Source organism: Telmatherina bonti (assembly GCF_933228915.1).
Source record: "Telmatherina bonti genome assembly, chromosome: 13".
Taxonomy (NCBI): domain Eukaryota; kingdom Metazoa; phylum Chordata; class Actinopteri; order Atheriniformes; family Telmatherinidae; genus Telmatherina; species Telmatherina bonti.
Window position 1 is genome coordinate 31,459,710 of NC_136611.1, and position 72,089 is coordinate 31,531,798.

A 72,089-nucleotide genomic window follows, 5' to 3' on the forward strand; every position below is an offset into this window, starting at 1 on the left:
TCCTATCATGACATCCCAGCATGTCCTCTCAACGTCAGCATGATGCCACAACATCAGACATAAAAACAGCAATTTTCACATCAACCACATACTTTCCAAAATCCTGTTCATGAAACAATAATGAGAAATATTCTTGAAAGGTAGATAAAGGTTGTCTTTCCTGATACAGGTCAGTTTAGTCTATTTATAAAGTTAGATGACAAAAACTCATCCAAAGGCCCTTTTAAATAGAAAATAAGCTTAGTACAAAACCAATTAGATACAACCCATTGAAATTCACTTAGCATTAGAAGCCACTTCAGTCCAATTCATTAGAGCCCTGTTCATCCCACACCAATTCATAAAGAGATGCAAAAAGCAGGAAACCCCAAAGATCACATCAAAGCTTCATTTTCTTCTGCCTTTTAATAAGATGAGACCTCCACCAGACTCAGGAAAGTGGGGGCATCTAACTCTGCTGGTTGGCTCAGGCAGATGGACGTTGGGTCCCTTCATTTGTATCAATTACTTCTAATCAGATCTATTCATGTGAATCTGTGGCAGGGGTTTCCACTTACTGTGGGGTGAAAAGCTGTGAGGGCATATTGTTTTAAAGGGATGACTCTGCTGACTGTGTTGAGCCAACAGGACAGATGCCGCTTCCTCGCTTGTTGACTGGAACCAAGCTTTTTGATGCCGTTATTACAACTGCATGCCTTCCTGGACTTCCTTTGGCTACTTTCCTTCCCAAGTTCATTATGCACGCAATCTGTGACAGAGTACATTAGTTCTACACACTACAGCTGCCAGCCTCTGTAATCTAATAGTAATGTATAAATTCCTTCTGGCAGGCCAATAAAACTCAGATTAGTTTCTCTGCAAAGGTACACCGATGCAGCAGTTGACAGACATGTGAAGAGAGCATTAGCATATCATCAGCACTGGTTCTCTGGGGACAGAGGTGCTCAGCGCTTTCCCGTCACCTCCCCTGTCTTCATTACTGTCCACACACAGAAGAGCACTGATTTGGTTAACAACCACTTGATTTAATACATGCTCTGTGTGACTGGGATATCCCATGAGTTCATCAGCAATGCAGCTGGTGGGAAGGAGGAAAAAACAGAAGGTATCAAATGGATTATGTAAATCAGGCAAAACCCGCTTAATGTTGTTTTACCCTGAAATCTGTAAACCTCATTAGTGTTTTTTTCTTTTGGTCTTCTTGTTTTAGTTGTTAGGAGACAGTGATAAAGATAAACAATGCAGAGTTAGCTTCGCAGCTCAGTGAAATTAAGTGGAAATGGGACTAAAGTGCATCTTTGCTCTTTTGCATTATTCATAAGGGAGGGAAACACATATCATCTCTGTGTGCAAACATGAACGGATGTCTCTTCATGGCTCATCTGTCACATGTTAAATGCTGGAAACCGTTGCTCTATAGCAGCCGTGTTAGAATGAAGTCGTTTCACTTGAATTATGTCTTCATTTGTTATTAAGAGTCAGAAGTTTAATAAGACGGAGTGACTGACCTTAAAGTAAGCTCATAAAGATTATGGTCTGTGCCATATAAGAACTCTCGCTGTGTCAGAGCCAGCCTCTTGGAGGAGATGGTGGGAGGTAAAACAATGTTTTGTAGACACCAATCTGCTCTCTCAAGGTGACTCACACCCACACTCAGTATTAAACCCCCAGCCTCAAGGCCTGCTCTATATTCATGACATAAACACATAACTAATATTTGAGAATAGTTCCTATCGTAAACAGTGGTTTCCTTCGCACCACTGCCACCTTTATTGATCTGTATGCAATAAAGGAGCATAAAACTACCTCTGGAAATTAGATTTTTATACAACAGAATATATGCCGGCTGAAATCGCATTACCGTAGCGCATTCATGACTTTTTTTTATTTTTTTCTTAAGCAAAATTTCAAATTAAATCCCAGTCCTGCGGGTGTTGCTGTTTTCCAAGTTTAAACCACATCCTAATCTTTAGAAACTAAAAGAGAAATTTTGTCCTCAGGGGAGGACAGAATTCCCCTATATGTAAAATGAGTTTAAGGCAAGGGTGGTGTGTTTGGAGGGAAATAGTTGACTGGACGCTGCTGCAGGTTTCATTTTGCAAGCTGACAAACTCACAGAACGAAGCCCTGCTGCTTCAAATGGTGAGCATAATACATCAGGAGCATAAAATGATAACCATGTTTCGCGCTTGGAGGAAATATTTCCCATCAATATACTCCCTTCGAATGCACTCATTTTCTCCCCATCATTCCGGGTGATGTGGATCCTGCCTCCTATCAAATGTCTTTTGTACTTGCACACTCATGCTGAGAGTTTGCATTTGTATTCATACATATTCAATGCACAGAGAAGCCACTCGGGTGGCGCTCGCACAATATAATGCATTTCTGTGTGAGTCCATTTGAGGGAAAACAGACAAATGAACCACATGATTGCCTTCAACTGTTTTTTGATCTTTTCAGGCTCACTGCTGGTAATTGTCCCAATCAGACAAATAAGAGATTGTGGTTTTTGCCCTCCTCTTCGTATGCGAGGTTAGTATTCAATAAGAATAAAATACCAGCTTTTTGTGGGGAGATTTGGTGACGACTGTTACATTACCAGCTTGGGAAAAGCTGCATGTCCAAATATCGTGGTTTTGGTGGTGGCTTCTGTGTTAAAAATGTGGCAGGCTTTTCCCCAAGTGTCTTCATTAATTTGATTTAAGAGAAAGAAATAAAAGAGGCTTAACTGACCCTGAAGAAACCTGCGAAATGCTTTGCAGACTAATTTCAGACAGAACTGGCTCACTAATCAGAAAGTTGGCTGTGTAATCTAATTTACCACCTGACACTGTTGGAATAACTGAGGTGTGACAGAATGTTATAAAAAGTAGAGTGCTTTGGGGGGAAATGCATGGAGTAGAAGAGACAGAAATTAAACAGGATACTGGGAAGCCGTCATCCTATAGTTACTCCATGTCCTAAAACTGCAGCTTATCTGGAGAATCCATAAGATTACAATGTCAAGCGTACAGAGCCATGGCCTTGTTCCAATTTATGATTTGAGTAAATGAACATGACCGTGATTATTAACCTTTCAAATTAAAAGCTGTTTTTATTTACTGTTTTTGCTCCACTTTGTCCAGCATCAACGCTTCCTAGACTTTCAGGAAGCAGAGATTAATACTTTGGGGTTTTTTTGGCCCGCAGTTGCAGCCATAGAGGACCAACTTTCTGGCCACGTGTTGATTTTTGGCAAGGCAAGGCAAGTTTATTTGTACAGCACCTCTCATGTACAAGACAAAGTGCTTAACATGAAACATTAAAAGCATTACAGAAAAAAGCAGAAAAGAAAATACAAATAACAAAATCATGATAAATTATGAATTATATTAGAATAATTAAAAGCAGAATTAAGTAAAAGTTACTGTGCAGATGACATGCATATAGGCGCATGAGAAAAGAAATGTTTTTAACCTGGATTTAAAAGTTTCTACATTCTGTGAGAGTTTAATCTCCATTGGCAGATTGTTCCACTTGTTTGCAGCGTAACGGCTAAATGCTGCTTCTCCGTGTTTAGTCTGGACTCGGGTCTGGACTCGGGTCTGGACTCGGGTCTGGACTCGGGTCTGGACTCGGGTCTGGACTCGGGTCTGGACTCGGGTCTGGACTCGGGTCTGGACTAGTTGACCAGAGTCTTTGGATCGAAGAGCTCTGCTTGGTTTATATCCTCTGAACATATGACAGATGTATTCTGGTCCTAAACCATTCTGGGATTTGTAAACAATCAGCAGGGTTTTGAAATCTAACCAGTGACTGACTGGAAACCAGTGTAAAGATTATAAAACTGCTGTGATGTGTTCAGACCTCTCACTTCTAGTTAAAGCTCCAGCAGCAGCATTCTGGATGAGCTGCAGATGTTTAATGCTCTCTTCAGGAAGTCCTGTTAAAAGACCGTTCCAGTAATCCAGTCTGCTGGAGATGAACTCATGGATGAGTTTCTCCTGATCCTTCTGGGAGACTAAACTGTTAATTCTGTTGATGTTTCTCAGCTGGTAAAAAGCTTCTTAGTGAAGCTTTTATTTGGCTGCTGAAAGTCAGATCTGAGTCTATCAACACTCCAAGGTTACAGACTTGATTGGTGGTTTTGAAACCTCGAGTCTCCAGGTGTTTACCAACACTGACCCTCTTCTCTTTGCTACCAAACAGAATAATCTCAGTTTCGTCTTCATTTAATTGAAGGAAATTCTCTCTCATCCAGGTGTTTACTTGCTCCAAACACTGGCGCAGTAAGTCTATTGGACTGTGGTCATCTGGCTGTTCATGCTTGGATATTAACATAAATTAATTAAACATAAAATTAACAAATATAAACTATTTAATTCAACAAAAGTTTGACAGGAAGTAGTTAAATCATAATGTATGGGTCAAGGTCCCTTTGCAACATCTTAGTTGTAGCAATCTTTTTTCACCATGTATATGTGACAAATAATCATGTACTGTTGATTTTTCATATTAGTATATGTAGTCTGCTTTTGGCTGGATTTTAAACCACCTGGATGGGATATAAATACCTGAAGAACATCTGTAGATCAGCTTAAAAGTAATAAAGTAAAAAAAAAGTAATAAGTAAGTAATTGTTAAGACTTACATCTACTGGAAATAAACAAAGTTGGCTTCTTTCTTGTCGTCTCTTTGGTCGTAACATGAAAAACTACATAGGACAGTTTTGTTGTTATTTTCATGATAATTTTGAAGCAGCAGCTCAACATGAGCATACTACTTCACTTTTTTGGAGCAACTGAGAGGGAGAAGGAAGATAGATTACCCAAGACGGGGGGCAAAACAACGTGCGGAATTTGTGCAGCATCGAGACAGGAGATGTTAACGAACATACGCCGAATGATAGGAATGAACTTAGAGCGGAATTAAGATTTACATGATAGAGGAATTAATCAGATTTAAAATGCGGAAAAAGCAGCCACATATCTGAAACAGAGTTTAATTCTGAACTGACTTTTGCATTTGTAGCTATGTGTTTGCATGGTCATTTTTCATCACTTTAAAGCAGATTTCATTTTTATTTGGAATTAAAGAGGAATTAAAACGCCCATGTAAACGTGACCTTGTAAAAGCCTCTTTGGCAGCTTGTAGGCCTTTTTGACACATACTGCAAGAGAAGTCAACAAATCCAACCAACACTTCTGATGCAGTGAAAACAAGCTCAGGAAACAGAGAGAAGACTTGTTAGCAGTTATCTGAAAAAAATAACTTTACTCAGATTTCATTCATTCATTTTCTGAAACTGCTTAATCCAATGAAGGGTTGCGGGGGAAGCCGGAGCCCATCTCAGCAGCCTATGGGCGAAAGGCAGGGTACACCCTGGACAGCTCGTCAGTCTATCGCATCTTACTTAGATTTGAACTGCATAAAGTTGAAATATTACATTTTCTTTTTTAAAGAGCAACAGGGGTTGATCAAGTATTGGTTGTTTTCCAGTCAGAAGACGAGATGTTCAACCCTCAGCTTATTAAGGTTACATCACAAAAGTATCTTCATGCAAAATGGTAAACCTTGGATGTGCTACTCACTTGTAAATCTCTTTAGATAAAAGCTCCTGCTAAGTAAACAAAGTGCCTCTCATTAATTTACAGTTGTGCTTGTTTAAATGTGTGAAATGCAGTATATGGTGCAGAGAGTCTAGGGAGAGTTCATAATAAATGTGCAAGATCTTATAATAAAACAGCAGAAAATAAGTGTTTTTGTTAACAAGGAGACTCCACAGGGTAGCTTTAATTAAATTATTGTTTGTTCGTTTACATGCAGCCAAACTCCTGGTACAGTAGGAGACTGCAGGGAAACTGGTTAGTCTCTGGGACATGGGCAAGACGATATAGGGAGATTTTCTTGCCATAGCTCCCAGCATTGTATGAATAACTGTGGAGTATTTACATAAAAAGATAAATAAGATTCTAACCTTGACTGTTTGTGACAACCCAACCTAATGCAACACAAGCTTCATCCCTCCAGCAGCCTCTGCCAGACAGCTGAAGCAATGAACTCTCCTCCTCTGGGACATTACTATTGATAACCAAGTTACAATTCATTTAATACCATTAGAGTCCTCCTACCCACAGCCTCACAAGGAAATATCATCTCTAGCCCATTCTCCCACACTGTGAGATTATCATGGGTGATGATGCAGTGCAACTGTGGAAGATTTGTCAAGTTAATAAAATGAGCTCCAGGGAGAGCTATTTCATAGCATCACTGAAGTATGTTTAAAGAAAATGGAAGCTGCTGGTGGCCACTACAATTGTGCACTGCAGAGGAGGTAAATCAAACATCTGCTTGCGAATGTAAAGTGATATTGAAGCACACAAAGCTTGGGCTCAGATAAATGCTGTGTTGCTACTTATGTGGTGAGAAGGAAGTTGGTATCTCCGGAATTCCTTGTGAACCTTTAGGAGGTCACTTTTTTTGGTACCTAAAATTATTTGTGGTCATGATTTCATAGACAAAATACAAGAAAATGCTGCAAAATACTATGATATGTAAAATGAGCTGTGTACCTAAATCCATCAGAATTAGCACAATCTGAGGCCAGAATAACCTCCCAAAGAGTTCAACATTACTTTCCGCTCACCAGGCACTACATCGTGTACACCTGTTTGGTACCTTCACCGTTGTGGGGGTCATTCTGTGGTAGTGTCAGTCTGTTGGCAATATGACTCAAAAAGTTCATTCATTCATTTTCTGAACCACTTAGCCCGATTAAGGGTCATGGGGAAGCTGGAGTCTATCCCAGCAGTCATTGGGCAAGAGGCAGGGTACACCCTGGACAGGTTGTCAGTAGATCAGAGCCACACAACCATTGACACTCACTCCTAGGGACAATTTAGAGAAACCAAACAGCCTAACCTGCATGTCTTTAGACAGAGGGAGGAAGCCGCAGTACCCAGAGAGAACCCATGCATACGTGGGGAGAACATGCAAACTCAGCACAGAAAGCCACTATTTGAGGATCGAACCAGTGACCTTACTGTGAGGCCACCATGCTAACGATTACGCCACCGTCCAGCCCCACTCAAAAAGGTTTTTGGCAGATTTTGATGAAATTTTTTAGAAAGTCTCAGAACTGGAATAAGGAACAAGGGATTCGATTTTGGGTTGATCTGGGTCACCGCCTTGATCCAGGATTTTTTTTTATTTTTTTTGACAGGATTCTTTACTATGGGGAGAAATGGGATAAGTTTACCATTACAACTTCTACATAAAAAAATGCAGACAATGATTTGGAAAAACTAAGAAAACAAACAAACAAACAAAAAAATAAAAACGATAGCAACTGCTTGGTGGAGGTGTACCCTCTCTCAGTACTTCTAGTTAATCACACATCAATGCAAATATCTGATCAGCCAATCACATGGCAGCAGCCCTTTAACAATCTCAGATCTGTGTCAAAGCGACCTCAGTCTGAACAGTCATGTTGCATCATTTGTAACGTTAGTGCGTGATCGACTTAAATGCCAGTAACCTGAGATGAGAAAGAATGCGTTTTAATATATGGCAACAAAAAACTACTTTGGGAGACCAGGTGATGCAGTCGGTGAGCCAGGTGCCAGGATCTCTAAAGATGGACGGGGGGGTAATGACTTTGCAGGCAAAACAGGAATGTCAGATAATAAAAGTGACACTCACTGTTATGACGAAGGAGCTGGGATCCCGTGGTGGTGGGTGAACGGGCAGGCTGGGAAACAGATGTCTTAAAAGTAATGACTTACAATCCAAAACAGCAAATATTAGTTTAGATCAACTGCAGTCTGGTATCACAAAATAAATCCACATCCAAAATCCAATTCCTTAATTCCAAGATCCAAAATCCAATCCGACTGCAGACAATCTGGCAGGGATCTGAGGCAGGCACTACTTCTTAAAGGGAAGAGAACAGGTGAGATAAATGATGGCAATCAACACCAGTCTTCAGGAAGTGTCCAAATAAAGTGAAGACCAATCAGAACTGTGACATCATTGAAGTAAGGTCACTCATCTGTGCTGGAGAAGGCAGACACTGAATGTAAACAACAGAAAACAATATCTTTTTTTCAGCTCTAACTGCACAACATCTCCATAACAGTAACACTTGCTGCAGAGTGTAGCATTCATATTTACCTCTGTAACTTCTGTATGTAGTATGTGCAGCTTTGTTTATCTTTGTGGATGTGTGTCACTTCAGGGCCACACATCCACATACTGCTCCCACTTCATTGGGATGAAGGTCACATTGAAATAATGTGAACAAACTTGCAAAGAAATCTGTCAAAAATCAGATTTGTGTATTAAAATGTACAGTGTGAATGTATCCTCTGACTGTGCTTTTACATCCACTTTTGATTCATGTTGATTGAACCCTTGTATTATGTTGAAAAAAAATCACATTGATTATGTTGCGGGTCATTTTGGCCCACACTGTAAATCTACTCACAACATTAAAAAAATCTAGTTCAACCAATAACAACTTTTTTCGGATTATGTAAACGTTTAGAAAAGAGACATTCAATACAATCTTTTAAGTAGAACACCATATTTAAGAACTATTTTTATTTCCCCTCTTCACAAACACTTTTAACTTGCCCCGTTTTCTCTGATGTTCTCAGTTTGAGTATTTTCCTTGTCCTCCAGATGAAGGACAGACAGTAACTGTGTGTTTTCTGCAGATATAATTCTTGCAAGTTCTGGCTTGTTTTTTCTGACTGTTACAAACATATAGCTTTCTCTTTAGAAGTTCATCTCCAAGGCAGTAGGATGTAAAGAAGTTGTCACATGTGGAGAGATTGTACAACAAAGGTAGAATTTCAACCCATTTGTCCCATATATCTGATCGCAGCTAGCTTGTCTCTTTCATGTCAATTCACTCTGGTGTCACGGTTGTCAAATCAGATGACTTGAGATGTTATGTCAAATGTTTCCAGAGACATTGTTGCTGGAAAGATATTCATTCCACAGACTGAGTTTATCCCCGAGACACACCTGAGTGTCTGTGTATGAATGCCTATTCTAAAGCATTAAAAACATAAATAAGCAATCAAAATTAGGTACATTAAAGAGATATATTTTTTTACTCTAATCAGCAACTTACCCACACTAAATTGTCTGGGTCAAAATGACCCATAACATCATCTTTGTAGACAAACACTGCACAGATGTTCGACTATACATCAAAGTTACCAAATTTCGCTCAAAGGTTCATGAGCCCAGAAGAGGAAAAGTCGCAAATTTTCATGAAGAAAAAGAAAGGATAACCAGTAGTTTGTTCATCACAAAAACGGAAACAGGTCAAATTGATTCCAAAGTCCATTCTTGATGGTCGATGTCATGTCGGTTCTTCATATATTCCTTTTCCAACACACCTGGCTCACATTAATCAGATCTAACAGCCAATGAAGGTTTGCACAGTCCCTGATTTACTTTAATAGGGTGTGTTGGGACAGGAATACATGGAAAACTTGCAAGATTATTGGAGCTGGACAACCCTGCTTTAAAACATTGTGGTGTTGTGTAGCTCAGAGGGAAGACTGCTAAATTAGCAAAGCTGGGGTCAAGGCTGGATTCTCACTAAAGCAAGATATTTTGCAGATATGAACGCTGGTTTTGCTACCAGGCTTTTCCATCCAGTAGCATATATCGGATTTTGGCTCCACTCCAAAACCTTTCAACCTGAACAACAATGCAGCCTCTGGGTTTTATTTGATTTGATGATAAACAATGTGACAGCAGTTTATACATCAGCATCACTAGTCTCTCAGAGTCCAAGTAAATATTCCCTTAAAGACATTTTACAACAATGTTCAACTATCACATGGAGAACAAAACACATTGCAGAGCAGTTAGAGTACTAATTTCTTCAATGTCAGTGGCCCCAGTGAAGTGGAATGCCAAACACCCACAGGACATGCTGCTTTTTAATAATACACATGCCCTTTTAGTCCAAAGACATGCCCCATTGTTTGTGTATTGCATTCCGTCATGCAGAACCTTTACAGTCGCTTCATCAGCTGTTCAAAACTAACACTAATCACAATACATAAACAAAGCACTCAGTAGCATACTTATTTCTGTAGGTTTGATCCGGTTCGCTGCTGCTTGTGCTGTTCTCAGTCTGCTTTTTTTCTCACTTTCTTTCTTTGGGCTTGTCTCTTCAAATGATGTATTTTCCATATGTCAGTGATATGTGCTTGGGTTTCTGATCAGCTACCCTAGAGATGCTGATTGCATTCCTCCCCAGAAGTCTGCTTCAGATTCTGATGGCTAGACCTGTGCCACCAATTACATTAGTACAACCATCTGTACAATTATGGTTTCATCTCAGTGTTGGCAGTCTCTCTGGCTTTGTTAATATGGCATCAACTTTAACTGACACTAATAGATTCAATTTCACTCTCTGGGACTTATCAAACACCACATAAAGAAACAAAAGATATTGTTATTTGCTGATGCGAGAGGTAACATCTACGAAACACCAGGGATATTCTGCTAACTGCTAGTAACAACCTTCTCACTTAATAATAACCTAATTAACCTCATTCAAAACTTTTAAAAAATGTTTAAGTTGATGGGCTAAAGCAGCTAAGACTGCATCATGTACCCCTCTTGGCAGCTAAGAACAGGAAACTGAGGCTAACTTTCGCACAGACTCACCAAACCTGGACAATAGAAGATAGAAAGATGTTGCTGGTCTGATCAGTCTGCATTTTAACTCTATTTTCAGATAATAGGATCAAAATCTGAGGGAAACAAAGTGAAAAGATGGATCCATCCTGCCTTGGATCGACAATTCAGGCCACCGTGGTGGTGGGAGGGTTTCTTGACAACTTTAGAGGCTGACTTTAACAACAGACTGACTTAAGTGATATGCACTAAGACAAAGAAACTGCAGCAAAGAATGTTGGGATGGGGCAGCAGCTTCCCCTCGGCCCTGAATTAAACCAAACAATATAGAAAATTAATGAATAAATGGATGGATTGATTTATGGAAAGATGGGGATGGATGGCTGGATGTGATAATTGATCTCTTCATTCTGGCCCCCAAGGCTGGTGTCCTGCAGGTTTTCCAAGTGACCCTGCTGGAAAACGCCTGTCACATGCTCAGACAAGCTCTGCACATGTCTGCTAAATACACACTGATCAGGCGTGTTCCAGCAGGGACTTTTGGAAGATCTGTAGGACACCAGCGCTCGAAGGCCAGGATTGAGGATTCTGTAACACCATATGTTGTGTGATTTGCAGTGATAATAAATTTCAGGTGTGATCATAGCACAATAAGGTGGATTGCTCTCTCCGGATCAGGAGTGAGATCCTACCACAAGTGGAGGACTTCAAATATCTCTGGGTCTTGTTCATGAGTGAAGGAAGGATAGAGTGTGAGATTGACAGATCAGTGCGGCGTCTGGGATAACGCGGACTCTTCGCTAACGCGGATTCTGCGCTGGTCTGTCGTGGTGAAGAAGAAGCTGAGCAAAAGGCAAATCTCTAGATTTACCTGTTTATCTATGCTCCTACCCTCACCTATGGTCATGAGCTGAGCCATGAGTGAAAGAACGAGATCTCGTACACAGGCAGCAGAAATGAGTTTCCTCCACAGGGTGGCCGAGCTCTCCCATAGAGATAGGGTGAGAAGCTCTGTCATCCAGCAGCTGCTTCTCCACATCAGGAGGAGCCAGTTGAGGTGACCGGGGCATCTGGTCAGGATGCCTCCTGGACGCCTCCCTGGTGAGGTGTTCTGGGCACCTCTCTACGAGAGGAGACCCCGGGAAAGACCCAGGACACACTGGAGGTATATCTCTCGGCTGATCTGAAAATGCCTTGGAATCCCTCCCGCAGAAGTAGCAAATGTTGCCGGGGGGAGGTCTGGGTCTCCCTTCTTAGGCTGCTGCCCCCGTATCCCGACCCTGGATGAGCAGCAGAAAATGAATGGATGAAGGTGTGATAATAAAGGTGATCTTGGCCTTGACTCATTGAGCCCATTAACCAGAGGCATGGTTTAACTAGCACAGCCTACCTGAGTATTGCTGCTGACCATGTCCATCCATTTATGAGCACAGTGTAGCATCTTCTGATGGAAGCTTTCAGCAGAATAATGCACCATGTCACAAAGTTCACATCATCTGAAACTGCTTTACTCAACATGATGATGAGGTCTCAGTACTCCAGCAGCGTCCACAGTCACCAGATCTCAGTCCAACAAAGCAACTTTGGGATGTAGTGAAACTGAAGATTCTCATCATAGATATGCAGCAACTGTGTGATGCTTCATGTCAATATAGAGCGAAATCTCTGAGGAATATTTCCAACCATTTGTTGAATCTGTGACACCAAGAAGTTGGGCAGTTTTGAAGTAAGAAGGAGGTCCAGCCCAGGACTACCACAGCCTACGTACTGAAGAAGCTGGAGAGTATGTTGTTCTGTTGAGTATATTTCTTGGCAGTCTCACTGTTTTTATTCAAAATATTTCCCTCAATCATCTTTTTTCCCCCTGTGCAACAGCCTGAATTTAAATTATTTATCAACTCCTTTAATTTGCTCAATATGTTACATTTATCCACTCATTTGAGTCTAAAGATGCCCAAGAAGAGCTGGAATCAAATCTGTACTTCAGGAAAATGGCTTCTGAATACAGGCCTCTTCACAGCTGCAGTGAAGTGGAGTTTTACGTAAATATGTGCTGATTTACAGAAGTAACCAGGAGTTTGGCCTGTGATGATACAGCAGCTTGTGTTTTAAGCATCACAACAGTGGAAATACACACTCCCAGATTTTCCATATGAGGCTTTTATTGCTTTGCAGTGTGTGTGCTCTCCACTTTGCTCTTGTATTCGACATTCAATCTATTTCCTCAGTCTGAGCATAGTACAACAGGATTAAAGATGCATGAGATAATCCCTCTGTCCAGCATGGTGGAATGAAGAGAGATCATGTTGAGCACACTGACCTTGTTCTACGTTATTGGCCAAACCCTCACCTTAGCAGAGGGGCTTCTGTATTTAACATTGTATGGTGCTACTTAATTAGCACCTTGAACCGCTGCCAAACTATTGTCCATGACCACAGTTTGTGACTGCTGTTTCACTCACTTTGCTGTACTAATGGCTCACATACAGCAGCCTTGCAGGCTTCATGTTGCATTATACATCATTTTAAAAGCACAATAAATGATTTAGGGTTTAATTCTGAAAACTCAGTCATCACAATCACCATAGAAACACATACTTTTGTGCTATTTTTGGAAGCTTCTTTTGAGTTTTCCTACATGTATTCCCTTTAACCTTTGTTAAATACTGAACAATATCACTGTGGGCCAGATGCACTGGGATCAGCCAAAGTTTTGGAGGTTGGATTCTCTACATAGATGATAATGGTCCATTTAAGCTTCTGTAGAGGCTCAGTACAGCAACCAATTTAAATGATTTTTATATAGGCTTACTGAATAAAAAGAGCTGTAATCTGATACAACTTGAGTTTCATTTTCAAAGCCCTGGCTTACTTCTTTTGTAGCTATGATTGCATTTCTAGATGCTGTGCATTGAGATTACAGAATGTGGAAGTCCTGCAAAAAGAAGCAGACAGCAGGTCACATGATTGGCATGATCACCATGCAGGGAAACAAACACAACAGCTGGTGTTGGGAAGCTCAAACTTTCTTGGGCTATTTCATTCCGCTTTTCCTTTTTTCCACATACACTTCAGATCTTAAAATGCGTGGTTCTGTTTTGTTTTGACTGAATACTGACGTCCATCATGTGCATTAATGGGTCATTGTCCTGCAGCATCCTGAGGCTTAGAAACCACACTTCATAAGTTTTCCTCATGTGACAACTGGATTTAGTTAAAATAAATTAAACTCCAAATGCTAGCAACTGGATATCAACACTCTGATTTTGGAACATGGATCATGGCTGATTCCGCAAAGATATCCAACATTATGAAGATAGAAGAATATAATAATCTGAAAGTAAAAATCTACTGAAGTTCAGTGGGATAGCTTTAATGAGAGACAAAAAAACCCACATTTCCTCAATTCTCTTTGGCTTTTTAAAAAAGACTTGTGGTGCATTAGTGGAAATTAAAATGCCTCTTAGTAATCAGTTCTCACACCTGATCACATGACTGATCAGATGTTACTGTTACGTAACTTTTTGTCCTTAAACCTCTGGGTCCTGTACCTGTTCGATGACATGGTGACGTCTATCATGTGCATTTCTGGAGCCACTGCTGCCCAGCAGCGTCCTAAGGCTGAGAAACTGACACTATCCAGCTTTTACATCCTCAGCTTTTACAATTTGATGTTTTGCTACACAGTAAAATAAGAATGTGGCTGTTTTGAACACGCAATGTTTCTGATTCAGCAAAGCCACGCAAGGAGATTAAAAGAGAGAAAGGGGCTAAACAGGAGACATTGTAAGATTGTCTTTTGCTGGTTGGAGAGAGAAAACAGATCAGGTAGGATGCAAGATGGATGCTGAGTTAGCCATTGATAAGGGGTGCATGGCGGGAAAATGGCAAAAGTTCTGTTAAAAGCACTACCATCCAGGCACAACACAATTCAAACTGCAAGCAATTATACAGGAATGTAAGAAAAACACGACAACTGTCCACTTCAGCGCTTCTTCTAATTTCTCCACTTAAAGTAAGCCACACAAACAAGATGTCACATGAAAGCAGAGACTCTGCTGATTACAAAGATGTCTGCCTCATCTCTGAGGGACAGAAACTCTGCAAGCTGAAAGCCAAAGAGTGAAAAAACATAATAATCACCAAGTCATAAATCCCATCTTACTTTTGGTGTTATGTAATGAAAAGTTTTATTCCAGCTCAAAGAAACTCTGCTGACATCTTCTCCTGTGGCTCTGCTTTTGTTTGAAATGAGTCAGAAACGTCCAGCTAGTTTTTATGAAGATGAAGGAGGTTTTGTAGTTAAAAAATATTCCGTCATTCTGTCATATTCCATTATGAGCTTCATTTCTTTCTGGACCCTCATGATGTTTCTAAGGTGAATTTGAAGTCTATCCCTCACTTTTCCTGATTCTGACCGGAGACGGAGGTATCAGTCATTGAAATCAGCTGGTGGTGTCTTAATATTTACCTTTGTAACATTTAAATTAAAACATCTGTATATATGTCTCTACACTGGCTCCCTGTTAAATCCAGGATAAAGTTTAAAATTATTCTCCTCACATATAAAACTCTCCATGACCAAGCCCCATTGTACATAAAAGATCTTATAGTTCCATATATTCCAAAGAGAGCACTTCACTCTCAGACTGCAGGTTTACTGGTGGTTCCCAGAGTCTTGCATCTCCTGAGTTGGAGTCTGCATGTACGGGACCCGACTATCCAGGTTATGCTCATTGCTCTTAGTTATGGGTAGTCTAGCCAAAAATGACTTATGTAGCAATGGGGATGTTACCTGATGCACTGAGAAGTACCTCGCTCTATTTCTTGAATAAATGAATGTATAAATATATACCAATATTGCCGTCTCTAACTTATTTCTCCTTTTTTCCGCAGGTCTTCCTGATTAAGTGCAATTGTACATGTTGTTCTGTCTTTCCTGTCCTCTCCACCCCAACCAGTCGAGGCAGATGGCTGCCCTCCCTGAGCCGGGTTCTGCCGGAGGTTTTCTTCCTGTTAAAGGGGAGTTTTTTCCTTCCCACTGTCACCACCTGCAGCTCAGAATGGGGGATTGGATCGAAGTCATGACTCGATGCAATTAGTTGGTTTCTATTACAGGATATGTATGAATTGGCTTGAAATGATGTGTATGTTAATTCGTGTATGTAAAGTGCCCTGTGGCAACATTGTTGTAAAGTGGCGCTATACAAATAAAGTTGAATTGAATTGAATGTCATATTTTTAGCTTATCCTTTTGTACAATTCATCATCAGACATTACTTTACTAATTACCAGTGGTGTAATCCAGGGTATACGCAGGTATACGGAGTAGACCCACTTCTAAACTTCTCTTAGCTCAGCTAAGTTTACCGATGCTACACTGGTGCAGTTAACCATCAACTACATTAACATTAGCCTGAACATAACAAAGATATATATATATATATATATATATATATATATATATATATATATATATATATATATATATATATATATATATATATATATGTATATATTTCTTTTTTTTTCTAATATATATAGTCTATGAGCCTCTCACCAGCTTTATGTGCCAGTATTTAGTTTAGTAATTTCCTTTTTTAATTAACTCTTCCTCCCTGAAACCGAAGAGCAGAAATTATGTGACAAGGAGCAAATATATTGATGGATTTTCAGGGTAAACTAAATAGAGTAATCTTAAATGTCACTTTTGATGAAACAACCTTTTTCTGAGCATTTTGGCGAAAAATTTAGAGTATACCCACTTCTCAAGGGATCGCTACACCACTGCTAATAACTAGTTCCATCAAGCAGAAGTCATGTAATCACTGCTGTTGGTTTGTCTGTCTGTGGGCAACATAACTCAAAGAGTTACGGACAGATTTTCATTAAATTTTTCAGGAAATTTCAGAAAGGGAAAAAAAAAACAACAAGTTATTAGAGTTTGGGGTGATCCAGATCACTGCCGCTGACTCTTTAAAGGACAATTGATTATGTGGCTATGGAGACATCAATAGGGACAATTTTGCTATTAGAGCATCTAACTAGAATAAAATCATTGGCATATATATATATATATATATATATATATATATATATATATATATATATATATATATATATATATATATATATATGAGTATATAACTTTACTTGACACAGTAACAAATAGCTTGGCATATTTTGACACATCTGTCATGATCTCACTTGTCTAAGCTTTCTTTGAGACCAAGATTATACATTATGGTTCATTTATTTTGGGTACATAATTTTATAGAGAAGACAGGCTTTTAATTACAGGAAAGTATTTTAACAGCATTTAAGAGCTCAAACTTTGCTGTACTTTCCTTACAAATGTTATTAAATCGCCCTGCGATGGAGTGGCGAGCTGTCCAGGGTGTCCCTGCCTTTCGCCCAAAGCCAGCTGGGATAGACTCCAGCTTCCCCGCGACCCTGAATTGGATTAAGCGATTTAAAAAATGAATGAATGAATGTATGTTATTAAATCAACAGTCAGGAGAATCATATTCAAGATACTTGACCTACAAGCAGCATGTCTGGTCTATAATACTGATTCATATCATCTTTTAATGAAAGACAGGGCTAATGGTTACCATTTGGCTGCTCTTCCAGTTTGAGCCCATGTAGAGGTAACAGTGAAAGAATGTTGCACTGCGATTGTAGAAACAAAGACACATGAACAACACTGAAGATCTCGGTGGCAGTGAGATTCAGTGTAGACCTCATCCATCATTTATGCATGGTTCTCCATTACAGGTTTATATGAATGAGAGGATAGTATATCCCCTCTTTTTTGAGCTTTAAAGGTCAGTGATTGAATATAGTCCTCATACTGAAAGTAACTCGATTTCCCTCTCATCGTTGTGCAGCAATTCCAGAGCTTTTGCGGTTCAGTAAATAACATTGCAGATTTAGTATGCCACAGAACCTGCATTAATCTTTCTGTGGAATTGGTGGGATTACTCTCTGTCAATTTATGGTTTGGAATTGGGTTTACTATTCAAAGCACTTTGGTATTCTCCCATGCACCGATCCATTGCTTGTTACAGCTTATTTGAATGAGCCCAGCATGAGTAGAACCACCTCTGGTGTCTGGATCGCTGTTGTATCAGCTGACCAGCTGCTGAGAGGAGGAAATGAGCCTCAGCATTATGATCGTCCCGTGGCTTTATGCACCTGGCTGCTGGTCTGTTTGGAGTCTTTCAAATTAACTTTGGTGCAATATGTCCAGGATTCTTGGTTGAATCTGGTTGGCTAAATTATGTGTTTCATTCTACTGTATCCATTTCCAGACGGAGGAAATAATCTTGGCGTCTCAACCTAACGGCAGTCTTAATTATCCAACAAAGGCCTTCTCACCTTTCCAGCAAAAAGCTCATAGTGTGAAAGTGGAGATTGAAGCCTTGAGGCTATGTCATGGATTTCCTCCTTTAATGCACTGTGATTGATGATACTTTAAGTGGTTTAGCTTGCTTTGTTTCCACAGATCTCCGCTTCAGAGGAAAGCTGAAAGTCTCCCAAGCTAATGTTGATGTGAGCAACACCAGAGGCAGCTGAGTCATTCTGTTCAAAGCAGCAATGATTTTCGGAAGCACGAACAGAAAAAGCTGAGCACAGAGTCAAAAGAAGCTTCTGATCTTTTCCGATATACTGTAGCTGTCCATGTCCTTGTATTTCTTTGTTTACAATTTTGATGAGCAACAAAAGCTCAGACAAAAGGCGTGTAGCAATGGTGTTGCCTGTGCCTGATGCTATTTACAACCAGTGTTGTGAAATGTGAAGTAAAAGTACATTTAAAACTGTGAAAATCACAGGGAATAGGGAATCAACAGAGAGTTGTCGCTCATTTTCTAGTTATTCACAGCTGTTGGTGCATCAGGGGGTGAAGTCATCTTTTCTACTGCGACATAAAAACCATAATGTGGAGTTGCTGTTGACCACTTCTTTTTATTTTAGTACTGAATATTGGTATTGGTGTAGTATATTTACTCCAGTAAACATGCATATAAATGATTTGCAAAATTATCCGATCATGTTGTTAATCTGAACTCAGATTTTCTGACTGTTGTATTAAACATTTACTCTGGTGTGTTACAGCTCAGCTCACAGGCTGCAACCAAGAAGGAAGGCAGGCACATAGTGGTTGTTACAAAAATAATCTTCATTAAAGGGAAATAAGAAAAACAGACACTTAACCGAAACAAGACCAACAAAGCAACCTAAACTAAAGCAACGTGCCATGCCTGCACAAAGGTGATCTCCCAATCCAAGCCTGGGAGACACACTGAGCTCTGGTGGAGCTCTTAACTTGTGGCAGAGCTAACTGGGCCCTGGTGTGGCTCATGCCACTGATTAGGATGGTACCTGCAAACACTCAACAGAAAGACAAGCACTGAAAGTCAAAACAGTGGTGGGGCGGTCACATGAGGGTGGAGAAGATACACTGGTGGTTTGCAGTTTTATGTTAATGTTGGTCTATAATAATGAGCTTTGGTGGTTACTTACAGTTGGTTTGTGCATGAGTTTTGTTGTGAGTTGAGCTACCATGATGTGATTTTTGTCTCTGTTTTTCTTCTGTGCACATCAGTATTTTGTTGTGTTCCATATCGCTCCGCCTGAGCCCAGTCAGTCTGTGGCATGCATATAATCGCCACTTTATCAAACTAAAGGGTGGTTCAGAAACGTGCAGGGAGATCCAAGAAACAGAAAATGTTCAAAGGAACTAGATGCTGGAGTTTTTTTCCTTTGTTTTTTGTTACAATAATCAAGTTTGATCATGAGTCCCATCGTTTGCATGCATGTATATGTATGTTTGTGTATATGGATGTATATTGTCATCATTATACATTATTACATACTTTTTCTTGTAACCAGGTTCATTACTTGCACCCCTAACCACTACCAAATTTTTCTATTTTTCTACATTTCACTCCATTTTATATTTGGACTCATTCAGTTGCTTTTGCCAATGGCTCTATGACACATCACAGAAGCATGTCTGTGGGAAACGCTGTGGTTGCACTGCCAGGACAAATGGCTTGAATGATTTGCTACATTCATCACCTGTCAAACCAGCCAATAAGTTTTCATGTGGAGCCACCAAAACCAACATCCATCTTCCTACAACACTTTTGATGAGCTTCATAGTCGTGTTCGGCACAGATCCAGCCATTTATTTGGAGTCACAGCTACTGATACCAATACATTCTTGCAATATCTTGCTGCAAATGCTAAATTAAACACACTTCTTCACGAAGTACTCTACCACTTTTACTCCATAGTAGCTTGCTTACGTTAACTTGGACACCCTCAGGATCATCTTGTTTAGGAAAAACTTTCGGTATAAAACACAAAAAGTTTTAGATTGTTAAGGATGCGTTATGTAACTGTCTGACTTTAAAACTCTGCATTTTGGACGATGACATCATGTGCATTTCTACAGCCGCCGCGACCCAGCAGCGTCCGAAGGCTGAGAAACCACGCCATACAACTTTTACATCTGGGACGCAACATGGCGTTTTGCTTTGCGGTAAAAAAAATTAACTGGCTGTTTGGAACACACGTCTCTGATTCGGCAAAGAAACGCAAGAAGATTAAAAGAGAGAAACACAAAACAAGAGTCATCATAAGATCGTCTTTTGCTGGGTGGCGAGAGCTAACAGGACAGATAGGATGCAGGATGGATGCAGAATTAGCCGTCGATAGGGGGTGCATGATGGGAAATAGCAAACTGTACTTTGTCTTTAAAGGACATCATCTTGCACCCAGATATGTTCTCCTATATCCTAATAAACTTTTAATAATGCATTTGGTGTCTGTCAGTGCACGTGTGTGTCCACATGCAAGCTCAGAAGCATGGAGATTCATTACCAAAGTGTGCTGAGGTGAACATTTGGTGAGGAGGTGGAACACCTCAACTTAAAGGATGGTCCAGTAAGAAGCCAGAAAATCCAGGAATACATCAGGAAAGAAGTCCCAAAAGATGAGTGTCTACAGCAGCAGAAAACAGGGTAATGAGGCAGAGGAAGTATCATGGAAGATAAAATCAACTATACAGGCTTTAACAGGAGAAGATGGGAGAAATGGGTGGTCTTAGAACAGCCAGGATGACGGATAACATAGGCAACCCAACCAGAGCAGCATGGTTCATTTTTTGCTTGATCCAACCAGGTGGTCCCAGTGAGGGATAAAGTCAGATTGTTGCAAAGAAAGCAACCATACAAACTCAAACTTTAAAATCTGATATCAAAATAAAAGTTCAAACTGGCATAAATGGATAAAAATGCAACACCAGAATTGCTTCATGATGTCAATTAACTAAACATATAGAAAATGCATGAATTCACAAGTTTGTTTCAATTTGCAATACTATACTGTATAGTTTGATCCATACGTAGTCTGGCTAAGAATACAAAAAGAAAAAAAAACTAAAACATTGCCACCAAATAGTTATCTTGTTGGACTGCCTTTATTTTTTGTCATGTCAGCATTTTCTGTTGCATTGCTTCAATACGTTTCTGGAAGGTCTCAATATTTTCTTTCCATCCAGTTGATATTTAGTCAAGCTCTTGTATTGATGATGGAGAGTCTGACCAATGCACAAAGTCTTCTCCAGAACATCCCAAAGACTCTAAATGGGGTTCAGGTCTGGACTCTGGTGGACATCCATGTGTGAAAACATCTCCTGTTTGCTGAACCACTCTTCCACAGTTTGAGCCACATGGAGCCTGGTATGGTCTTTCTGGAATACGGTCGTGCCATCTGGGAAGATCATTCAGGATATTCTGGTATCAGCTGATCTGATGTTGCTGAACCTGGACCTAATCCTAGACCAATTGCAGAAACCCCATATCATGGATTATCCCCACAGGTTTGTACAGTGGACACTAAGCATGATGTCTTCATCACTTCATCTGCCTCTCTACCCAGCCTGATGCAGCCATCACCATGGATCAGGGTAGATATAAAGCAGCAGAATGTAGTTATGCTATACTTCACTACAAAACAGTAAATGTGCTTTTTAAGAAGTGCTTGGTAGACAAAATGCAACACTTCAACATAGCAGTTAATGACGTCGGATCCAAGAAAATGCTGATGCAGGAGATTTTGCATTGGGAGTGAAATGTGAGGATGCATGATGCTCTGAACCAAGGCTGCATGCAAATACAAAATATCAGTGTGATCAATCACATGCAGAAAGGTGGCTTTTTTTTTGTCTTTGCATTAAACTAAAATACCACTTCTTCCACGCAAAGGAGCTATATTCCTCAGTTTCCTCCATGGCATTATGGTGACACACAACCAATCCAGAACAGCAAATTCCCATCCACTGTTTTAGTTAATAAATCAAGTGATGATTTGATGAATTCCATTGGAAGCAACAGGTTTTCATACATGGCTGCACACTGGCTTAGTTTTCATTGACGAGGGTTTAATGTTCAGGCTTTATTTATCTACCTTTCAGAAATTTTTTTCATGTTTTTGTGCCTTTTTTAGTTTTTTTTTTTTACAGACTTTTTAACCTAATTTCTCTCAGATCAAACCACTTGCAGGAGATACGGTGTGCTCTTATTATGCAGAGGGGCCGTTACATCAGTCTTTTCTGGGAATTATTAAAGGCATTGGACAGTAAAGCAGCTTTTACAGCAGCATCCATCACCTGCTCTCATGGATGGAAGTAATTGCCATGCTGTGCACACATCTCATTTGAATGATGACTGAAAGGATGTATTCACCAAAGAACATGTACGCTCTCTATAGTCCTGACTGTGTGAGACATCAGTCAGCTTTGATAACAGTGGTGCAGTGACCACCCCAGCTGGGGGGCTCAGATCATCCACAAGAGATGGCTGAGAGAGAGAGGGGGGGTCCAGAAGAATGGAGCATCCACAGCACAGCATGAACTCCACATTATCTTCTTAGTTTTTCTCACACTTCTGTTTTTTTTTTTTTCCCCAGAAAAGCATCTTAAGAGTATTGAAGTGAGTTTAGCTCACGCAGAGTGGGCTGGGCAGTGCGGACGCGTGCGCTTGGCTTTTAGTTATGGAATCATTTGTTGAGGTTGTGCATGATGACAGTTTTGTTCATGTCCCGCTGCATCATTCGGGTTAATAGAATTTAAATACATTCTACATTTGATCCCCACGAGAGCTTTTAAGCTAACGTAGCTGGGAAGCAGTCTGGGAGAAATTGAAGGTGGAGTGAGGGGGAGGAGGGGGGGCTGTAATTACTTGCCAAAGATGTGGTTTTCATATCAACAAATTAACAGGTGTACAAAGTCAGCGCTGTGCTCTCAGTGGAACGGCGGAGATAAAGCCTCTCTGCTTTTTCCTCACGGTGTTTGTCTCCTCACTGTAATCCCATCAAAGGCTCCCCTGCTTTGTTTTCCTTTTCAGAAAGCCTAGATCCACCCCCATGTTGGGTTTGCCACCCCCCAGGACTGGTATTTTGGAGTTTATGCTCGCTGGTGATTACTCACTCCCAGACAAACATCTGGGAGCATAAATACAGCTAATCTCCTTCATCACCACAGTCTCAACACAACAGTTTGGTCTCCTTCAGTGTAAATGCCAAAACAAGGAAAAGGAGTGATGGTTGGATGAAGCGGCCACTGCTAAACGTACAGCGGCTGACTAGAGACATTGCTTGATGCTTGTTTAAAGAAAAGAGACATTGGAGGTTTCAGCTGTTTCTCTTCGGATTGGCCGGATGACAAACGAGCGTTTAGCAGGAATCTGAACACGACACAGTCCGTCATCCTGTTGGATAAAACTACGTCTCTTTCAGGCCATGTAGAGGTACTCCACTCAGGATCTGGTCCCGGGTCAGGACTGGTAACTATGCCTCATTTCTAGAAAGTATATGTGTTAAATCGGTCCCTGTGGACTTTGTGCAGCTCGTCGTGTCTTCAACAGCGTTGGTTTGTTTCAGTGTTTGTTTGAGATTTAGTTCAATCTTTTCATCAATTTAAGTTTCATACTAAAATCCCAAAGTTCATGTAATATTCCATTCATTACTGGGGCAGGTCATGTAATGATGGTAGAGCCAAGGCTATAGAGCTAATACTTTAGGATTAGGAAATAAATAGTGAAATATATCAAGATGTATATAGGTAGCTGTACATTAAAATGAATATAATGTATATATAATAATGTAATAAAATGTATTCTTTTCTTTTACATACTTCAGTAACTTTTCCCTGATATTTTTATAGAAATTTTTATCCACATTTCTTCATCCTAATTCATTTCTGTAAAAATAGAGCCTGATCAGCTCAGAGAAAGTTTAAGGAATGAAGGCAACTGAGCTGAGAAAAAAATATCTGGGTTTTATATAAAACATTAAATGCATTTTTATATAAATATCATGAGCGATTTATATAATAGAAATTTCAAATGTTTGAATACATAAATTAAACAAATTAGAAATAAGTGTAAAGGCTTTTAATATTTATTTTGTATTTTTTTCTCTTTCACATGTATTCATTTTTATGTACTTGTCTTATTTTTATTTCTAATCATAAGTCCAACTTATTTTTAATTTCTAATATAATATTATCTTGGTGGGGGAGCACGAACTTACTTTTAAAAATACTGTCATTTCAGGAAAAAGGAGCACTTTCTTGATGGAAAGAACTGAAAAGTACATCATTACATTTGTGGCAGGGGTAATCATCTAAATTGAAATTATGTTGCTAATTTCATCTATTTTTACTTTTTCAGGGCTGGTTTTCATACCTGAGTAACAAGATGGTCACAACCTTACATAATGAGTGTGTGTGGGTGGGGGGGGGTCAATGTGCTCTCTGATTGCTTCTCATTTCAGCAATAAATGTATCTTTTTTTACATTTTGCAGTGACATCCACTAATTTGGGCCTGGTTTTTATGACACAACGCTGATTTAAAATTACACTTAGAAATAGGGATGGTAAACAAAACAAGAACATGATCAGTTTAGTTCGGTTCATGTTATTGTTCCTCTTGGGTAACTTTGGTTTACAGTACAGTAACACACAGCGTGCATCATGGCAACCAGGACAGTAAAATCAGCATAAAATCAGCATCACAGCCAAAATACAACCATCGATAAATATCGTGTGTGTGCAGATCAAATCTATTAAAAGCATGATCAATATGGGGTTACACTGGTCTTAAGAGACTGCAGCTCTCATTAAACCCTGCTTTACTCTGATTATTTAATCAAACCAGACTTAATTTTTTGCATTAAAACATCAACGCTGCACTATTTCCTGAAACACAAGAAAACACTGACGATGTTTCATATTCAAATAAAAAAACTGTACATCATTACCTTCTGAACAGGGTGACCGTGGCTCAGGTGGTTGTGCCGCTTGTCGTGTGACCTGATGGTCGGCGACTCGAGTCCTGGTCCCTACGCTGCTGCAGCCCTGAAGAGGCTTGTCTTCTGGTCCCAAGCCCAGATAAATGCAGTGGGTTTTGTCAGGAAGGGCATCTGGCATAAAACCTGCCAATTCACCTGAGCAATGATTGGCCGCTGTGTCCCTCTTTCAGAGGGACAAGCTGAAAGGGAAACATTATTACCTTCTAAATAGTTTTTACATTTCATTTTATCTGCACTAAATCTTTCTGAACTTATTTTTACACAATATTTATGAATTTTATGCATGTGTTCATGTTTGCTGATCTTATTAAAGTAGCATTTCAGGCTAATTTATTTTTATTTCTGAGACCAGAATGGCTGGGATTGATCAAGTTATTGTCACAAATTGCTTTAGTTACTTCAGACCGACCCTCTCCATAGGCTGTCAGATCAGCCTGCGGGCAAAACGAGTGGATTGAGACTCTTCCGCATTAAGCCCCGCCTCCCGCCACTGCACTACATCGGGAGTGCGCACCGCACCTGCTTTGGCCGTCATTGTAACATCTCATAAACAGAAGGATTAGGCTCATATGAACTCAATAAAAAAACAAAATACAATGTCAATACATAGCATACAGCCCTACATGTTGGAACCTGAATCAGACCCTGAAAACAAAGTGGAAAACAGCAACCCACAGCAACGAATGCAGCAGGATGTCTCTCTTTGGTAAACTCACCAGCCATCGTTGGAAATAACTTTATCCCACGTTTTCCACCCGCCTGATGTATTTGTACATGCCCTTGTTAACCAGTAGAAGGTAACCAATCACCGAACCTTATCCCCCGGGACGTCACAAGGATTTCCAAGTAGAAAAAACTCTCTAAAACTACGCTTTTTTCGTCGCCATGGAAACCGAATGGAGAGAGTGCTGGAACTCAAACTCAAACATGTGTTTAGGTGATAAAAAACAGTGTTGTTCACATGTCTGATGAGGATTCAACACTGTAACCCTGTAGAAAGCTCAGAAAACTCCAAATACCATAATAGCACCCCTTTAAATATTTAAGATTAACCCTGATTCTAACCTAAAGACTATGCGCTGACACTGAATCCATTTCACCCCCGTTCCAAGCTTATGTAAATATCCTGTATTATCCATAACATTGTAACTGATTAATATTGTAACTATTGTAAAAAAATATATATATCCTTGAAGTTCTGAATAACGGTCCTATTAAGAAGTACATCTCCCTGCAGTAGTACCATGCAGCTTATAGGTCTTCTGGTTTTCTGAACAAGCTAAATTGATAAATGCAGAAATCAAATGTCTAATAAACCAAATATTGATACTGTTCTAGATTGCAGAAAACATGTCTTTACTTGAATCTTTTACTGAATAAAGTGACTTTTGGTTTCTTCTGGCTTGCAAACATGTTGTACAGCCCAATGGAATATTACTCAGTATTAACGTGGCTTGTGGTGAGAAAAAGTTACCATGTTGGTTTAATCTATATATTTCTATATCTATAAATCACAGCTTTCTCATGATGACTGTGATTGATGCCAAGGAAGAGGAGACCGTAATAATAAAAAATACACAAGACGAACCCGGAGCAGCAAGGCTTTCACATAAAATCATCATGTTAGCATAAGATCCAACACTTTTATTCACATATTGTAGCTCAGTTTGTTACTGTGTTGGTTTTTAGGTTGATTTTTACAGTTTTGTTTGTTTTTTCAGTCAGTGGGAGGGAAATATTTTTGTCCTGTCCTGGATTACCTGTAGATCATCTGTCAGTTTAATGTGTCACCTTTTCACAGCACTAAGCACTCGTCACAGCTCCATTTTCCATTCCCTACAGTCAAATGAGATGTTACGATTATCACCTGCTGCTTTTAAAATTTCTTTTCTTTTATTTCCACGAGCCAGAAATAGGGATTTCAATTTGGGATTCAGACTTGAGTCACACTGAAATTGCCTTTCCACTGAGACCTTCAGTACGTCACACTGAAAACTTCTGGACACTTGTTTTTATGAAGTTTTTTTCTCTTGATTTCTCTGTTCAATCTCCTCTCTGCTGTCTGGGGAAAAGACGGTACACAGGACAGTGCTAAAGTGTTACTGACAAACCCAGATGCGTCTGCACCAACGCAGCACCGATAAACACTTCTGTTGCTGCAGCCCTTCTACAACTTTTGCGTTTTAATAAAAAGGGGCAAATTTAAAGGAGCAGCCAGATGCAACATTTGCAGGATGGTGGATCCACAACATCCAACTTAAAACCCACCTGGAGAGGTTGGTCGCTGTAGCATGCAAGCTAATGTTAGCAACGAGTTTTTTTTAGCTGTATGAACGTTAGCTTGTTACTACATCTGTACCAAAATGACAATAACTCTGTTAGATGAGCCACACCAAAAGTGTTCAGAAGAAGAACAGGAAATTAACTTTGACTTCACCATAATGATGTTAAACTGGGACCAAACTGGGATCAGACCTGTGTGTTTTACTGGGTGTGTTTATTAGAAAAAAGATGGGACCTACGAGTACTAGATCTAAATTAAATAAAAGATTAAGGCTTTTGTTTTTAAAAGTTTTAAATGGATCTTTTTTTGTACACATTTTACACAATTATTTCAATCTTTTATAAAAAGTTATGCTTTTCTGATGCAGTCGTAATGCGGCTTCCAAACCACCTTGCTGCTGAGAGTTTGGGTCGGGTCCTCTGGTTCGCTTATTTGTGATGCACAATGAAGTTCTCTGACAGATACATACTTTACATACTTTTATTGCGTTTCCCAAGCTATAACAGTGCAACCAAGATTGATAAATGAACTGTTTTAACGAGGAAGATAAACAGACAGAAATTAGGAATGAATGCGTGGATAGCGGTCAACAAAATTATGGCAACTACCCCAACCCTTGCTCTCTCATCTGTTTCCCAGGTAAGTATGTGCCTTTATACGCCTCTGTGCATGTACATGCCCAATCACACACAAACCACCACCTCTGCCACACCCACACCCCACACACACTAATGCACCGTGCACCTCCTCCTCATCTACGTCTCCTACAAGTAGACCCGCTGAGCCACTGCTGGTTTTACATGTTTACCTGCTGCATTACACCTGAGTCAGTTTATGAATGCATCATTAAGAAGCTTGTGCAGAACTTGCCAACAGGTGGATGTTTGGAGTGTGTTACAGCAAGGAAACATCTAAAACCTGCAGGTTGGCAGGTGGTCCCTGCCTTTCAGCGTCTATCCATCCATCCATCCATTTTCTTAACTACTTAGACCAATTCAGGGTTATGGGAAGCTGGAGCCTGTCCCAGCAATCATTGTGGGGGAGGCAGGTTACACCCTGGACAGGTCGCCGAAGTGTCTCCACATAAATACTATAAACTGCAGGATCAGTTCTCTGTGGTCCAGATGGATTTTATATACACGTCAAAACTCTTGAGTGAGTGACGTTTTGGAGCATATTTACTAATCTGAAGAAATTTCCATGTTTTCTAAATTCAGTAAGAATCCAGAGGACAGGGACAGTTTCAGTCAGCTTCAGCAAAAGGTCTGTGCTCTTACAGAATGCCAGAACATAAAGGGTGACAAAAGGTCCCAAGCAGACCAGACGGCAGGCATCACACAGCAGCTTACTCGTTACAACTAACAGTGACTTGACTTGGAAAAAGGACTTGTGAACATCTCTGTCTCGGTGAGCTGCATGTTTGCTAAGACCCCCTTGTTTTCCAGCTCTCCTTTGTGTGCTTGCTTACAGCTATAATTATTTTTTATGCAAAATGCTGGTATTTCTTGCCGGCTGCTTAGACAGTCTGAAGGAAATGAATACTCCTGACAACCACCTAAATTGACTCTTGGTTCCCGTTAAATGAAACACGGTATGCGGTAAAATCCTATCTGGCGCTGTTAATGTTGTTTAGGATTTTTTTTCAGTTCTGTGTGACGGGTCTATCCATTATCTATTCTTCCCTCTCATCCCTTGGAGGGTTGCAGAAACGCAACACTGGAGACCAACCAGGCGAGCGCTCCCTTCCTCTTCTCTCTCCGTGTTCACGCAGCGTCCATCCTCCCAGCATTCATTTCTAGTTGGACGCTATATGATGCCATCAGTCTTTGAATAATGGAAAAAGCCAATTAAAATTGGCCTTGTACACAATCTCCCTCACACAGCTGTACCACAGGGATCATTTTCCGTTCCCTTCTGTCTTTAGCCAGTTATAAATCCCATGGCTGGGTTCCCCACCCGCATATCCAAATTCAGACACATTCACAGAAGCATGCTGCAAGCCCAAATATCTAAAACCCTTTAGAAGCATTTTATTCTACTCTACTGTCTATTTTTATTCATTCCAGCATCAGGAGGAGTACGGACTAATCTTTTTTCCTCAGGCAGCATCGCCTGAACTCACCTAAAGGGGTAAATACAACTAAATTAGTGTGTTGTACCATCTTAAACCCAATTTACTCTCTTCTTTTTACATCTTATTCTGTCTCACAAACTCACTATTTTCATGGCTGTATTTTAGGTTTAGAACTTTTCCCAAGTTTTGTGTTTTCATTAGAGATTTTTATGACTTCAAGCACTTTGCAAACTGTTGTTTAGAAGGTTATTGCTCATTGTTGCACAGTCACCATGAAACTGCTGCAGCTGCACCATGGATCTTCACTGCTGCTGAAAACTTTGGTATGATTATGAATTCCTCACATTAAGCCGATAAAATAACAGTTTGTTCCTGAATCTGCTGCTTATGTAACAGGTGGAGCATTTAATTCTGTGCTGTACTGGATGACAAGCTGCTGTAGCAATGCAGTCACATTTTGCAACAGAACTAAGACTTCTCATTCATCTAAAAAGAGGTCTTCCTCGGAGGGAAAACATTTTCTTTGCCAACTGAAAAGGGTGAGAGAGGACGATGGTGGGGCGTGTTTGCAGAAATCCACTGCATCCTGCTTTATTTTCTACTCTCTGGGCTTAAATTGATTTAATTATTGATCACAGCTTGATATATGGTGTATGTATGGATAGAGCAATGATCATAAATTCTCAAAAGACAGGTATACAAACAAACATGATTCAAATTTCCATAAAGTCAAATGCAATACGAGTTAAAGACTTAATGTGCTACAATATGAGCAACAGTTCAGTTAAAGGGAACCACCAGAGAGGAAAACTGCATATCAGGCCAGTTATGGAAGTTTTGACACGCGCAGACATTTTCATTAGACCCATTTTTCACTCAGCACAATTAAAAGCCTCCTACATAATCTTGTCAATAGATTTCTCTCTGCTGAAAATGTGCCTCATCTGCTAAAGCGAAGTGATTGTTGTCTTTAAGTTGGTGATGATATGTTTCCAGTTTTCAGTAGAAGTAATCTATACTGATACAGATGTGAGTAAAACTGTAAAACTGGATGAACCCAAAGGGATCATGTCAAACAGGCATTTATTTAGGATGTTTAACATTAAAAGCAGTCATAAATGAATTAAAAATTCATAGCAACAGTTTAAAAAAGATGCATTATGTGTAAAGGGAAGCACATGGCGTCTACTGCTCCTACACAACCATCAATAAGAACCAGTGACAACCACTGCCTTTGTGGGGAGAAATCTGCAACCCAAAAGGAATGACATCACATCGTATCACACCCAGACTGGTTTCCAGTATGGTTTTTTTTGTTTTTTTTTCTTCTATGGTGAATGGGCTACTATATTATTTTTGACCACATAGCAGGATTGAGTGCCAGCTGCTAATTGTCAATTCAAAGCCCATAAAATGTGTTAATATGGTCCACTCTCACAGCCCCCCTCATTCAACATTGCTGTGGTTAAACGATGTTCTAAAATATTCTTTTGCAAGGAGAGTCGGGTCTCAAGTCACTTCCAATTGTCATGAATGATCTGCTGTGCAGCACCTGTTAATCTGACTGCATTGTGATTTACAAACAATTTGACCTTTTTAGAAAAAAATTGGGGAAAAAATTCAAGGTTTTTATTTATTTTGTTTTGTTTTGTTTTGTTTTTAATCTGAAGTCTTCATTTGGTCCCTAAACAAACCGTAGGAAAAAAAAAATTCCTTCAAATACCATTAAATTACTTCCGAACTGTTGTGGTGTAAAATGTCACCACCAGGGTATCGGATTGTGTATTTTGAGTAAAGATTTTAGCGTAAAGTGATGCAAAAGAAACGGTATGAGATTTGGTACATGCTCCATCTCTCCCCAGGGGCCAGGTTTTTCCTGTCCACCCCTTCAGATGGACAGTTTAAATGATAAAGTGCTCCTAGCATATATAAAAACCAAGATCTTTTAATGTGAATTAAAATCCAGTTTGTTGCAATATTTAAAATGTTGAGTGGATGGATAAAACGTTGCAGTTGTCATGACGATCTGGATGATCAAACTGAAATAAAAAATTAAAATGACTTGAGAATAATACAGAAAATCTGAACATTAAACTGTTTAGAATTTAATAAAAGATCAAACTCACTTTTTTCTTCTTTATTTAGATTGGGTGCTAAAAGACTGAAGAAATATTTCAGCTAAAGTGGCATCACCTTGTAACCCTGTTCACCCAGTAAAACCGCGTTGTTTCTGTTTGTCGGACAGGCTGCTAGCTGACTTTCCATTACCCCAAAATTAGGAAAAACCTAAATATCACAATAAAGAAAGTTGTCATGGAAACTCATGAGTTGGTTTGCTAGACGCGTTGATATTGAAGTTTATCACAAAGTGTTACGGAGGACTTTTACATTTACACGCCGCTGGATGTGATTTCAGGGTCATGTGACCAGTTCATTTCAGGTAAAGATGGTTTCTGGATGCCGTCTTTCATTATGAAAGCAGCAGCAACAGCAAAAATCGCGACAGCTGTTTTAAAACACAAGATGTTTTGTTTCTCCATCCTCCTCGAAGTGGAATCATCTGGGATAAGATTTCAGGAGAATTACAGCTTATATGCGAAACACCTGCAAGTCGTAACTGTACTTTGTCCCTTTTTTTAGAAATATCGATCTAATTTAGCATAAAACGGTAATAAAAAGGCAGCATTTGGGGAAATGAATCACATCCAGCAGACAGACGATCAGGCAGAGGGGAGAGAACATGAAGAAAATGTTAAAAATCTCACTTTTCTCCGACTGTGAGGCCAGCTTGAGTCTGAAGTCTATGAGGGGGATTCTTAGTCCAGTTTGTCGTCGCTGCATTTTGACTTCAGTGCAACTCAAGTCAGAGACTTCGAAGCTGATAAATGCTGTGATACTAAAGGGTCATGTGACATGGAAATTAATGCCAAATACGACTCACCTATTAAACTCAGAGGCCGGATACAAAAGCGCGAGTGTGCAACAAGGCTTAAATCAATACCAACAGAGCAGAGAAACACTTACAGTCCAACAATTCCCTGCAGTCAATCAACAACTTAAAAAAAAATGACTGACTTTTATAACATATAAGTAATCCAAAGCACACGTTCAGTTTGACCAGGTTTTAGCCTCAGATACGGTGAACTGAAGCCCATTTCCATGTGAATCCCCAACAAAACATCTTTACAGCTTATTTTCTAACCCCAAGTCACTAAAACAAATCAAATCAAATTGTATTTGTATAACTCTTTTTGCGCTTAAAGCAATACAAAGTGCTTCACATAATAAAGGAATTTACATCAAAATAGATAAAACACACATACACACACATCCATAGTCCCCTTACAAATAAATAGATTAATTCAATCATTAAATGGATGTTCTACTGATACCTGTTTGCATTATAGTCTATCTGTACCCCGCATTCAGCATGCTCCTCTGGGGAACTACAGTCTCCTACTTAGACTGCAGTGAAGACCAACTTTATTGAGTCCAAATCAATTCCAAGACCTCTAAGTGATTTGGAGTGAAGGTCTGTGTCTAAAGGCCCTTGAGACAAAACAAATCAAAGTCAATTCAAGTTCTAAACAAGGAGTAAACACTGCAGTGTGTATGTTGCACTAAATATTAAAGCAACATGCGGATGTTAGCCTGACAGGCGCTGAGCACTGGTTTAATGCTGAATGTTAAAAGCAGTTTGTCTGTGGAGCTTCTTGTGTTTGTATTTGTCTGTTTACTCTGCAGGATCCCAGTTAAAGTGGTAACACTGACAGAAGAAATAGAAATCCCAATCAATCCAAATAAAAGTCTTTGTAATAGTTGGAGGGTCCTCTGGTAGCACATGGACCTGTCCTGAGGGAGCTCTGACTGGCGTGGGGACGCTCCTCTTATGGACTGTAAGTCACCGTTTTACAGACATTCAGAATCAGGTTTTGTGTTTACACATACAGGTCATCTGATTGTGGGTTTATATTTCTCTCTCATGATGTGTCTGGGAGAGTGTGGCATGAAATTATAGCTGGCAGATTCATCATCTCTGTGCTGCTGAAGGTGCAGTCATTGCTGTAGAGAGAGAGGAGCAGTGGAGAGCCCACAGCTTAGCAGGAGGCGCCAACACCGAGTGTTGGATGTGCTCATTCCCAGCCTCTCCTGCTGCTTCTGGTCCATCAGTGATACACTGACAGGTAGAGGTGAGACTGTGAGCTGGGTCAGTTTGGTGTGGAAGACGTCTGAGCAAAGATTCACGGACAAAATCCTTCAGCAAGTCCCTGCTTCGCCAGCATGCTGGTACACGGCACAACCAGTTCACATAAACATCCTGTCATCTCTGCATCCTCACAAGTGTTTTTATATGAATGTATTGTTGGAGGTAAGGTTGTATTTGCTGTTTTTTTGGGGTTTTTTTTCCTTTTGCAACAAGTTTTATTCGTTTCCGGCTCTTGGTTTGCTGTTTAGGTGAAAATCCTCTTGAATAATGTGCCGCCTACCTCAGCATCCATTTATCCACATTCATATCAATAGTCAAATATGACATTTCAGACCACCTAGTTAGGAAGTTCATCACAGTGGAACCAGTGTTTTCTGTTATTGTGGTTAAATGTGCTGTTCCTGATCAGGATGCAGACAGAACGGTATCTCCATACAACAGCAAGGCGACCGTGACAGAAAGGAAGCAAACCGTCGCTGCCCCTGTGATGGATTACCTTTTGGATCTCAGACAAACTTCAAGTTTCTGCAAGTTGATTTCCATGCTGCAAAGAAAAAGATGGAAATGACATTCTGCATGAAAAATGCATTCAATAAAGTCAAGCTTCAGGTGTGCATCAGAGAAGAATCAGGAGTAACATCAGTATTTGTTAGCAGTATCATAAGTAAGCAGATGCCAGGGAACTGAAAGGTATTTATTTGGGTTGAAGTTGTAAGACTGAGAAATATCAACTGCTGGACCTTCCTCCCTTCTCCTTCCTGGCTCCGACTCACCTGGCTATTGCTGCACTTGCAAGTTATAACCTTCCTCTGGCTTGGTTGGAAGATTCTCATTCTGATCCAAAGTTGTTATTAAAATCCTGTTCAACCCCGACCTGTCTTAGAGTGGCCCTTTGTTCCTGTATGTGTTGTTTGTATGTACAGTTGTGCTCATATTTATTCATCACCTTTCATTAAAGAAAGGAAAAAAGCAGCTGCCTGTAAAATAAGCTGAAATTGACTAAAGTAATAATAAATAAAAAAAAAAATAATTATGAAAATCATGACAATATTTTCTAATTCTGGTTCAATAGAATATTTTTTAAAAAGCAAAGAAATAAGATAATTTATTACATATTCCATCAGTCATAAAGTAATATTTAGTTAAACAATCCTTTAATGTTTCCGCTCCAGTCAGGTGTTTTCTGTTCCTCTCAGTCAGACTTCTGCACCTGTTGACAGGTATTTTGTTCCACTGTTCAACAGAAAAATGCTCTAATTTGTCCAGGACCAATTTGTTTGTTTGTTTTTTTTTCTTTCTCCAACTCAATTAAATGAAAAATCAGTGTCTTAAATTACTAAATTATATTTTTGCAAATTTTTAGTTTCTTGTTTCTTTTTTAAGTCTCCAGTTATTTGAGTGACTGTTTTTTAAAAAGTAAACAAATAAGATAATTTATTACATATTACATCACTCATAAACTAATATTTAGTTAAACAATCCTTTAATGTTTCCGCTACAGTCAGGTGTTTTCTGTTCCTCTCAGTCAGACTTCTGCACCTGTTGACAGGTATTTTGTTCCACTGTTCAACAGAAAAATGCTCTAATTTGTCCAGGACACATTTGTTTGTTTATTTGTTTTCTTTTTTCAACTCAATTAAATGAAAAAACAGTGTCTTATATTACTAAATTATATTTTTGCAAATTTTTAGTTATTGTTCCTTTTTTAAGTCTCCAGTTATTCGAGTGACTGTTGCAAATTCAGACTTTTCTTTAATGAAAGGGGATGAAAACATATGAGCACAACTGTAGGTTTGTATCTATCGGCAGTGACTCCTGTGACTTGTGAAGGTTTGGTGAGATCTTGGCTTATAAACACAACTTATATGTCACCTCTGTGCAAAATCAGCTTCATTCAGATGCTTCCATCTGCCAGAGTGGATTACATTCTCCTGGAAACATATCAAGCAGCATATTACTGCTCAAGTTAGCAGCTAATGCTAAGGCTGCAGGTGCAGGTAATTTCAACAACAGGGAGTGATGTTAACACACACATTCTCCGGAATAACTCCAACAACCAGGTCATTTTTAGTTTCTCCAGAGCAGGTTTGCTTGTTGTCATTTTATTAAAAAACTAAACAGTCTGATGTATGATTTCCATTACCATGTGTCATGGCTGTTGTCTGTGTCCACAGCTGTAAGGAGACACACAGACACGTGCTGAGATCCCAGTCTGTCAGTGGACAGAGTGAGTACACCTAAAAAAACTGTTAAACAGCTGATCATCAGATAAAATACGCCATTTTTTTTATTGTCAGAGAACTGAACACGGAAACATTCTTTCTCCAGCGAGGAGCAGCTGGAATACCTCTCCTTATCCACCGTTAGAGCGTTTGAACCATTTCTGCGCGGTCATGTACACATCTGAGAAGCTGAATCTATCATCAGCTGTCCTTTAATCACACTGAATGAGATTCATTTGAACTGATGCAGGAAACTGGTGATGACACTCAGCCCTGGTTAAGGCAGTTTGTAATGTTGGCCTCGGTTCACCCTGAAGACTTTGCTTCAGTTTTATCCATAAATCTGCTTCTTATAAATCAACTGACATGATGGTTAGAAAGTTGCGACTTTAGTTTGAGGCTGGGACGGGACAAACCTTCCATATCACACTGCTACCAGCTAGACAGTGTGTCCCCTCCCCCGCCACAGAACAAATGTAAAATCCATGGGAGTGTATGAGACATAACTCAGGATGAAGGAATAAAATATGTTCCCCAAGTTTATCAAAAACGAAAACCTTGTTTGCTCTGTTATGAAAACTAAATATTTTGACAGACTGGGAGGGAACTGGTGGCTAATAAGCAGCATTGGTCAAACAGGAAGCGTCACATTGGCTCTCGGCTGATATGTACTGAAGAAAATGTTCTGTGGTTTGCCAAGTTATTACCCAGAGTCTGACCAATACTTTGCAGTGTCATACCTGCCAATGATGTGTGGTCAGATAAACCCACATCCCATTGTTTCCTAATACCTCCAGGGTCCCTGGAGAGGAATTCTGGGTGCTTAACCGTCTATGACTTTTCCCCAATTTGCTGTGGTGGCTCTTTCTGCATCCTGATCCTAATTTGATGTCCTTCTGAAGCCATGCATCAGCACCACTCCTGGCTGTAAATAGCAGATATAATGTTTAATCGCTCAGGCCAAACTGCATGCAAAGCTGATTAACTGCTGTGGTATATCTGTTTCTTTCAAGACGCTCCAGCTCTCGGCTATATTAACTCAACACCAGTTACAAGAGTTTTAGCCGGGGTTTGTGTATAACATATGATTCCTGCAAAAGAAGAGAGAGGGGCTAAATAACAAGTAACTTGTAAAGTCCATTGATTAAAGCGAATCTGTGTTTGGTTTGTCTTCCCATTTGTACATGGCCAGCTACCACAAAGAAGCCTTATAAATATTTTATTTTCAGTTTGTTTTCAGCCCCCGATCCCACCTCTGCTCGTCATTCTTCATGTGAACATGATCATGGGGATCTGTAAGAGAAATATTAAAGACACACATCAGGTGGGCTGGATCCTGCATTATTTTTTAATTTCTGCAGACAAGTTTTAACCTTTCTTGTGTTTTCACCAGCGATAATTTGTCTGCAGCATTGCTAGCGATCCAGCAGCAGTGTTAATCTCTAACGGCGGCTTCTCTTGGTGTGCTAATATCTCACATCGCAGTCCTGCTGCAGTACAAGCAATTAGCAATAATGTCTGCAGCACAGTTTGGATTTCTATATGAGCTCATGCCCACGTTTTTTTTTCCTGATCACACATTTAACAAGATGACATGTAATTAGCCATAATTCTTAAATTGCACATTTAAAGAGTGTAGTTTTCACTGAATTGTGTTTTATTCTTCATCTAGCAGACATGTCAGACAGAAATACCGCAGTCCGTGTGCTTCTCTGCCACATTAGTTGTAAGTGAGCTGTTAGAAGACAGTACTTAGGCTGGAAGTACACAAGAAATACAAGTCGATTTAATTGTTCTGCTTTGAAGACTTTTAAATGCTGGTTACTTCATGTAATTTTGTTCATTTGCTACCACATTTACCACTAATTATAATATCTAAAGTCCCCCCCCCCCCCCTTTTTTTTTTTTTTTGCTAAACCTTTAATTCAACTGAAAAGCACAAACATTTAAATGAAATGAAATTATTATTATTAAATTGCATTTGACTTCGAAGTTTTTTTTTCAAAAAATAGTTAATTGAATATTTAATTAATTTTTCTTTAACAGACCCTAAATTTTAGAGTGCAAATAATTTCAGGTGCATGATCTGTGAAGAGGAGAACATCGTCGCTACGTGGTTTTTCTAAATGATTCAGGCTCTACATGAATACTTCGTCACGCTGGCAAAGACAATCCTGAGTACAGGCTACAGTCTGTACATGTGAGAAATGAAAATAAACATTAGCTCGTCTTTAAAACAAGACGATGCTTCAAAAATCCATTCATAATGCAGCAGGCGAAGATCAGACCTGATGCTGAACTTCCTGCGCTTCCATGTGCAGATGTGCATACACGCTCCTGCAGCTGTTTTTGGGTTAGTCCTGCTGGGGCGCAACCTGCTGTGGTCACCTCTGAGTTCAGACCAGGGACACCTCATCATGCATATTGCATCTTGTCCACAGCTGTTTGTGTTGATAAATAAGGAATATGTTTAGATTTCTTCAGCAGATTAACACCAGAACAATTCGGTTCAAGTGTTTCCTCACCGCTGTGATGTCAGAACGGCGCATTACCACCTAACTGTTTATTCAGACTTGTGTAAAGTGGAGTTAAAGTGGCTGCTGTCATTGTTAATCCAGTGAAAGCCTGTCAGCTCAGGCCGTTTTAGCTTTCAGCATCAGACAAACAAATTGGTTGTGTGAGTTCTTGCTGACAGAAACAAATTGCTTGTATTGGTTACCGAGACGCATTATCCACTTTTTGGTTAAATCTGACAAGCAGGTATCAAACCAACTGTCAAGGAGGATTAAAGTCCTGTTGAAATTGTAGATGTAGCTCATGAGCAGTGCTTCATATTATCCATGGAATGAGTCTTTAAAGGACTTTTAAAACAAAGGGCTGTCATCATATGATTTTATTTATCTATTCTGCTTTACTCCTCCCCTCCAACCCCTAATTAATTGTTATAAAATAGAATTTGCCTTTGTAATATGGACTGTGGCATGATTGAGATTCACAAGCAGGGACATCGGGGTGGGTACACAGTACCAGCTGATGGGCGGGGACAGGACGAAGTCAGACTTAGGTCACTTTTATCATCATGACTTTCTTTAGATAAGCAATAAACATGCTCAGATTTGGAAACATGTTGTACACGTCCATGTACAATTAGCAACACAAACTGATGGAAGCTAACAGGAAGAGAAAGCTTATAAAAGGAAGTGGACTGGGTTAATGATGGAATATGGGTCAAATAGTAGTGGACTGACTGAAGGTCAAATCACTGCTCTTTGCTAACACTTCCATAATGAGACCACTTCAGACCTTAATTGCCATTTGCACAAATGAACATCTGTGCCGAAAGAGTGAGCAGAGCAAGTTACTGTTGGCCAGGATAGGTACACATATTGTATGAAAGAGTCTCAAATCTTCACTGCTAAGGTGGGATTTATGCTCCACACCTCTTACACCTCACACACCACACAATGTTGTGCTGTTCAATGTGATGGACAAGTAAAGAAATATTCTGAGCTGGTATTATGTTATCAGACAAAAATTACAAAAGGCACCAAACAGAACTTTGAAACAGGTCTGAAAACATTGGATAGACTTGTAATTAACTCTACATAATGTGGGAAATGGTGCAGAAATTCTGGCAAAACATGGCGACACAAGACTTCTGTGTGTCACTTTCTCTGAATCTGGCAAAGTAAAATACGGGTCTTTGTCTGTACAATGTGTGTAAAGCTGCCTTAATTTAACAGTTTGAACATCAGACAACATGCAACGATGGAGAGGCGGATGTTTAAGCTGATCTCATTCTGTGGCCGAAGAGGGCAGTTCTCTCAGTCATGTTACTGGTTGCTTGTTTAGTGAATGAATGATCAGATGAATCATGTTTTTCCAGGGCAGAATATGACTCAAAGAGATATCAACATGTATTGTTTATACTTAGGATAAGAAATAAATAAATAAATGTAAAATAAATGTTTAAGTTCTTGTTAGGACAAAAAAAATTTTTAAAAAAAAAGAAAAAACAAAACAAAACAGAAAACTAAGTATGGACCTGTGATGGGCTGGAGACCTGTCCAGGGTTTACCCTGCTTCGCGAACAGTGATAGCTGGGATAGGCTCCAGCTTCCCAGCGACCCGTAGCTAGACTAAGTGGTAGAAAAATGGATAGATGGATGGATGGATGGATGGGTAAGTACAGCTTGTTTTCACTGGTTGCAGGAGAATGCCTCCTCTCTCTAAAGAAAACATGGCAGCATGGCTCAGATTGGCAAAGCTGCTCTTAAGAAGCCACAAGATTTGCAACAATGTACTTTGTAAAAATAAGACCAAGATGTCTGTTCTTAATGCACAATGGTGCATTTGGAGAATAAAACACCATTTAACAGAAAATAAGTAAATAAACAAATAAATAAATAAACAAATAAAAGTCTAGTACAAAGTCTAGTACATCCTGTGTTGCTGTGCATCTGAGCTTATATCAGAAAGATTACAGAGGGTCTCTTACTTTTCTTAAAAGAGTTCCTGAACTGTTCTATTCAGGATGAAGCCGAATTTGGACACATCACCCATCAAGTCAAAATGTCATGATTGTGTTTAACAGTTTTACCCAATACACACACAAATAAAAGCCTGTCTCCAAACCAGAAGTGAAGTTATGGAGCCACACTTTAAATAGTGTGCAACTGTTTTATATATAGTTCTGAATATTCCATCAGCATGTCCATTTATATGCATGAATGAGCACAGGATTGACAGGACTAATATTTTTGCAGATGGTTTCACAAACAAGGTGCTTTACAGCTTTTTATCAGATTACATGATATTCATCAGCAGATGGGGTCTGCCCAGCTGCCATGTCCTTGTGTACATGTCATCTGTGTTCAACAACGTTGTCAAATGTTAAAAATGAACCGTTTTCAGAAACCAACGGGAAACTGAAGGGCTTCAGCAACCAGCGGCATGTTGAAGCAAGTCGTGTTTTAGGACACATTAACGTGATTTTCAATGAAGGGTCACGGGGAAGCTGGAGCCTATCCCAGAGTCTTTGGGCGAAAGGCAGGGTACACCCTGGACAGCTCGCCAGTCCATCGCAGGGCGTAGTATTGCTTTGTGGGTAAATACATAGCAATTTTGATATTCTCTGTTTTTTTTTGTGAAAGTCAGGAGGACCAACAGTGACTGCTGGACGGGCAACTCGAGGCACATAAAAGGTGTTGTTTGATGTTTGTCCTGCGACACACCAGTCACAGCAGCTTCAGATGCCGACAACAAGCAGAGCAAACATCAGTGTGAAGTGTTTGCTCACAAAAGCGCATCTGGGTCTTCCTAAGCTGGCTGGAGGGGGAAGGTGAGGAAAAAGTCATGGCTGTTGTTCCTTCCTTTAATTCTTTCATTCACTTTTTATTTTCATTTTCATCAAGTTTGGTTGGTGAATGAAGCCAACACACACACACACACACACACTAATTGTGGTCAAATTTAAATGCACTGATTCATCACACTAATACACAAGTTGGATCATAACACAGAAAAACACTCCAACATTTATATGATTTCAAATCTTATCAAAACTGTTTGAAAGTTTGATATTCTTGGTTAACTTGTATTTAGTTATTTCACCAATCCAACTGCAGGCTTATGAAATGTGTTGCCTATTATGGGTTTTGGGTTATTATCTGGATTATTTTAGTGATCCCATGTATTGGTTAACATAGTTGGGTTATATACAGTCTATGGTTAAAATCAATGAACCCAACAAACAACAGCACCAGGGTTGTTTATGATTTGGACGTCAACACGTCATTTGTCAGCACGTACCTTCACCCACCACAAAGAACTGGGCGGCAATCTGATCGATCATCTGACTCTGAGAGTGAAGTGTATCTAATTCACATTGTCCATTCTGGGATACAAGATGTATCTTTATAGTGTCGTTATCGTGAAAGCACACACACATATACATGCATGCCATGCCACGTGACTTAATGAAACATCCAAATAGTTTTTGGTCATTTTTACTGAGTTTAGCAGCTAGGTCGCTAGTTTGTTAGCTAGGCTGCTAGCGTGCTAACTATCCTGCTGGTTTTCTTGCCAGTCTGGTACTTTGCCAGTTCACTGGGAGCGTACGAGCAACAGGTAGTTGTGCTTGAAATGTGCACTGAACAGTGAGATCTGCACATGGCAAAAGTTATCAAGCATATATAAAAAGCATTGACAATGATGGAGATAATAGCTTATTATTTGGCAAAATAATTAATCTATGCATTGGAAAAAAAATACTAACTTTTATTGTGATTCTACAGAAGCATTATACAGTGTGTTTCACTGCACCCTTTGGTGCAGTGAAATATCACATGCTGATTTTTTTGGTTGAGTATGTTCAGTCTGTTTGAGGCATTTTTAATGTCTTTTTCAGATAATAATATCTGACTCTGAAGATCAGGTTTTCTCTGCACAAAATGCTCCCAGTTCCTGTTACCAGTGAGTTAAAAATGATGAGGTTGAACCTCATTAGCTGAACATGCAATTGAAAATATTTTGATTAAAATTAAACATTTCCTGTAATTCTTCAGAATGGTTAATCTATTTGGAGTGTGAATTTCCCAACAGTCAATACACAGAACTGTATGCTCCATATGTTGAGGAAGAGGAGGAGGGGGAGCTTGTTACAGGAAATGAGAATGACACTCAGCATGCAACAATGCAAGTTTATTTCTCTGCTTTTAACAATGTCATAATAACTCATTTTGTACAACAAACTGTGCTTTTTGTGAATTAACCACTAATTTAACTTAATGTCATTGTAGTGAAGAGACTGACCTTCTGCTGCCCGATGTTATCGCCAATCTTACAAGTGTTATTGGCCATCCACAAGTTAGCAGGTTTAACATCTCACAATGTAATATTTGGGATGGTGCAGTCAGAGGGTTCAGACGTTCAACTTATTCTGAAGCTTCTGACATGCTGGTGGAATTCAGTGATGATGCTGGAATTTTAGAAGAGGGCACAGGGGGGCCCAAAAAGAGAGTTTCTGTCACTACTGATGAAATGCCTGAAAGACCGGCCCATTTTTGATGGACCAGATGGTCATCGCTTCTTGGTTTACAATGCAAAAGGTATGCGACAGGTCTTGATATGGTCTCTACTAGTTTCCAGATATCAGTGACCACATAAATCAGACTGCATTTACATTTGCTGGTAGTTTTCCAGAGTTTTGGTACCATGTGACAGTTATCAATAATACTATATTAATAGTAGTTATATTTTATTGGGGTGGGGCATACACACTCTCCTAAGAATTTTAGATGTGGTCTATTACTGCCACGTCTTCTTGTGACAGCTTAACAGCCGTGGGCTATACTACCGCTACTTGAGTCATGAGCATGTCTGTCACAATATTGATGATTATCATGCCTCATCCTTTTGCTTGTCAGTGGTTTTTGTTTTGTCACCTCGCTATTAATCCACAGCTGTGAAGGAGGATGAATACTACCTGGCTGGAAAATGATTGCTGTATCACTTGTGCATGGAGGTCCAGGGCCCCATTTCCTTTCTGAAGATCTTGTTCACCATCTTGTGGGCCAGGAGTCTGTTATGATGTGGTACTATTATGATGTGGTGGTTTGCTTTTTCCTTGGTCTGGGTTCCTGTTTTATTTTGGTAGTGTTTCCTGTTTGGTTCCCTTGTTTGTTTGTTTAGCTTTATTGATTTCATGGTCATTGGGTTCACCTGTGTTCACTTAGTTAATTTGCTTCACCTGTTTCTTGTTTGGTTTTTCTGTGTATTTATACCGCTCGGTTTCAGTTGTGTTTGTTGGTTCATTGTCATTCTGTTGTCAGTTTGTTGCTCTGCCCTGCAAATAAACCTGAGTTCTGTAGACTGGTGCCCCGACTCCTGCATTTGGGTCCACCTCCCTCCAGCCACTGTAACAGAATGAACCAACCAAACGAGGACCCAGCGGAGATGATCACTCTCTTTGAATTTCTTCGTCGGGAGGCAGCCAAACACCTCCCGACCTACGAGCCTCTGGACCCAGACCCTCTCTGGACCTCGCGACGAAGGAGACACTCCAGGCGCCGTAAGCAAAAACCCCCAGTGAGCATTACGAGTGACGAACTGGTGGGAATGCTGCTGGGGCTGGACGAAGAACCGGAACCAGTCGACACTGAGGTCCAGTCGCGGTTCTGGGGAACCAGACTGGCTATCAAGCCACCAGCTCCACGGTCCACGTATCCAGTGTCCCCGCCTGGTCCACGGTCTACGCCGCCCGCGTCCCAGCCCAGATCCACGTCTCCGGCGCTGCAGGCTCCCACGCCAGCGCCCAGGTCCACGTCTCCGGCGCTGCAGGCTCCCACGCCAGCGCCCAGGTCCACGTCTCCGGCGCTGCAGGCTCCCACGCCAGCGCCCAGGTCCACGTCTCCGGCGCTGCAGGCTCCCACGCCAGCGCCCAGGTCCACGTCTCCGGCGCTGCAGGCTCCCACGCCAGCGCCCAGGTCCACGTCTCCGGCGCTGCAGGCTCCCACGCCAGCGCCCAGGTCCACGTCTCCGGCGCTGCAGGCTCCCACGCCAGCGCCCAGGTCCACGTCTCCGGCGCTGCAGGCTCCCACGCCAGCGCCCAGGTCCACGTCTCCGGCGCTGCAGGCTCCCACGCCAGCGCCCAGGTCCACGTCTCCGGCGCTGCAGGCTCCCACGCCAGCGCCCAGGTCCACGTCTCCGGCGCTGCAGGCTCCCACGCCAGCGCCCAGGTCCACGTCTCCGGCGCTGCAGGCTCCCACGCCAGCGCCCAGGTCCACGTCTCCGGCGCTACAGGCTCCCACGCCAGCGCCCAGGTCCACGTCTCCGGCGCTGCAGGCTCCCACGCCAGCGCCCGGAACCCGTCCGGCGCTGCAGGCTCCCACGCCAGCGCCCGGAACCCGTCCGGCGCTGCAGGCTCCCACGCCAGCGCCCGGAACCCGTCCGGCGCTGCAGGCTCCCACGCCAGCGCCCGGAACCCGTCCGGCGCTGCAGGCTCCCACGCCAGCGCCCGGAACCCGTCCGGCGCTGCAGGCTCCCACGCCAGCGCCCAGAACCCGTCCGGCGCTGCAGGCTCCCACGCCTGCGCCCAGAGCTCGTCCTCATTCCTTGCTCCATGTTCCCGAGGGGGTCCCAGGACGGGACGCTCCTCCCCTGCCCCATGTTCCCGAGGGGGTCCCAGGACGGGACGCTCCTCCCCTGCCCCATGTTCCCGAGGGGGTCCCAGGACGGGACGCTCCTCCCCTGCCCCATGTTCCCGAGGGGGTCCCAGGACGGGACGCTCCTCCCCTGCCCCATGTTCCCGAGGGGGTCCCAGGACGGGACGCTCCTCCCCTGCCCCATGTTCCCGAGGGGGTCCCAGGACGGGACGCTCCTCCCCTGCCCCATGTTCCCGAGGGGGTCCCAGGACGGGATTCTCCTCCACCGGCCCCAGCGCCAGCTCCAGTGTCCGAGGAGGAGGTCGCTCCTTCTCCTCTGTCTCCAGTGTCCGAGGAGGAGGTCGCTCCTTCTCCTCTGTCTCCAGTGTCCGAGGAGGAGGTCGCTCCTTCTCCTCTGTCTCCAGTGTCCGAGGAGGAGGTCGCTCCTTCTCCTCTGTCTCCAGTGTCCGAGGAGGAGGTCGCTCCTTCTCCTCTGTCTCCAGTGTCCGAGGAGGAGGTCGCTCCTTCTCCTCTGTCTCCAGTGTCCGAGGAGGAGGTCGCTCCTTCTCCTCTGTCTCCAGTGTCCGAGGAGGAGGTCGCTCCTTCTCCTCTGTCTCCAGTGTCCGAGGAGGAGGTCGCTCCTTCTCCTCTGTCTCCAGTGTCCGAGGAGGAGGTCGCTCCTTCTCCTCTGTCTCCAGTGTCCGAGGAGGAGGTCGCTCCTTCTCCTCTGTCTCCAGTGTCCGAGGAGGAGGTCGCTCCTTCTCCTCTGTCTCCAGTGTCCGGCGAGGAGGTCGCTCCTTCTCCTCTGTCTCCAGTGTCCGGCGAGGAGGTCGCTCCTTCTCCTCTGTCTCCAGTGTCCGGCGAGGAGGTCGCTCCTTCTCCTCTGTCTCCAGTGTGCGGCGAGGAGGTCGCTCCTTCTCCTCCGTCTCCAGTGTGCGGCGAGGAGGTCGCTCCTTCTCCTCCGTCTCCAGTGTGCGGCGAGGAGGTCGCTCCTTCTCCTCCGTCTCCAGTGTGCGGCGAGGAGGTCGCTCCTTCTCCTCCGTCTCCAGTGTGCGGCGAGGAGGTCGCTCCTTCTCCTCCGTCTCCAGTGTGCGGCGAGGAGGTCGCTCCTTCTCCTCCGTCTCCAGTGTGCGGCGAGGAGGTCGCTCCTCCTTCCCCGTCTCCAGTGTGCGGCGAGGAGGTCGCTCCTCCTTCCCCGTCTCCAGTGTGCGGCGAGGAGGTCGCTCCTCCTTCCCCGTCTCCAGTGTGCGGCGAGGAGGTCGCTCCTCCTTCCCCGTCTCCAGTGTGCGGCGAGGAGGTCGCTCCTCCTTCCCCGTCTCCAGTGTCCGGCGAGGAGGTCGCTCCTCCTTCCCCGTCTCCAGTGTCCGGCGAGGAGGTCGCTCCTCCTTCCCCGTCTCCAGTGTCCGGCGAGGAGGTCGCTCCTTCTCCTCCGCCTCCAGTGTCCAACGTGAGGGATCCAGAGCCGAGGCTGCCCCCGTCGTCTGGGCCTCCCGGCCGTCCTCCAGAGCCGGGCCTGCCTTCGTCGTCTCGGCCTCCCGGCCGTCCTCCAGAGCCGGGCCTGCCTTCGTCGTCTCGGCCTCCCGGCCGTCCTCCAGAGCCGGGCCTGCCTTCGTCGTCTCGGCCTCCCGGCCGCCCTCCAGAGCTAGGCCCTTTGGACTCTTTCCCCGGCCCTGTGCCCCTGGACTTTGTTTTTTCCCCTGGTCCCTCCTCCGGGCCCCCTCCTCCCGCCCGTCTCGGGACTCTGGACGTTTTTGGGGCCATCCGGTGGCTGGCCCTTGAGGGGGGGGGTACTGTTATGATGTGGTACTATTATGATGTGGTGGTTTGCTTTTTCCTTGGTTCTGGGTTCCTGTTTTATTTTGGTAGTGTTTCCTGTTTGGTTCCCTTGTTTGTTTGTTTAGCTTTATTGATTTCATGGTCATTGGGTTCACCTGTGTTCACTTAGTTAATTTGCTTCACCTGTTTCTTGTTTGGTTTTTCTGTGTATTTATACCGCTCGGTTTCAGTTGTGTTTGTTGGTTCATTGTCATTCTGTTGTCAGTTTGTTGCTCTGCCCTGCAAATAAACCTGAGTTCTGTAGACTGGTGCCCCGACTCCTGCATTTGGGTCCACCTCCCTCCAGCCACTGTAACAGAGTCATTCAAGGGAACAATTGATTTAGTGACAGATACAGAAGTAGGGAAAGCTTTGCATGAGGTGAGAATAGTGAATCTTTTGTGCGATACAGCTGGATTTAGGTACAGTTTTTGGAGTCTTATGAAAATAACTATTTGTGACCTTGAAGTATATATGTCATTGTCTTGTCTGTTTTGGTTGTGTGTAAGCTTGCCTGTATTTAGCCAATGGATATTTTCTAGTTTTGTTACAGACTTCCTTTAATTTTTTTTATTTTTTTATTTTCATTAAATTTGACTTTTCTAAATTCCAGTCTCCTTTAAGGTCCAGTTTACCCTAAACCATTTCACAATTCTTTATATTTATTGCATTTGTTTGCAAGTATTTGCATGCGGTTATTCAGAATGGATTTTGAATCTTTGTAATATTTCTCAGATTCAAAATGCTGCTACGCTGGATGCCCTGCGAGAATGTACCATGAGACACAGTACCATGTTACAGACAGCAGGTTGTCTGAGACACGTGACGACTGTCATGGAAAAGACCGAAATTGTGTCTGACTACCTTTCATGGTATATTGTTTATCGCAACTCCTCCGTTATTGACAGGTAACATAAAAATGAATTAGTTTAAATGATCAGTTTTCTATGTACATACATGTAAGAAATGTATTTATTTTCCTGGCACTCATTCTCATTAGCTTGCAGTAGCATGCACAACATATTATTTGGACATTAGTTTTTGTATTTCTGTTAATAAACATGTTAAGATCTTTTCATGTGCAATGCAAGCTTTGTTGAAATGACTTTAACTTTCCCTCTCTTTCTACCTTACAATGTGTGTTTCTTTTTTGTTTTTTTGCTTGTTTTTTCTTTTGCTTAGAAACTAATATGGCATTACTAAGCATGTGACAAATGTGTTTGATCTCCACACTCCAGATTCAAAGAGGGGCTCTCAACCCTAAAGGTTTTGACTGCCTTACAGCAACACCCAACTTTGCCGGCTCCTGTTCTGTGTTTCCAACACAACCCACTCACCACTGTGGAACTCGAGAGACTTTTCACACCTGATCTGAGTCCTCTAGGGAGTAATAGGAGGCACCAGGAGAGTCTGACTTTAAGCTTCTGGGCAGATTACCTCCTAGACTGCGAAGGTGTGTGATTCACTTTTATCACTTCTGAGGACAATTTATCCATATCTTCACCAATCACATATAATACGATCATCTGCATAATATTTTGTTGGTAAATCTCTGATTGCTCAGTGATCCCATTTTTATCTGCAAATACCCCATTGTAAGAGCTTTCAGTGGTATGGACAATGGATTTGCATCAAACTGAGATGTATTTTGCTTTCTGACCACTTTCTGTCAGAAGCATTTTTTCTTCATTTTAGTGACGTGCACAACGATACTTAGTCTGAGTAAACATATCTTGTTTGTAATGTAGCTTGGAAAAAGCCAAAATACCTTTAGTTATGACTCCACTCGAGTCAGACTTGTATGACAAATGTTGACTTCAGACTTGCTTGATTAATCATCAGAGAACTACAGTCTTTTCCCCTCAATAATTTTGTATGCAAGGTGGTAAGCTACTCATGGTTGTATGTACGAATATGTACTTGAAGCCACAACCTGAGACAAGGAAAAATAAAGTTTCCCCTATTCCAAAGCAAAGCACAATAATTCAAAATCTGCTTATAGCAGCCTAAAAAATATAATGCTTAAAACTGTGACTAGGAGTGTTTCTGTGTGAACAGTTTGTCATATCGGAGCTCTTCTCACATTCAGTGTTTTTTTTAAATAGTTTGACCCAAAACTGTATTGTCTTCAAAGTGGATGAGGTCCCAGTACAGATAGATATTCCCTAGTTGGCCAAATATGGATTATGGAACATCTTACTGCTTTCTTACAGCTTGAGGAAGATGGAACCAGTGTTATTCACTTGTTTATCCGTATCTTTTATATTTACAGAACACAAAGCCGCTTTGACTGTTGAAGGCATCCTGATGTTTGCAACAGGCCTGACTTCTCTTCCACCATCTGGATTGGATCCACCACCAAGAATGGAGTTCCTGGATAATTCTCCATTTCCAATGGCAAATACTTGCGCAAACACAATTAAGCTGCCTTTATGTAGCACTTATGATGTGTTCAAGTTCCAAATGGACTTTGGGATTAAAAACTCTCCAGGATTTGGCTGCTTTTGAAAGAAAGCTGAGAGGTTCTGCAATTTTGAGTATGGTAGTTAAACTTATGTAACATCCATAGTTGCATTTTATTTTTATAATGAAACATTGGTATACTACATTCTAGTGTGGAAAGGAAAATGTTAAACCTGAAATGGTATGCATGTATAAGATGGTATGAAGGGGGAAAAAAAAAAAGTTCTTCACTGGTGTTCACGTCGTGGGCCATTTCAAGGCCAAGTTTGGCTTGAGTTTTTCATTTGGCCAAGTGTGTTTCAATAAAGTGTTTATGGTGTCTGAGACCTGAAATTTAAATGTTTTAATGGTTACAGTCCAAACTGTTTCTTTATCAAGATAATACTTGCTTCCGAATATTCACAAATGGAATAATTCAAGTTTTGAAATAAAAATAAAACCCAAGATGGTAAAATGATGAAAGTTTGTTCTTTATTGCTTTGCTGATTTGACTATTAATAAAATGTTTTAGTCATCTGAAAGTTATTTTATAGAAATCTTAGATGGAAAAAAAATTACAATTCACAGTTGGGCAATTTCTGTCAGTCTCAAGTAAATGTCTGATGCACTCTCCCAGTTCTTTGGCTTCTGTAGCTGGTTGTGCTCCATGACCATGTCCAAGTACTCCTGCATGGTTTGGTCTCCACAAGAAGGCACTGTGATCTGTGACTCGGGAAAGGCCTCCAATTCAGTCTGTTCAACTGGAAACCCACAGTCTCGTGAGCCAAACCTAGAGGATTACATCAAGATTCAATAAGTATGTCAACTGCAAAGTAAATCATGGTTGCACTAAGCAGTGAAATAGTAAGTTACTAGTCCCCTATATAAGCTAAAATTAATGAGGAAAAAACAAGGTATTAACAGCCTGGGAAGTGAAAACCACAATGGGTATGCAATTACAATGAGGAAATATGGTCTTAGAAGTGTTGGATGATGAAAAATGTGCAAATACAGAGGTATTCAGCCTCTGAATTCTAAACATGTTTACGTTGTGTGGATAGTTATTGTATTTTGTTGCAGTCCAACAAATCCTCTTACCTGTGAGGCAAGTAGTAGAGTTCATTGGGCACTCCACCTGGGCATGATGCTGTTCTGGAGGGACGAATCCTGTGGCTGTTCCACAGTCTCACACACTCATTCAAGTCTCTTTGAACAACGTCAGAAAATGAATATCTCAGAAGACACTGGTCCTGATGGCTTCCATTAAAATGTCCCATGTCTCTGAGATCTGCAAACAGGTCCATCCAGAACTGAGACCTAAAGGAGTGTGTAGATAGAATTGTGAGGGCTTGTTTATCAAACAAATTTAATACTTCCACACAAATTTAATGTCAACACAAATAATACAACACAAATATACAAACATCGAAAGAAATCTACTAGTCCAGTGTGATATAGATTATAGAGACATAAAATAACAACCATCGTCATGTTTTGGTGAACCCGACAAAGCAGATGTACCTGGACTTTCTGAACGTGGACCACCAGGACTCGATACGCTGATTTGAAGTTGATGTACCATACATGTGGCTGGAGGCTCCAGAGAAGTAGTCTCTGAATTGCGGCAAGGATGCCGTTCTCTGTGCCGCAATCAGTCCGTAGTCTCATAGGAACAACACCAAGTTTTTGCACACATTCGAGGAAATTGTGAGCGATGACTGCTGGGTTGTTATTTGAGGGTCCACAGTGGAGCCATAACACTTTCCTGGAAAAACCATCAATGCAGCCTGAAATGGCAAGACCAAACGGCTTCAGTTTATCATAGCCGTCCGCATGCCACATGTAGTTCGGTCCCAAAGAGTGATATGTTCGTCTAACAAATCTTCTTCTAGCCCTCGTCTCACAACCTCGAGGGTTAAGCTCCCGCAGAAGAGTCATGACCTCGTCCCTCCTCACGCGAAGTTTATACTTCTGCTTAAGCACCTGGGTCATTGTCCTGTAGCCAAACAGTTGTCCAGGTCCACGAAGTTCCAATCTGATCGCATTTCTTATCTGGAATGAAGATGAATCATTTTTTCTTCGATAGAATCCGGCTTCATTTCATTTAAGTTTCACGGTCCGCAAAGACAAGCGGACATTGTGCAGCCTTTCCATCATGTCAACAATCACACTGTATGTGTGGCCTTCGTTAAAATATTTAATAAGACAGTCCATTAGAATAACCTCTTCTCCCTCGACATCTGCGAGAAAACCCAAGCTGTGACCACAATCGCCACAAAATTGCCCTAATACTTGAAAGTAAACTCCACAAAACGGACAAAACATCTCTGCGTCGATTCTTCTACCAATTTGCTTCCTGTTTACATGATCTTCTCCCACCCCACCACAATATCATTTCCGGGGCAAAACTTTGTAAACGTGTTTCGGTAAACTTGTAAGAGTGTTTCGCATAAATGTAAATTTGTATCGCGAAAATGTAAAAGTGTTTTCCTGGATGTAATTTTGTTTTGCACTTCCCGGCCACCGTATAAATCACAGCCCAAGCTTATCTAACTTGTTTCCCTGCATAACGAAAGTTGTATGATTTTTATAGTTTTACATTTGTCTAATTCAGATCAACATTTTGTTTAAACTTAATTGCAAACATTGGATAAATCAACATTCCTAAATATGGAATACCCTAGTATTTTTTTCAAAACTGAAGTTATGTTGAGCAATTTCCTACTTGCAAAAAATAATTACAAGTTATTTCTGAGCCAAATTTAGTCTTTTAATTAAGTATTTTTCTGTTTTCGTTACAGGTCAGTGGGCAGTGTTGTTGTTGACAAACTGACCCAGTGGTATATGACAGATCTTGTTGGAAGTTTTAAAGGGGCAGAGCATAACTTTTCATGTTCACAACAAGCAGATGTCCTGCATAGCGAGGTAAAAATATCATTTTAAAAGAATCTATTTGATTGGCTGGCATGTATTTAGGTGCTCATTTAGTGTTTCTTGCATAGTAAGTAAAATATTGACTGAAAATTTGTTCTTATTATAATAGTTTTATGTGGTTAGTTTCATTGTCGTAGCTGTTTCCTGTTTGTTTGGGTTTTTTTTAAAAGTCTGATTTTACTTTTCTCTTTCAGATGAGGGAATTAATGAGGAGAGTTTTCTTCTTTTAGACAAGGGGACCATCAGCAGCTGATTCCCAGAGCAGGTCCCAGGCTCCAGTTCCTTAAAAAATGAGTCCTTAGAGGACTTGTAAGTTGTAAATATCTCTGCAAATACAAGATGCTACCCCCTCAAAGACTTGCATATTATTTCCTTTCTGCGTGTGAGGGATAGGGCAACGGTCCCCCTCACTCAGGTGAACGTGTTCCTACATGACATTATTGTTTTGAAGTGAGAAGTGACAAGGCCTGGACAAGTGTAAACCTTCTTAGTGTGTAATAATGGAGTAACAGGCGAATAATCTAAGATAACAATTGGACCAGCAACAGAAGATACCAAATCCTTAAGAGCCAGTGGTTTGACCACAATAATGACGGGCAATAATGGTTGGTTTTGTTGTAGCCACTTGTTTAAACAACAATAACATAGACAACAATAGAACACTTTGGTTTGGACAATGTGAACATACGCAAAAATAATAAAGCCGGTATATGTATTTTAGGGAAAAAAATAAAAGTAAAGGAACCAAAAACCAGTTTCCAGGTAGTCTTACTGCTTGTTGGTTCCCTTCTTGTTCACATCCGTATCTTATTGATGCCAGTACTGGTTCCAGTGTCAGTATAGTGCAAGTCAGTCCTACCACACAAGCGATCTCAACCGTGAGGATGGGGAAGTGAGATCACGCATATGCGCTTGTTGTGCTGGTGGTTCAGTTGGCTCGCCACCCAGCTCACGCTGGGAATCCTTCTTGGACTTACGGCGGTGATATCGGGTGCAGATCCAGTGAGGACATCAGTTCTGGGTCAAGTGCAACTCCCGATCCACAAAAGTCACTTGGGGGGGAAAAAAACCTGACCGTTGAGACAATAAGGGCGTCTCTCTTTGCAGACCACCCCTGATCTGCAGCAGTCATCTGCTGTACATGCTACACCTGTGGATGGTAATCAATTCTGAATCAGGTGAGTAAGATCTAGCCATACACGTTTTCAATATCAGGAAGTAGCAAACATGAAGTGAAGCTTGATCACATGAGACTTTGGAGCTCACTAATTGGCCAGCATACCCACAGAGCAGCATGGGAATTGTAGTGCTAATGGTTCTTCAATGTAAAAAGCATTTTATGCATTTGAATACTCTCCTGCAGAAATATTTATTTTAAAGGTTTCTCTTAACCTAAGTAAAGAGATGATTCTGAATCCTGGTTGCACAAGACTTACTCCACATGGAAGATGTTAAAAACTCTGACTGCAGCTTAATTCCAGCCAGTCAGCTTTTTGTTTGTTAAAAACACTTTTTTTTTTTTTTTTTTTTATACATGTTGGATTTAGTTATGGTTCCAAATAAATAAAAGATGGTGGAGATAAATTTCTTTGGTTACTTGATTTAAATGGATCCTGAATGGAGAAAAAATAGTATAAATGTAGTCACGGTGTGATGAGAAAATCCTCAAAGGGGAAAAGAAAATGCACAGAAAATCCAGACAATCAATGAATTATTGAATCGTTAGTTACCAGCAATAAGCCCTTCCACTTACAACTAAGAACAACAAATCACTGCACTAAAACAATTCAATTCACTTAAGTTCCTGTTTTCACCATCAAATCAGCTGGTCGGGCAGCTGTAATTTGTTGGCCAGGTATGGTATTTACTGAGAAATGCATCATGGGAACCACAGAGTCACTGTTATGAGCATAAAACTAAATCTGTGTGACCTCTTAGCTTAAGCCACCAAAAACAGGAGTGTTGCAGTTTATCATTGACTTTTCACTGCAGAAACCATTAAAATTTAAAGTTCTCTTTAACACATCAGTGGATCCTTGTTGATCTTTTAGATCAGCTCCACAGAGGCTCTCAGTGTTTCGCCCCTCAAACCAGTCAGTCCGTCCTCGTGGTAAAAACTGATCCAGCATCTATCACATCACAAGTGGAAACTGTTTTATTCATGCCTCCACATGGTGAGATAAACAAAGCTGCAGCTCTGACCATGATAAATGACAGTCTTCCTGCTTCTCATATTTTGTGTGTGTGTGTGTGTGTGTCTGACCCACAGTGCGTTGTTGGATCTCTGAGGAAAAATAATGTGACACATCCAGCAAACCTTGAAGATGTGCACCTGTAGTTCAAAGGTCACTTCCTTTCAGAGAGCAAGTCGGACCAACAAGACAGCAATCTATGAGAGGCGGGCATCAGTGTTTGACAATCCTTAGTGTGGCTCAACATCAATTTTCTCAGAGTCTGCTCAGTGATGTGTATGTGTGTGTGTATGTGTGTGTGTGTATGTGTGTGTGTGTGTGTGTGCATATGTTGCTACAGAGACAGTTGGGCAGACGGAGGTTTTATGGACAAGAGAAAAATGGGAGAAATGTGTCTTTGAAGACGGGAGAACTGATTGTGATCAGACCATATCAGCGAACATCTGAATTGCAAACGTGATGTAAAAACATAACCAACAGGAAGAAATGATTAGATAGAAATGTTGACCAGCCTCTAAAACTCCAAGCTATTTTTTTTTTTTTTTTTTTTTCGTATTTGCAGTTTGTGCATCAAAAAATATGTCTTGTCAGTTGCTGATCTTTGGATGCTTCTGATCGAACATCAAATCAAATCAGATTCATTGTTGGAGGAAACGCGTTACAAAATATTGATATTACTTTTTTTGCGTATCAAAGTAAAGTTACACTTTATACATAAAATATCAGGAACAAAATGATTTTACTATACCGTAGAAACATGTTTTCCAACATTACCCAAGCTGTGTGTGCCTGCCTGCATGCGCTGCCAGTGTGTGTATATGTGTGTGTGCTTGCCTGGATACGTTGCCATAGAGATGGATTCGAGTGAGGTAACTGCTCGTGTGTCCACTTCTAGACTTCATAGCACCAAACAAGATGGTTTTTAAGTCAGTGGAGTTTTTATTCTACTGAAACAGTTTTATATGGTTTTACAGATCAGTGGAAGGAAACTCTTCTGTCTGTCAGATCAGCTGATCAGTCTGATCGATCAGCAGCTGTGCGAGATCAGTCTGCTATCAGAGATCTGAAAATACTGAATGACTACAGGGTGATAGTTCACAACAAATATACCTTCAGTGCACTCAGTAAAACCTGCATCAGAGACCTGCTGGAAGTTTGATCTGAAGGGGGGGGGGGGGGGTTGCGGTTATTCCAAATGAGCTGCTGAGAAATTCAGCCGTACAAACATTCTTATAGCTTCTAGTAGCCTGTTTCATCACAGCTTCCTTCATGCTGGACTTCCAGGGAGACATTTCTTCCTGCAGACAGCAGCGTCTGCCTGGTGTTTCTCCATGTGTCTACATGGTTAATTAAGAAACTAATAAGTAGTGACGTTACTTTTCAAATGCAGTAACGGGTGAAGTAATCTCATTACAATTTACAGCAGTCACAAGTAACTTATTACTTTAAGTAACAATCTGAACAATAATCCGTTTGTTTATATAGGACTTCATGCAAAAAAGCAACATAAATGATGATTTAGAGAATTAAAAAAAAGACTATTTATACTTTAAACTACTATTTATAAAATGCAAATAAAAAGCCTCCACACACCGGAGTACATGACAGCAATTTCAAAACACACTCCTGATTTCATTGGTGCACTCACACAAACACACACATGTTTACAAAGTGCATGTCCAGTCGCTCCACCCCGTTCTGCACAAATCTGAACTTCCAATCCAAGTCATGAATGCTAAATGGACTGCAGTAGAATACACTACCCATTCACACACTCTCATACCCCAATACATACATCAAGGTAAATTGCCTTGCCCAAGGACACTTAGGCATGTCGTCAAGGGAAGCCTGGAACAATCTCCTGGTTGGTAGATGACTACGCTTCCTCACTGAGTAAATGTGTATAAAAAGGTATAAAAAGATGTAAACATGTGACCTGACACCACCATCGCTTCAACGTGGACAGGAAGTGACTCCATAATGATTTCTCGGTCAAAATAGAGGTCTCTTAGCAACATAGTAGTGATAGTGATCTTTTTTTGATCCAACAATGTGAGTAAATGATGGTGTTACCATGGTCACGTATGGAAATTTATCATACAGATTCTCTCCATAGTAAAATATTTTACAGCTAAAAAGGATATGAATGCCGGGAAAATTTCTCTAGATCACCCACAGGGTTAGCCATCATTTAGGCAGTTATTTGACTTTCTTCTTACTACATGGGCCCTGACTGGGAAACTCCTGCCACTGTCTTCTGTGGCTGCATGATGCATTTGGTTTTCCAAGTAGATGTTAACAGACTGAAAAGCTCATTTTTAGTGAATTTTCACTAAAAGATGCAGTTAAATAGCAGTTTCTGGAAAAAAAAGAAACAAATAAGAAAGAAAAGAAAATGAAGAGTCCAGGGAGATGTGTTAGACTTGTAAAGCTTACTGGAGACAGAAGTTCAAACTGGTCGTAGCAGAGAACCAAACTGGCAAATATTTCATGTCAGGCTGGTCACATACAGAAAATAAAGCAGGTAAGAGTCATCATGCATGTCTTCAATTTGCACGTTGGAACATGTTTGGAATAAATAAAAAATGGAGGAAAAATGAGAAAAAGATCTTTTCAGGGTTCAAAATATTTTATTTTTGTCTTGGCCAGCATTTAAGCAAGCAGAATAAACATCTGGATGCTGTTCTGCTGAGCAAATTTACTTTCCCCTTGATATTCTGGATTTTTATTTTATTTCTCTATTTATTCTGTAGAATTGTTTTTATGACATAATATTTCCTTTTACACAGTAATTAATCATTTATGTAAATGTGATGGGCAGCTTCCGCGAGGAAAATCTAACTGAGGTGGCACAGTCACCTGATAGCTCCAAAGCTCTGAGTTTTCAGCTCATCAGAAATCCATCAGCATAGCATGTGTCTCACATGCATGCATGTTAGAGTCATCTCATCTGTTGCAGAGTCTCCCGGGGTCAGCTACAGTAATCTTCCAGTAGACAACGCCTTCAGGCAGTCCAGCTACCAGACTCTCTCCCTACCAGTTTGTTTATGGATTTTCTGCATGTCCGTTTGAAGAAATTAAGGTTTATTCCCACAGGATATTTAATATTACAACCACTCAATACTTTCTGACACCAAAGTGACGAGAACTGGGACTCCTGTGCTGGGAGCATCGAGGCGTGCTCACTCACTGGAAGTAAATATATATATAAATAAAGACATCCAATAAATTTGATTATGCATCAAAGATGTGCACTGTGGATGCCCTGCAGGAAAAATGTGTTTGATAAAAAGCCAGCCTCATGTTGTGAATGAGAAATGGTATCACTTCATCCCCCTTCTGCCAAACAGGCAGCCAGCAGTAATAAGAACACAGTGAGTAGTGTCATTCATCCAGAGGAATACATGCCATGAGTGGCATCGCTCTGCAGATGGAGCGCACCTTCCTTAAATAATGACAAGTCTCTTTCTAAAATAGAAAGGTACTGTCGTCTCTTTAGATGTAGCAGTGTAGGACAATGGATCATGAAAAGACCAAATGATTTCCATTCAGTGGTTTCTTGATTATTTTTTCATGTCTTATAGGCTGAAACTACTGGGAAAGGTTAAGATTGTAATAAGAAAACAAAAATAGACGGTGCTTTGGGATAAGAGAGTAAAAGGAAAGTAAGTCAATATGGTATGCAGGTTAAGCTGGATACACATGAGGAGTTTCAAATCTAGAGAGATGTTTTGTCTGTGAGACGGTGAAGAAAGAAATCAGGAATTGAAGGGTTTTGATCGTACTGTATGCGGTGTGCTCCGATAACCAAAGCACACAAAGCAATCCAGTCCCACAGCCGATCTAGAATCTAGTCCTCAGGGTTGGAAATCTCGGGTGATGGAACGTGATCTGAGACAGACGACGGAGGAGAATCAACCAGAAAAGCACAGCACCCAGGACGACCTGGTGGAAACGTAGCATAAACGTTCTCTCACCTCCCACAGCTCCATGAGGTGGTCTTCCCTTTCTGAAGTCCTTTTACATCCGCCATGCTTTGTTGTTTTTGCCGGCTTCCTTGTTTCCAGCTCGCTCTCTTTACTGGTGACAGTCTGTTCCACATCCCAATCCACGAAGCCACGACTCGGGAGTCGTCAGCTTTCCTCACACACCAACATTTATGGTTGTAAATAATGAAAAAGTTTCATTCTTGGATTGGTTTTGGAGGAGCTTGTTGGGACGAATCCACTCCCACCTCAGACCACAGAATCATTTTACAGGATAATCTTCAGATAATCGAGAGTTTTTCATCCTTGTTGGGTAAAGGAATAAATCAGGACAGAAACAGCCTCCTGTGTGTGTATCCAGCATGAGCAAATGGGGCTGTTTGCACTGTTTGCATATTAAACCAAGTAAAAAAGATTTGTCAGTGTAAAATAGAGTAACAGATGAGGAGTTACTCAGTGAAATTTAACTAGCAGCTTAAAAAAACGGGCAAGACCAGACAATTGACCAACCAGGCTAACTTCACAGGAAAGGTGTTGGCAAAGGCAGAATGAAGAATTAGTTCCACAAGTAAACAACGCTGATATGGAGAAGATAAAAGCCTGGAAACTGGGAACAAACTAGGTGCTACTTGAGTTTCCAGGTCAGAAACTTATGATTCGGACTCATCTTGATGACATTTCTTATGTACATTCCTGGAGCTGCCGTTGTGTTGCATCCCCAGGCTGAGAAACCAGACTTCACAACTGTGCTCCAGTCTGGAGCATCCCTTCACTGTGGTGTTTTATTTATGGCCCCGCGTCACACACCATAGGACATCTGATTCAAGTACTCTGTGCCATTCTCTGATGAATTTCACATGGTGATCTTTTTGGAGATGACCTTTCGGTGTCATGTCATGTACCAGTGTCTGACTCTGGACATTAACTCTGGAAATGGTATCACAGGGGAAACAAGAGACATGAACTTTTAAAAGGTAACTTTTGTCCTTCAATCGATACAGGAAGGATAGCTGAAGTTGGAGGCAGGCAACAAGAAGGGGAAAAGCAACACTGCACTCCATCAGGGCTCTGCTCCATCTAGTTGTTTCATTATTTTTTACGTCTGTGTGGTTTCCGGTTCGTGTGTTATTCCTCTTTCAGCTCGACTGAAGTAGTTTGATCCTTCTGTAACAGAGATTTCTCATGTTCTTCATTAGATTTATTGGAACCGCTGGTCCAGTTTGGGTGGAAATCCCCAGTGCTTTGCACACCAGTGTTGCATCGCCTTCCTACATGATTTTCACCCTTTTAGCCTTGAAATCTTTAAAGTTCCTCCTTTCTTCTTAATGCTTCTGTTGCTCACGATTGCCTCATTTGTGAGTATTACTCTGTTTTGTTCAGAGTTTTTTGACCACCATGATATCAGCCCTGTTAGCCATCACCAGTTTGTCTGCATGGAAATCCCAAATGAGCTGTAATTTTAAAGTAGGTTTGAAAGCATCCCCAGTTTTACTTTGGGGCTTCTTCTACATCATTGTTTCTCAAATGGGGGTACGTCAAGGCATTCCAGGGGGTACATGACATTTTTTGAAAACATATATCTTTTCTTGTTTTCTTTAAAGCATCCTTAATGAAAAACAAAAGAATATAATATTGTATAAATATGTATAAAAATCTATTTCAATAAATGTAAGTGCACATTCATAAACTGAATTTACATTTAGATTTACACCATTTCATTCCTCCACAAAACCCCACACGTAACAAGCCAAATCATATCTGTCAGTCACTGTCGCCTTGACAACGGAAACAATGGAGTCCTGGTTGAAGTGTAGTCGAGATGTGCCAAATTATTGCCGTTGTTTTGCACAGTTAAAGTTTAATAAAACAAACACAAATGACATAGTACTTTGCAGTGTTTAGGAGGGTACTTGGCCGAAAAAACATTTTATAAGGGGTACTGCATTGCAAAAAGGCTGAGAACCGCTGCTCTACATCATATCAGCACATGGTTGTGGCGCAGCATGTCTGCCTGCATCTTATGTCCTGGTTCTGCCTGCTGGACTGTCTCAGGCTCTTCTTTGCACAGCTTGGAACCTAATGAAACACAACGTTAGAAGAGCAGACACTTTAACCAGTTATTAATAACAAGTCCTGACTTAAACTTGCCAAAAATATGTCAACTTTATCAGCTTTTGGCACATCGTGTTGAGATATTCAGAAAATTATGAATTTTTGTATAAATAAAAATCTTCTTTGTGAAATATAAAAAAAATATACAAATCCCATGAAGACATATTTTGTTCCCAGCTAAACATAAACAACATATTAGATTCTGAAACTGAGATATTTTTCCATTTCATGAAAGATTTTAGCTCATTTTAGATTTGATGTAAAGTCAGTTTTATTCAGCAGTGCATTTAATAACAAAGACAAATAAAATGCTTCATAAATCAAGAAAAAAATGACAAAAACAAAAATAATAGATGATCTGCATGAAAAGAAAAGAAAAGCAGAAAGAAAAATCTGAATAAATGTCAAGACTCTGATGAGAAGGCTAGAAAGTAAAAATTAGTCTTTAAATAGTTTTGAAAATGATCACTGTTAGTGAAGTCTTAATTTTCAAGAGAAGAGTGTCACACAGTTACACACCTCTCTTTGTGTCAACCTAAACCCCCTGATACCAGCTGATCAGGAACCAACCAGGAGTTCAAATAAAATGAAGCTAATCTAGTTAAAGTCTTAAAATCTTCAAATGAATTTTAGCAAACAGGAAACCAGAGCAAAGACGCCAAAGCAGGTGTGGTGTGGCCAGTTAACATCCAGTCAGCTGCGTTTTGCAGATGAGACAGAAGGGACTGACTCACACCTGAGAGGAGGCTGTTGCAGTCAGTAAGAGAAAAAAAAAAAACAAGCATAATCTTCTCAAAATCAAGGAAAGGAAAGAAAACATAAAAAATAGACTCAAACTGAAAAGCTAGAACTGACCACAGCATGTAAATGTTTGTCAAACAGAAAATACAGTTAAAAAGGACCCCAAGGGGGACCGGATCAGTCTTCTGCCTGGTATGGCAGCCTGAAGGTCCAAAAATATACAACTTCAGTTTTCTTTTATTTAGATTGAGGAAGTTGTGGGACATGTTGGACTTTATGTCCAGTGTTCCTCAAATGAAGGTGGATGTACCCTGGGGGCACTTAGAGACACTCCAGGGGAGTGATAACAAGGATAACTTGTTTTTATCTTTTAAATGAATTAGATGAAGCTTCAGTTTGTATCATGAAGCGAGTCAGTTCAGGTGGGAAGGATTACTCAACACATGTGGAAATGAACATGTAGACTCATCTGAGCAGATACTGGAACTGGACTGTCCGCCATTTTCACTGTGGTACTTCAGTGTCTGTAACACGTAAACAAGAATGGAGTGATTTATTTATTTATTTATTTATTTTGCTTGATTATCGCTTGACGATGTTAAAGCAATCTGGGAGGACGTGTGTGGTACCTGGAACACAGCAGAAAACTTCAGATGAACATGAAGAACACAGAGCTTTAATTCTTTACGTTGCCCTGGGCGACCAGAAGACAGGGATGCTGGGCAATTTCATGTTGATGTCAAGCTTAACATGACGCAACAAGTCATGTTATTGTCATCATTATGCTCGTTTTGCTGGACTGGACTAAGAGACCAAGCGGTGCAGAGAGTAAATGAGCCATTTGGGAAAAACTGTGAAACATCTAGACTTCACTTCTTACCTCACAGGTTTTTGGAAAACCCTGAAATTTCCTTGATATGTTTTACTAGTAGAATGATGAACATGAAATGTATGAATGTTTTTGTTTCTTAATGGGAGAAATGGTCATAGGGCAGATCAGAAAAATGTTTTATTTAGCAAACCTGAAGTTGTTCATCATGCTGAGCTGAGACATGGAGACTTTGGATAATCTGGTGATAATGTTAATGTTGGAACCTTAAGTCAGACATGTGAGTAACTTTATTCTCCCTGCAATTCATATAAATAATTTTATTCTGGTTTGTCAGAGGAAACCTATAAAACTGGCGTGAACATTGGTAAACGCTTAAAAATAATACACACACACACACTGATGCAACATGTGCAGGCAGGTGATGTACCGAGTCGTTCATAACTGTCTCACATCACGGCTGCATTTACAATAATAAATCAGAAAAGACTAATTAATCCTGAACAGAAAAAACAAGTAATAAATGAATAAATAAATAAACAAGAATATCTTTATTTGACTAAGCCATCCAGATCCGAGGTCACTTTGTCCCGCTATGAAACACCTGGATTTCTCATTTCTGTTGCTCATTTCAGGCTAGCTGATAGATGAAATAATAGCTATTAAATAATCTTCAATACCTTAAAAAAAAACTATATGTACATTTAAAAATGTACGGAAAAATGACTCTGATCACAATATGAAACAATATGAAAAACTGGATGTCCCACTTCCAGATACCTGGCATGAAATGTTTGCTGGTTTTCTGAATCTGTTGATCTGGAAGTTGTAATGAATGTGTAAAATTTCTACAGCTTTTAAATAAAAAATACATAAAGTTGAAAAGGTTCCATATTGATAAACACATCAAATAGAAAGTGAATGCTCATTATATCAAAAGGGAATAAATTCATTCAAAAATAATAAATGACCAAACATAAACAAAAATAAACCAATTTTATACATTCATGCATAAATATTTATTTAAAAAAAATATGTAAAAAGAAAATAAAATGATGAGGCAAAATATTGCAGAAACTTAATTTAGTTTCCTCCACAAGTTGAGAAATTAACCATAGCACTAAAGGGTCTGGTGGTTGTGCTTCAGAGAGGTGTGTATCTGACCATCATCTGCACAACACTGATGATGGATGCCGTATTTTCTTTAAGACAGAAACTAGATGAAGCATAAAGAAAGAAAGAAAAAAACCTAAACTGGAGCCCTGGGGAACCTCACTGTATAATGTTGCTGAAGAGGAGAGAAACAACTCTATATTAGGGATGCACTGATCCACTTTTTTGGAGTTCCGATCCGATAACGATATCTGAATTTTGAATATCTGCCGATACCAAATCTGTTTATGTGAACATTAGTGTGACTATGGTTGTTATTGCTGTTATAACAGTGTAAGATTTCATTAGGTTGGAATAAATGACTCATCCTTTCTGAAGTTACCTCACCAATACAAATATAATAACATTACAGATCTAACAATTTCAACAAGTTTTATTTTGATTTGGCACATTTGACCTAAATACAACTAGAAATGTGAGGTTTTGAATTAAAGATCTAGCTTTTAGTGCAGTTTTACTCATTGCGCGGCTTGAAAGCGGACTCTTGACTTGCGGCTCGTGAAGCAGCCGCTGGCTTTCTGAAAATGCATCTAAACAAGTCATGATGATCCTCAACGCTGCAGTTCTCTCCACAAACAAGAGCTGCAGGCTGCTTGCAGAAACTTTGCTGTTCTAACGGCCCTAACTGACCCTGTCAGAGTTGCCAGTCAGTTTTGGCTAATTTCAGCTGCACCGAACTCTGCCAAAGAGCTGCTCCGTCGGTATCTTCGTATATATTGAAAAAGAAACACCCACATTCCAGAGACATTATTGTATTTTCACCATATACTGTTGCATAAGAATGCCATTACTTCGTGTAATATTTAGGATAACCATTCCTTGCTAAAAAGCTGAATGTTACTGATTTGGCAACGTAGCAGGATAGCGTTGGAATGCTTTTTTGGAGGCGGTGGCGGCTCTCCTCTTGTCTTAGTATATTGAGTGCGGCTCTTGTTGAATTAACAGTGAGGATCACTGTTTTGGTGGAACAAAAAATGCCACATTTTAACAATCGAGGCATTTATTTCTTTTAAACCATGTCCGAAGCATGTCATCAAACACATCTGCGCTAGCTTGACTTGTGTGGTATCGGTTGTGGTATTGGTACACTTTTATTAATACCAAGTACACACACTTGGTATTGAGTCGATACCAATAATGGTATCGGTGCATCCCTACTCTATATGGCAGCAATAGTTGGAAGAGGTTGATTTTTTCTACCTGTCTGGAAACATCTGGGAACGCAGGCAGTGGAGAGGTAACTTTCAGCTTGATAGCTTCCAATGACAGCGTCACAAAGCTAAACTGCATCCTGTCTTTCCACGTAAATGCAGACAAGTTCCACCTGGACCTCCCCAAGGAGGCTTTAATTATTGGACTCCAAAGTGTGATGAATGTAGCGCTATGCCTCTTCCTCCCCTTTGTTGTTTTGTTTAGAGATCTAATCTGTTGAGCATCTGTGCGGCTGAATCATGGCGTTGTCATGACAATGCTGCTGTATATAAAGACAACTGGAGCATGATAGTTTCATAAAAAGGATTATTTATCTATGATAAGTGGATAAAAACAGTTGAGGGTTTGTTGTCGTGCAGCTCCTGCAGACCTAAATGAACAAGATGAGCCAAATGATTCATATTTTCTTGTTCCAGTGCTGGCACAGCAGCGCCAGTGCAAATGGAAGAAGATGTCATTTCCACACCGGTGCTGTGACTGGCGCTGTGTTTGAGCATAACCTGTTGCAGTGTTTTGTAAACATGAGAGCCTCACATGAGATGGATCATATTGCTGAGAGATAAGCCAGGGGAATCTAAGACAGCTGGGGGTTGGGTTTGAGCCTCTCTCACTTTCTGTTTTTTTTTTGTTTTTTTTATTTGTTTGTTTTCCTCCCCAACCTATGCCGCCTGTCTTCTTCCTCCACCAGCTGCTCTGCAGACAGCATGTTGACTGTGTACATCCGTGGAGTCATCTTGCCCTTTACCAACAGTGTCTCAATTATCAGATAAATGAAGTGAAGCCATATTGTGTGTTTGTCCTGCAGATTGTGTGTGAAGCCAGCAGCCGTTCACCATAAGGGAATCCTCATATTGCTGGCATAATCACATTTTACTTTAGACTTCTTTTTGTTTTTACTGTGGAATTATTGCATCCATCTTCAGCTGCTGACACACTTAGAAACACACAATACTGGCAAAGGAGCTACAAATATACAGTGCATTATTAATGTTTTGTTGCAGACCCTCAGGAAGAAGGTTCCTGGTTCAAATATTGGTTTGGGTCTCTCTGTGTGGTCGTTTCATGTTTTCGTCATTCATGTCTTCCACCTGCCATCCAAAATCATGCATGATAGGTTAACTGGGGATTCTGGATTGATCCCAGCAGCGTGAGCATAAATAATATAACAACTAACATGAACAGGAGGCTGAAGGACAGTTTACAACAGGGATCCTATATCCTGGTCCCTGAGGACTGGTGTCCTGCTGGTTTTCTCAGACTCAGACAAGCTCTGCACATGTCTGCTAAATACACATTGATTTGAATCAGGTGCGTTGCAGCAGGGACACTTGGAAAGCCTGCAGGACACCAGTCCTTGAGGACCAGGACTGAGAATCCCTGGTTTACAAGAAGACAAAATAAACCACAAACTTCTTAAATCAGGAGTCACTGCATTAGAAATAAACACATCATGAACTGGAAGAACTCAAAAACGATCAGAACAGACAAACAAGCACAAATGAAAACACAGATAAACTAGAAAAGCACTCGGAGAGCGCAAATCCCCCCACAAGGCTTTTAAAAAGTTCCTGGATCCAAACAGTGATCCTGATCACCACCAACATTAAATCAATTTTTCCTTTTCACATTTCCAACAACTTCTGAAGATTTCATAAAAATCCTTCCATAACTTTTAGAGTAATCTTGAACATTAACAAACAGTGAAACAGATAAACTCCGGGTAAAACATAACCTCCTTGGTGGAGGTAAATAAGCACGGACGGAGACTGGAAACTGAACCAAAGACATCATCAGCCTGGATGCGAGAGCCTTCATGGTCTCACACGTCTGTCTCCCAGTAGAGACCAGTTTTAGTGGATGTGACAACTGGCCACGCCTACATAAAACAGCTGATAAACAATACGACACAATGGTCAGACGATGCTAAAGAGAAAGACTACAGATACCAGTAAAGTACCATCACTAAGTAAAAGCAAAGATCTGCTCGCTAAACTTTGTCTGATGAAAGGAAACAATGAAATATATCGAGGTAAAGCAACTGTCAGTGTGCAGTGTGAATACTTTACGTCTCATTTGTTTCTGTGCGAGATGAACAAAGCTTCAGCCCGTTGCCTTGTACCCGCAAGCTCCATCCTCCCAACGACCCTGAATGACATGAAGCTGTGTAAAAATGGAAACATTTGACTGCAGTAAAAGTGATTGGAAAGCAAGCTTTCCCGAGGGCAGTGTTAATTTTATCCACAGCATCATATCTCAATGGACCAACAAATAAGTGGCATAGAGGCACACACGGTATCACTTCTTCGACCTGTTGTCACGCTGTCGAATACATTGACCTAATAACGCCTCACCTCCTGGTTTCATAAAAATGAATTAAATTTGAACAATATCTTAATATAGTTCACACACTAAGAAATCTGAGAAAGTGACAAAAGTAAAATCCTTACAGCTGACTCAGAAATGTTTGAAACAGAATGAGAGCGCTCTGAATTCTGGATAAAATCGAACAACTAAAACATGGCTGATTGTCAGAGGTGGGAATTAGGACATAAAAGATGCCAAATTCCGTCGTATTTTCTATTTGACTTACATATCTCATATTGATATCTCCCAAAGTAATGGGTGAACGTTTGCACCGATATACCGTAGGACTACACTGAAAAAATTAGTCACTGGCTCAACCAAATCACTCATTCATTCATTATCATAATCGTTTAGTCCAATTAAGGGTCACGGGGAAGCTGGAGCCTATCCCAGCAGTCTTTGAGCAGAAGGCAGGGTACACCCTGGACAGCTCGCCAGTCCATCACAGCGCCACACAGAGACAAACAACCACTCACGCTCACTCCTTGGGGCAATTTAGAGTAACCAGTCAACCTGACATGCATGTTTTTGGACGGTGGGAGGAAGCTAGAGTACCCAGGGAGGACCCACGCATACACGGGGAGAACATGCAAACTCTACACAGAAACCCCAGCTGAGGATCAAACCAGCAACCTTCTTGCTGTGAGGCCACAGTGCTAAACACTATGCCACTGTACAGCCCTCAACCTAAACTTTCATTCATTCATTTTCCAAATCGTTTAATCCAATTCAGGGTCACGGGGAAGCTGGAGCCTATCCCTGCAGTCTTTGGGCAATAGACAGGGTACACCCTGGACAGCATTGACTCGATTAATTTAGTTCAACCTGAATTTTTTTTTTTTTTAACTCTGACTCAGTTTCAGGTTAGAGATATGACGTTCCTCTGAAAGCATTGTTTCTTTTAAAAGGCTCCTTTAAATTACCAATAAGAATCGAGTCACAGTTTCTAAATATGCATGCTGCCTTCACGTAATGCATGTCCGTCATCATGAGACGCTCCTGTCCAACATGCTCCATTCATATAAATGCATTTATGGGCAGAAAGTATGTATAAAAAACAAATGACGTGAGTTCTAACCAAAACTTTTACAAATTTGTTTCTAATTTTGCTTAATGATGGGAAATTTGGCTCATTTTAAAGATCTGGTTCTATTGACCCAGCTCCCTTAGAGGAGCCGATTCTTTCAGCTCTTCTAAACAGCTCTTCATTTAGTTTCACTCAGAGCTTCAATTTTTACTCTAACTTAGAAAGTAATGGTTTGTTTGGTGGTCAGCAATGCTTTTCATTATTACTATTATTTTTTTTATATAAAAAGACCTTTGTTTTCATGCAAATGTCTTACTAGAAAATATAGTTATGTTTAGTATTTCAATCAAACCTTTAAAAAAAACAACTGAACCACACCAAGCAAATCAAGTAAATAAAGGTAAAAAGTCTGAACAATATCAGCAGGGATGAAAGTTTTAAATTCTTGCCAAACCCAAAATAAAAAAAACCTGATAACATGTTAAACTATTTTTTTTATAGTATGGTCTATATATAATACATCTCAAGCAAAAGCTCGAAGTGAAGCTATGCCTACTCTCTTAACTTCCATGGATCAGTTGTGGAAAGGTACCAATGTCCATAGCAACCGCTGTGTTTTGGAAGATGTGCTTGCATAGTGAAATCTCTGGTCATTAACTCATAAAAAGTTTATGTTCTGTGGTGTTCTGTGTTGTTATAATTAGAAAAAAAAGGCAACTGCTTACCCTCCTGATTTTAACCAGACATTTTGCAACAAACATAAAGACATTAAATGTATTGTACACATTTCGAAGGCTGGATGTACAGGAGACCACCTGGCTCTCTCCGAGGGGAAGGGGTAAGAAACAGGGCAAGAAGATAAGGAAGATAAACAAAAGGACTCCAGGAAGAGTAGCTGCATCTAGCTGCTGCTAGCTAGTGGGGATACAAACAAATAAAAACTAAAAAAAGACAGGAAGATGCCCGGCCAAGGCTCCGTCCAGCATGGACTAACACACACTTCTGACTGTTCAGATAATATTTTAAGAGTTCAAAGGAATCTAAAACAGACAGCTTTAAAACTGCATATTGCTGGTGGATCTATTTTTTTAACCCCGACTGGTTCTGAATGGGCCGCTCTCTCATGCTGCGTACCGCCACTGGATCTTTTAGTGGAACGCAGTACCAGACTTCCTTTCACCACAGATTAGGACATTTTAAACTGAATAATTCTTCTGTTTTTTTCCTGACAAATTTAATCTGCCTTCCAGATTTCTTTATACTGCCAGCCAAAGTAAAGACTGAGATGAACAGTAGGAAATGGAGGTACAAGCTTTTGTTTGTATGGGTAATGCGTGTGTGTGTGTGTGTGTGAGGAAACAACGTCTGCACAGGGACTGCAGTTTGATTTGTATATCAGAGTCCTGGCTGAACAATCATCCATCACGTTCAAATAATTTAATTGAATGAAAACAAGGACTCCCAAAATGTTAGCTCCGAGTTTAGTTTCCACCATTGAGTAGCTGTAGAAGCTGGCAAAATGCAGCTGTAAAGCACTTCCCTGTGGATCAGAAAGTCATGTAAAAGAGGTGCCCAGTGTGAAGGGCTCTTGACTAAATGTCAGTTTGTGACGAGTTGGGAATGGAAATGCGTTCTGCATGACTGAAATTTTTAGAAGGCAGTCTGGCCATAAAGGGTTTACTTGAAACTGAAACAGACTAAAGCCACTTCTGTTCTCCAGTCAAGTGTAGTTAAACTGTGTACCATTCTTACAGCTCTCATTATCTATGAAAACAAAGGGATGGTTTATTTGCTTTATCTGCATGGCTGGATGTAATTACTCTTATTGTTCTCTTTTAATAAAAAGCTGAAAAGGTTTAACCATTTAGAGGGTCGTGACAAGTGCAGCTTTAACGTTACGGCTTTGTCACTGCTACTCAGAGCCAAGTTGTTGGGAAATTGCTCAGCAGGGGTTTTGTGCTCGGACAATGACTAGTTCCTTTTTCTTCTTTTCAGCAGAAAGGTTGACACAACTGGAAAATTTTATCTGAGCATTGAAACAGTTTGAAAATGTTTACAGATGATTCATTTCAAAACATCAACTCAGTCAAATGAACTCATGTGGGCGTAGACCTTATATAACGCATAGCAGAGATGAAAAGTCAGCTTTCTCATCTCGACAATTCAAGTTGCAGCATTATACATATTCAGAATAATGCAGGAAATTCCTAATTAAAAAAGCATTAAAATATGATTAACATAATACAGGAAGCCTGACAATAAAAATAAACAAATGACTGCTCTGTATATGTGAAGATGGATAATAATCATATGACCTTTATAATAATAATGATTTTGTTTACTAATTGCAAGATGCGCTTTTATAAGAAGGAAAATAGACATTTAAAGACTTAAGTTTGGATGTCGTGTTAAACATTTAACAAAATTCTTTTGGCATACTTTCAGTTGCAAACACGACATAAATAAGATATTTCATGTACAAACCAAGCAGCAAACTCCAGAAAGAAAAATGTTTACAGGCTGAACAGTTTAGGTTTAATAGGTCAGGTTTACCTCATGACAGCTGTAAGGGGAGTCTTTTTTTTTTTTTAACTCCTCCATTTATTTCAATCTGGCATATTTAGGAGAGAGTCCATTTGATTGACAGGTACCCAATCTCCCGCTTCAAGAAGGAGGAATGTAGAACAACCGGGGTTTTTCGCAGGTTAACAGCGTGACTTAATGTTAGCTTGCTTACCTCTGATAGCTGGTTAGCTCCTGTTCCCTCTGGGTTCACTCAGATGGCTCTTAGCTACAGGCAGGTCAGAGATCGCTAGATGTCAATCATCCACCCCTTTGCTCACAGCCCCCCTCCCAGCTCTACCTCTTTGCCTATTTTTGTATTTTCCAGGAGAGACGACACACGTGATGCTGCCATGAAGACGAAGGTAGGAATCGCCCAATGAGCTTCAGTTTAGCTTTTCAGAAACCTACAGGTGACATCATGGAGGTTCCGTCCATGGTTTGTATACAGTCTGTGGTGCAAACCATTAAATTTTGTTTTCATTTGTTTGGAAAAATTATTCCAAATGTTTTCTTTTATGCTGCTGGTGAATCATCATCTGTCACTATTTACTGTTTGGCCAGTTTCTGAAGGATGGGCAGTGTCTGCCCACAGGTCAGATTATTTTTTCTAGAAGACAGTAAGTGTGGAGCAGCAGCACAAACTTTATAAACACAATAAACAGTAAATTTTAATAACAGTCTGGTGTCGGATCCTAAGCATTACTTAGGCATGATGACTAGATTTGGGTATAATAAAGTGGAACTATTATGTACATTTCAGGCTAATTTATTTTTATTTCTGAGACCAGAAGGGCTGGGATTGATGGAGTTATTGTCACAAATCGCTTTATTTACTTCAGACCGACCCTCTCCGTAGGCTGTCAGATCAGCCTGTGGGCAAAATGAGCGGATTGAGACTCTTCCGCATTAAGCCCCGCCTCCCGCCACTGCACTACATCGGGAGCGCGCACCGCACCTGCTTTCACCGTCATTGTAACATCTCATAGACAGAAGGATTAGGCTCATATGAACTCAATAAAAAAACAAAATACAATGTCAGTCCATAGCATACAGCCCTACATGTTGGAACCTGAATCAGAGCCTGAAAACAAAGTGGAAAACAGCAACCCACAGCAAGGAATACAGCAGGATGTCTCTCTTTGGTAAACTCACCAGCCATCGTTGGAGAGCGTGCTGGAACTCAAACTCAAACTCAAACATGTGTTTAGGTGATAAAAAAAACGGTGCCGTTCACATGTCTGATGAGGATTCAACACTGTAACACTGTAGAAAGCTCAGAAAACTCCAAATACCATCATAGCACCCCTTTAACGAACTTCAATTGTGCTAGTCTGTTTTCTGTTAAGATTACTTGACTTCCAGGATCCATACGTGGATGGTTTTCATATATTTTGTATGTAAGCCTCATTATTGGTTGAGGTGTGAACATCGGAACATCTTTGTCTGGGTTTGGTTTAAGGATTCCTCACTGATTCTGCATATCAGCATCATCTGCTAGACTTTTTATGAAAAACCTTTGTATTATTCTGCAACATGGTATCCAAAGCTAGTTTTACCTCTAAACCAAATTTTCACCAGCCTCAAGTGATACACATCAGTACCTTTATGCAACCAAATGTCCGCCAAAATGTCCCACCAAACACTACAACAATACAACCACTCTTCCTCAGTGGACTTTCTTAGCCAGGCGTCTACAGCTGCAGTTGGACTGAATTCCGTGTCGTTTTCACATAT